This window comes from Coregonus lavaretus (genome assembly GCF_964263955.1).
Source record: "Coregonus lavaretus genome assembly, chromosome: 25".
Classification (NCBI taxonomy): Eukaryota; Metazoa; Chordata; class Actinopteri; order Salmoniformes; family Salmonidae; genus Coregonus; species Coregonus lavaretus.
In genome coordinates, this window is record NC_140012.1 from 45,013,800 (window position 1) to 45,085,273 (window position 71,474).

At 46.3% G+C, this 71,474-nt stretch overlaps 3 protein-coding genes across 3 annotated transcripts in view; all 3 read right to left on the reverse strand.

Annotated features, from left to right (window-relative positions):
* Positions 1-15,401: 15,401 nt before the first annotated feature.
* On the reverse strand, positions 15,402-33,635 carry LOC311100938 (protein MEMO1-like; the record flags this gene model as incomplete). Its single annotated transcript, XM_084141914.1, has 7 exons — positions 33,174-33,635; positions 25,197-25,278; positions 24,707-24,775; positions 23,105-23,217; positions 19,769-19,880; positions 16,890-17,032; positions 15,402-15,496 (listed from the first exon to the last, which is right to left on the reverse strand). The coding sequence occupies exons 1-7, from the start codon at positions 33,232-33,234 to the stop codon at positions 15,402-15,404; spliced, it is 675 nt and encodes a 224-aa protein (XP_083998040.1). The 5' UTR covers positions 33,235-33,635.
* A 4,675-nt stretch (positions 33,636-38,310) lies between these two features.
* On the reverse strand, positions 38,311-42,849 carry LOC311100662 (protein dpy-30 homolog). Its single transcript, XM_084141595.1, has 4 exons — positions 42,760-42,849; positions 42,270-42,310; positions 40,040-40,182; positions 38,311-39,354 (listed from the first exon to the last, which is right to left on the reverse strand). Exons 1-4 carry the CDS (start codon positions 42,767-42,769, stop codon positions 39,282-39,284), a joined length of 267 nt encoding a protein of 88 aa, XP_083997721.1. The 5' UTR covers positions 42,770-42,849; the 3' UTR covers positions 38,311-39,281.
* A 10,635-nt stretch (positions 42,850-53,484) lies between these two features.
* The window catches only part of LOC311100939 (striatin-like), a 77,612-nt gene continuing 59,622 nt past the window's right edge, over positions 53,485-71,474 (reverse strand). The window contains exons 6-15 of the mRNA XM_084141915.1: positions 63,743-63,885; positions 62,434-62,580; positions 61,335-61,471; positions 58,932-59,107; positions 58,259-58,428; positions 57,705-57,869; positions 57,421-57,561; positions 57,106-57,207; positions 56,713-56,799; positions 53,485-55,077 (exon numbers count right to left, since the gene is read on the reverse strand). Coding sequence (XP_083998041.1) covers positions 54,908-55,077; positions 56,713-56,799; positions 57,106-57,207; positions 57,421-57,561; positions 57,705-57,869; positions 58,259-58,428; positions 58,932-59,107; positions 61,335-61,471; positions 62,434-62,580; positions 63,743-63,885 — 1,438 coding nt within the window. The 3' untranslated portion in view covers positions 53,485-54,907. The remainder of the gene's footprint in view (positions 55,078-56,712; positions 56,800-57,105; positions 57,208-57,420; positions 57,562-57,704; positions 57,870-58,258; positions 58,429-58,931; positions 59,108-61,334; positions 61,472-62,433; positions 62,581-63,742; positions 63,886-71,474) is intronic.

Genomic DNA, 71,474 nt, shown 5'->3' on the forward strand with positions numbered 1-71,474 from the left:
GTCTGATACACCTAACAGTTAGCTATATCACCCTAACCCTGGAGAGACAAGACAGAGGGGTTCAGAACCCAGTCTGATACACCTAACAGTTAGCTATATCACCCTAACCCTGGAGAGACAAGACAGAGGGGTTCAGAACCCAGTCTGATACACCTAACAGTTAGCTATATCACCCTAACCCTGGAGAGACAAGACAGAGGGGTTCAGAACCCAGTCTGATACACCTAACAGTTAGCTATATCACCCTAACCCTGGAGAGACAAGACAGAGGGGTTCAGAACCCAGTCTGATACACCTAACAGTTAGCTATATCACCCTAACCCTGGAGAGACAAGACAGAGGGGTTCAGAACCCAGTCTGATACACCTAACAGTTAGCTATATCACCCTAACCCTGGAGAGACAAGACAGAGGGGTTCAGAACCCAGTCTGATACACCTAACAGTTAGCTATATCACCCTAACCCTGGAGAGACAAGACAGAGGGGTTCAGAACCCAGTCTGATACACCTAACAGTTAGCTATATCACCCTAACCCTGGAGAGACAAGACAGAGGGGAACCCAGTCTGATACACCTAACAGTTAGCTATATCACCCTAACCCTGGAGAGACAAGACAGAGGGGTTCAGAACCCAGTCTGATACACCTAACAGTTAGCTATATCACCCTAACCCTGGAGAGACAAGACAGAGGGGTTCAGAACCCAGTCTGATACACCTAACAGTTAGCTATATCACCCTAACCCTGGAGAGACAAGACAGAGGGGTTCAGAACCCAGTCTGATACACCTAACAGTTAGCTATATCACCCTAACCCTGGAGAGACAAGACAGAGGGGTTCAGAACCCAGTCTGATACACCTAACAGTTAGCTATATCACCCTAACCCTGGAGAGACAAGACAGAGGGGTTCAGAACCCAGTCTGATACACCTAACAGTTAGCTATATCACCCTAACCCTGGAGAGACAAGACAGAGGGGTTCAGAACCCAGTCTGATACACCTAACAGTTAGCTATATCACCCTAACCCTGGAGAGACAAGACAGAGGGGTTCAGAACCCAGTCTGATACACCTAACAGTTAGCTATATCACCCTAACCCTGGAGAGACAAGACAGAGGGGTTCAGAACCCAGTCTGATACACCTAACAGTTAGCTATATCACCCTAACCCTGGAGAGACAAGACAGAGGGGTTCAGAACCCAGTCTGATACACCTAACAGTTAGCTATATCACCCTAACCCTGGAGAGACAAGACAGAGGGGTTCAGAACCCAGTCTGATACACCTAACAGTTAGCTATATCACCCTAACCCTGGAGAGACAAGACAGAGGGGTTCAGAACCCAGTCTGATACACCTAACAGTTAGCTATATCACCCTAACCCTGGAGAGACAAGACAGAGGGGTTCAGAACCCAGTCTGATACACCTAACAGTTAGCTATATCACCCTAACCCTGGAGAGACAAGACAGAGGGGTTCAGAACCCAGTCTGATACACCTAACAGTTAGCTATATCACCCTAACCCTGGAGAGACAAGACAGAGGGGTTCAGAACCCAGTCTGATACACCTAACAGTTAGCTATATCACCCTAACCCTGGAGAGACAAGACAGAGGGGTTCAGAACCCAGTCTGATACACCTAACAGTTAGCTATATCACCCTAACCCTGGAGAGACAAGACAGAGGGGTTCAGAACCCAGTCTGATACACCTAACAGTTAGCTATATCACCCTAACCCTGGAGAGACAAGACAGAGGGGTTCAGAACCCAGTCTGATACACCTAACAGTTAGCTATATCACCCTAACCCTGGAGAGACAAGACAGAGGGGTTCAGAACCCAGTCTGATACACCTAACAGTTAGCTATATCACCCTAACCCTGGAGAGACAAGACAGAGGGGTTCAGAACCCAGTCTGATACACCTAACAGTTAGCTATATCACCCTAACCCTGGAGAGACAAGACAGAGGGGTTCAGAACCCAGTCTGATACACCTAACAGTTAGCTATATCACCCTAACCCTGGAGAGACAAGACAGAGGGGTTCAGAACCCAGTCTGATACACCTAACAGTTAGCTATATCACCCTAACCCTGGAGAGACAAGACAGAGGGGTTCAGAACCCAGTCTGATACACCTAACAGTTAGCTATATCACCCTAACCCTGGAGAGACAAGACAGAGGGGTTCAGAACCCAGTCTGATACCTAACAGTTAGCTATATCACCCTAACCCTGGAGAGACAAGACAGAGGGGTTCAGAACCCAGTCTGATACACCTAACAGTTAGCTATATCACCCTAACCCTGGAGAGACAAGACAGAGGGGTTCAGAACCCAGTCTGATACACCTAACAGTTAGCTATATCACCCTAACCCTGGAGAGACAAGACAGAGGGGTTCAGAACCCAGTCTGATACACCTAACAGTTAGCTATATCACCCTAACCCTGGAGAGACAAGACAGAGGGGTTCAGAACCCAGTCTGATACACCTAACAGTTAGCTATATCACCCTAACCCTGGAGAGACAAGACAGAGGGGTTCAGAACCCAGTCTGATACACCTAACAGTTAGCTATATCACCCTAACCCTGGAGAGACAAGACAGAGGGGTTCAGAACCCAGTCTGATACACCTAACAGTTAGCTATATCACCCTAACCCTGGAGAGACAAGACAGAGGGGTTCAGAACCCAGTCTGATACACCTAACAGTTAGCTATATCACCCTAACCCTGGAGAGACAAGACAGAGGGGTTCAGAACCCAGTCTGATACACCTAACAGTTAGCTATATCACCCTAACCCTGGAGAGACAAGACAGAGGGGTTCAGAACCCAGTCTGATACACCTAACAGTTAGCTATATCACCCTAACCCTGGAGAGACAAGACAGAGGGGTTCAGAACCCAGTCTGATACACCTAACAGTTAGCTATATCACCCTAACCCTGGAGAGACAAGACAGAGGGGTTCAGAACCCAGTCTGATACACCTAACAGTTAGCTATATCACCCTAACCCTGGAGACAAGACAGAGGGGTTCAGAACCCAGTCTGATACACCTAACAGTTAGCTATATCACCCTAACCCTGGAGAGACAAGACAGAGGGGTTCAGAACCCAGTCTGATACACCTAACAGTTAGCTATATCACCCTAACCCTGGAGAGACAAGACAGAGGGGTTCAGAACCCAGTCTGATACACCTAACAGTTAGCTATATCACCCTAACCCTGGAGAGACAAGACAGAGGGGTTCAGAACCCAGTCTGATACACCTAACAGTTAGCTATATCACCCTAACCCTGGAGAGACAAGACAGAGGGGTTCAGAACCCAGTCTGATACACCTAACAGTTAGCTATATCACCCTAACCCTGGAGAGACAAGACAGAGGGGTTCAGAACCCAGTCTGATACACCTAACAGTTAGCTATATCACCCTAACCCTGGAGAGACAAGACAGAGGGGTTCAGAACCCAGTCTGATACACCTAACAGTTAGCTATATCACCCTAACCCTGGAGAGACAAGACAGAGGGGTTCAGAACCCAGTCTGATACACCTAACAGTTAGCTATATCACCCTAACCCTGGAGAGACAAGACAGAGGGGTTCAGAACCCAGTCTGATACACCTAACAGTTAGCTATATCACCCTAACCCTGGAGAGACAAGACAGAGGGGTTCAGAACCCAGTCTGATACACCTAACAGTTAGCTATATCACCCTAACCCTGGAGAGACAAGACAGAGGGGTTCAGAACCCAGTCTGATACACCTAACAGTTAGCTATATCACCCTAACCCTGGAGAGACAAGACAGAGGGGTTCAGAACCCAGTCTGATACACCTAACAGTTAGCTATATCACCCTAACCCTGGAGAGACAAGACAGAGGGGTTCAGAACCCAGTCTGATACACCTAACAGTTAGCTATATCACCCTAACCCTGGAGAGACAAGACAGAGGGGTTCAGAACCCAGTCTGATACACCTAACAGTTAGCTATATCACCCTAACCCTGGAGAGACAAGACAGAGGGGTTCAGAACCCAGTCTGATACACCTAACAGTTAGCTATATCACCCTAACCCTGGAGAGACAAGACAGAGGGGTTCAGAACCCAGTCTGATACACCTAACAGTTAGCTATATCACCCTAACCCTGGAGAGACAAGACAGAGGGGTTCAGAACCCAGTCTGATACACCTAACAGTTAGCTATATCACCCTAACCCTGGAGAGACAAGACAGAGGGGTTCAGAACCCAGTCTGATACACCTAACAGTTAGCTATATCACCCTAACCCTGGAGAGACAAGACAGAGGGGTTCAGAACCCAGTCTGATACACCTAACAGTTAGCTATATCACCCTAACCCTGGAGAGACAAGACAGAGGGGTTCAGAACCCAGTCTGATACACCTAACAGTTAGCTATATCACCCTAACCCTGGAGAGACAAGACAGAGGGGTTCAGAACCCAGTCTGATACACCTAACAGTTAGCTATATCACCCTAACCCTGGAGAGACAAGACAGAGGGGTTCAGAACCCAGTCTGATACACCTAACAGTTAGCTATATCACCCTAACCCTGGAGAGACAAGACAGAGGGGTTCAGAACCCAGTCTGATACACCTAACAGTTAGCTATATCACCCTAACCCTGGAGAGACAAGACAGAGGGGTTCAGAACCCAGTCTGATACACCTAACAGTTAGCTATATCACCCTAACCCTGGAGAGACAAGACAGAGGGGTTCAGAACCCAGTCTGATACACCTAACAGTTAGCTATATCACCCTAACCCTGGAGAGACAAGACAGAGGGGTTCAGAACCCAGTCTGATACACCTAACAGTTAGCTATATCACCCTAACCCTGGAGAGACAAGACAGAGGGGTTCAGAACCCAGTCTGATACACCTAACAGTTAGCTATATCACCCTAACCCTGGAGAGACAAGACAGAGGGGTTCAGAACCCAGTCTGATACACCTAACAGTTAGCTATATCACCCTAACCCTGGAGAGACAAGACAGAGGGGTTCAGAACCCAGTCTGATACACCTAACAGTTAGCTATATCACCCTAACCCTGGAGAGACAAGACAGAGGGGTTCAGAACCCAGTCTGATACACCTAACAGTTAGCTATATCACCCTAACCCTGGAGAGACAAGACAGAGGGGTTCAGAACCCAGTCTGATACACCTAACAGTTAGCTATATCACCCTAACCCTGGAGAGACAAGACAGAGGGGTTCAGAACCCAGTCTGATACACCTAACAGTTAGCTATATCACCCTAACCCTGGAGAGACAAGACAGAGGGGTTCAGAACCCAGTCTGATACACCTAACAGTTAGCTATATCACCCTAACCCTGGAGAGACAAGACAGAGGGGTTCAGAACCCAGTCTGATACACCTAACAGTTAGCTATATCACCCTAACCCTGGAGAGACAAGACAGAGGGGTTCAGAACCCAGTCTGATACACCTAACAGTTAGCTATATCACCCTAACCCTGGAGAGACAAGACAGAGGGGTTCAGAACCCAGTCTGATACACCTAACAGTTAGCTATATCACCCTAACCCTGGAGAGACAAGACAGAGGGGTTCAGAACCCAGTCTGATACACCTAACAGTTAGCTATATCACCCTAACCCTGGAGAGACAAGACAGAGGGGTTCAGAACCCAGTCTGATACACCTAACAGTTAGCTATATCACCCTAACCCTGGAGAGACAAGACAGAGGGGTTCAGAACCCAGTCTGATACACCTAACAGTTAGCTATATCACCCTAACCCTGGAGAGACAAGACAGAGGGGTTCAGAACCCAGTCTGATACACCTAACAGTTAGCTATATCACCCTAACCCTGGAGAGACAAGACAGAGGGGTTCAGAACCCAGTCTGATACACCTAACAGTTAGCTATATCACCCTAACCCTGGAGAGACAAGACAGAGAGGGGTTCAGAACCCAGTCTGATACACCTAACAGTTAGCTATATCACCCTAACCCTGGAGAGACAAGACAGAGGGGTTCAGAACCCAGTCTGATACACCTAACAGTTAGCTATATCACCCTAACCCTGGAGAGACAAGACAGAGGGGTTCAGAACCCAGTCTGACACCTAACAGTTAGCTATATCACCCTAACCCTGGAGAGACAAGACAGAGGGGTTCAGAACCCAGTCTGATACACCTAACAGTTAGCTATATCACCCTAACCCTGGAGAGACAAGACAGAGGGGTTCAGAACCCAGTCTGATACACCTAACAGTTAGCTATATCACCCTAACCCTGGAGAGACAAGACAGAGGGGTTCAGAACCCAGTCTGATACACCTAACAGTTAGCTATATCACCCTAACCCTGGAGAGACAAGACAGAGGGGTTCAGAACCCAGTCTGATACACCTAACAGTTAGCTATATCACCCTAACCCTGGAGAGACAAGACAGAGGGGTTCAGAACAACCCAGTCTGATACACCTAACAGTTAGCTATATCACCCTAACCCTGGAGAGACAAGACAGAGGGGTTCAGAACCCAGTCTGATACACCTAACAGTTAGCTATATCACCCTAACCCTGGAGAGACAAGACAGAGGGGTTCAGAACCCAGTCTGATACACCTAACAGTTAGCTATATCACCCTAACCCTGGAGAGACAAGACAGAGGGGTTCAGAACCCAGTCTGATACACCTAACAGTTAGCTATATCACCCTAACCCTGGAGAGACAAGACAGAGGGGTTCAGAACCCAGTCTGATACACCTAACAGTTAGCTATATCACCCTAACCCTGGAGAGACAAGACAGAGGGGTTCAGAACCCAGTCTGATACACCTAACAGTTAGCTATATCACCCTAACCCTGGAGAGACAAGACAGAGGGGTCAGAACCCAGTCTGATACACCTAACAGTTAGCTATATCACCCTAACCCTGGAGAGACAAGACAGAGGGGTTCAGAACCCAGTCTGATACACCTAACAGTTAGCTATATCACCCTAACCCTGGAGAGACAAGACAGAGGGGTTCAGAACCCAGTCTGATACACCTAACAGTTAGCTATATCACCCTAACCCTGGAGAGACAAGACAGAGGGGTTCAGAACCCAGTCTGATACACCTAACAGTTAGCTATATCACCCTAACCCTGGAGAGACAAGACAGAGGGGTTCAGAACCCAGTCTGATACACCTAACAGTTAGCTATATCACCCTAACCCTGGAGAGACAAGACAGAGGGGTTCAGAACCCAGTCTGATACACCTAACAGTTAGCTATATCACCCTAACCCTGGAGAGACAAGACAGAGGGGTTCAGAACCCAGTCTGATACACCTAACAGTTAGCTATATCACCCTAACCCTGGAGAGACAAGACAGAGGGGTTCAGAACCCAGTCTGATACACCTAACAGTTAGCTATATCACCCTAACCCTGGAGAGACAAGACAGAGGGGTTCAGAACCCAGTCTGATACACCTAACAGTTAGCTATATCACCCTAACCCTGGAGAGACAAGACAGAGGGGTTCAGAACCCAGTCTGATACACCTAACAGTTAGCTATATCACCCTAACCCTGGAGAGACAAGACAGAGGGGTTCAGAACCCAGTCTGATACACCTAACAGTTAGCTATATCACCCTAACCCTGGAGAGACAAGACAGAGGGGTTCAGAACCCAGTCTGATACACCTAACAGTTAGCTATATCACCCTAACCCTGGAGAGACAAGACAGAGGGGTTCAGAACCCAGTCTGATACACCTAACAGTTAGCTATATCACCCTAACCCCTGGAGAGACAAGACAGAGGGGTTCAGAACCAGTCTGATACACCTAACAGTTAGCTATATCACCCTAACCCTGGAGAGACAAGACAGAGGGTTCAGAACCCAGTCTGATACACCTAACAGTTAGCTATATCACCCTAACCCTGGAGAGACAAGACAGAGGGTTCAGAACCCAGTCTGATACACCTAACAGTTAGCTATATCACCCTAACCCTGGAGAGACAAGACAGAGGGGTTCAGAACCCAGTCTGATACACCTAACAGTTAGCTATATCACCCTAACCCTGGAGAGACAAGACAGAGGGGTTCAGAACCCAGTCTGATACACCTAACAGTTAGCTATATCACCCTAACCCTGGAGAGACAAGACAGAGGGGTTCAGAACCCAGTCTGATACACCTAACAGTTAGCTATATCACCCTAACCCTGGAGAGACAAGACAGAGGGGTTCAGAACCCAGTCTGATACACCTAACAGTTAGCTATATCACCCTAACCCTGGAGAGACAAGACAGAGGGGTTCAGAACCCAGTCTGATACACCTAACAGTTAGCTATATCACCCTAACCCTGGAGAGACAAGACAGAGGGGTTCAGAACCCAGTCTGATACACCTAACAGTTAGCTATATCACCCTAACCCTGGAGAGACAAGACAGAGGGGTTCAGAACCCAGTCTGATACACCTAACAGTTAGCTATATCACCCTAACCCTGGAGAGACAAGACAGAGGGGTTCAGAACCCAGTCTGATACACCTAACAGTTAGCTATATCACCCTAACCCTGGAGAGACAAGACAGAGGGGTTCAGAACCCAGTCTGATACACCTAACAGTTAGCTATATCACCCTAACCCTGGAGAGACAAGACAGAGGGGTTCAGAACCCAGTCTGATACACCTAACAGTTAGCTATATCACCCTAACCCTGGAGAGACAAGACAGAGGGGTTCAGAACCCAGTCTGATACACCTAACAGTTAGCTATATCACCCTAACCCTGGAGAGACAAGACAGAGGGGTTCAGAACCCAGTCTGATACACCTAACAGTTAGCTATATCACCCTAACCCTGGAGAGACAAGACAGAGGGGTTCAGAACCCAGTCTGATACACCTAACAGTTAGCTATATCACCCTAACCCTGGAGAGACAAGACAGAGGGGTTCAGAACCCAGTCTGATACACCTAACAGTTAGCTATATCACCCTAACCCTGGAGAGACAAGACAGAGGGGTTCAGAACCCAGTCTGATACACCTAACAGTTAGCTATATCACCCTAACCCTGGAGAGACAAGACAGAGGGGTTCAGAACCCAGTCTGATACACCTAACAGTTAGCTATATCACCCTAACCCTGGAGAGACAAGACAGAGGGGTTCAGAACCCAGTCTGATACACCTAACAGTTAGCTATATCACCCTAACCCTGGAGAGACAAGACAGAGGGGTTCAGAACCCAGTCTGATACACCTAACAGTTAGCTATATCACCCTAACCCTGGAGAGACAAGACAGAGGGGTTCAGAACCCAGTCTGATACACCTAACAGTTAGCTATATCACCCTAACCCTGGAGAGACAAGACAGAGGGGTTCAGAACCCAGTCTGATACACCTAACAGTTAGCTATATCACCCTAACCCTGGAGAGACAAGACAGAGGGGTTCAGAACCCAGTCTGATACACCTAACAGTTAGCTATATCACCCTAACCCTGGAGAGACAAGACAGAGGGGTTCAGAACCCAGTCTGATACACCTAACAGTTAGCTATATCACCCTAACCCTGGAGAGACAAGACAGAGGGGTTCAGAACCCAGTCTGATACACCTAACAGTTAGCTATATCACCCTAACCCTGGAGAGACAAGACAGAGGGGTTCAGAACCCAGTCTGATACACCTAACAGTTAGCTATATCACCCTAACCCTGGAGAGACAAGACAGAGGGGTTCAGAACCCAGTCTGACACCTAACAGTTAGCTATATCACCCTAACCCTGGAGAGACAAATACAGAGATGGTGATTTCTCAATGTGACCTCACTAATGCTCTTGGCTGAATGGAAGCAAGTCCCTTCAGCAATGTTCCAACATTTAGTGGAAAGCCTTCCCAGAAGAGTGGAGGCTGTTATAGCAGCAAAGGGGGGACCAACTCCATATTAATGCCCATGATTTTGGAATGAGATGTTAGATGAGCAGGTGTCCACATACTTTTGGTCACGTAGTGTATTTTGCAGATGTTATTGCAGGTGTAGCGAAATGCTTATGTTCCTAGCTTCAACAGTGCAATAGTATCTAACTAAATGCTTATGTTCCTAGCTTCAACAGTGCAGTAGTATCTAACTAAATGCTTATGTTCCTAGCTTCAACAGTGCAATAGTATCTAACTAAATGCTTATGTTCCTAGCTTCAACAGTGCAGTAGTATCTAACTAAATGCTTATGTTCCTAGCTTCAACAGTGCAGTAGTATCTAACTAAATGCTTATGTTCCTAGCTTCAACAGTGCAGTAATATCTAACTAAATGCTTATGTTCCTAGCTTCAACAGTGCAGTAGTATCTAACTAAATGCTTATGTTCCTAGCTTCAACAGTGCAGTAGTATCTAACTAAATGCTTATGTTCCTAGCTTCAACAGTGCAGTAGTATCTAACTAAATGCTTATGTTCCTAGCTTCAACAGTGCAATAGTATCTAACTAAATGCTTATGTTCCTAGCTTCAACAGTGCAGTAGTATCTAACTAAATGCTTATGTTCCTAGCTTCAACAGTGCAGTAGTATCTAACTAAATGCTTATGTTCCTAGCTTCAACAGTGCAGTAATATCTAACTAAATGCTTATGTTCCTAGCTTCAACAGTGCAGTAGTATCTAACTAAATGCTTATGTTCCTAGCTTCAACAGTGCAGTAGTATCTAACTAAATGCTTATGTTCCTAGCTTCAACAGTGCAGTAGTATCTAACTAAATGCTTATGTTCCTAGCTTCAACAGTGCAATAGTATCTAACTAAATGCTTATGTTCCTAGCTTCAACAGTGCAGTAGTATCTAACAAAATGCTTATGTTCCTAGCTTCAACAGTGCAGTAGTATCTAACTAAATGCTTATGTTCCTAGCTTCAACAGTGCAGTAGTATCTAACTAAATGCTTATGTTCCTAGCTTCAACAGTGCAGTAGTATCTAACAAAATGCTTATGTTCCTAGCTTCAACAGTGCAGTAGTATCTAACTAAATGCTTATGTTCCTAGCTTCAACAGTGCAGTAGTATCTAACTAAATGCTTATGTTCCTAGCTTCAACAGTGCAGTAGTATCTAACTAAATGCTTATGTTCCTAGCTTCAACAGTGCAGTAGTATCTAACTAAATGCTTATGTTCCTAGCTTCAACAGTGCAGTAGTATCTAACTAAATGCTTATGTTCCTAGCTTCAACAGTGCAGTAGTATCTAACTAAATGCTTATGTTCCTAGCTTCAACAGTGCAGTAATATCTAACTAAATGCTTATGTTCCTAGCTTCAACATTTCAGTAGTATCTAACTAAATGCTTATGTTCCTAGCTTCAACAGTGCAGTAGTATCTAACTAAATGCTTATGTTCCTAGCTTCAACAGTGCAGTAGTATCTAACTAAATGCTTATGTTCCTAGCTTCAACAGTGCAGTAGTATCTAACTAAATGCTTATGTTCCTAGCTTCAACAGTGCAGTAGTATCTAACTAAATGCTTATGTTCCTAGCTTCAACAGTGCAGTAGTATCTAACTAAATGCTTATGTTCCTAGCTTCAACAGTGCAGTAATATCTAACTAAATGCTTATGTTCCTAGCTTCAACAGTGCAGTAGTATCTAACTAAATGCTTATGTTCCTAGCTTCAACAGTGCAGTAATATCTAACTAAATGCTTATGTTCCTAGCTTCAACAGTGCAGTAGTATCTAACTAAATGCTTATGTTCCTAGCTTCAACAGTGCAGTAGTATCTAACTAAATGCTTATGTTCCTAGCTTCAACAGTGCAATAGTATCTAACTTAATGCTTATGTTCCTAGCTTCAACAGTGCAGTAGTATCTAACTAAATGCTTATGTTCCTAGCTTCAACAGTGCAGTAGTATCTAACTAAATGCTTATGTTCCTAGCTTCAACAGTGCAGTAGTATCTAACTAAATGCTTATGTTCCTAGCTTCAACAGTGCAGTAGTATCTAACTAAATGCTTATGTTCCTAGCTTCAACAGTGCAGTAGTATCTAACTAAATGCTTATGTTCCTAGCTTCAACAGTGCAGTAGTATCTAACTAAATGCTTATGTTCCTAGCTTCAACAGTGCAGTAGTATCTAACTAAATGCTTATGTTCCTAGCTTCAACAGTGCAGTAGTATCTAACTAAATGCTTATGTTCCTAGCTTCAACAGTGCAGTAGTATCTAACTAAATGCTTATGTTCCTAGCTTCAACAGTGCAGTAGTATCTAACTAAATGCTTATGTTCCTAGCTTCAACAGTGCAGTAGTATCTAACTAAATGCTTATGTTCCTAGCTTCAACAGTGCAGTAGTATCTAACTAAATGCTTATGTTCCTAGCTTCAACAGTGCAGTAGTATCTAACTAAATGCTTATGTTCCAAGCTTCAACAGTGCAGTAGTATCTAACTAAATGCTTATGTTCCTAGCTTCAACAGTGCAGTAGTATCTAACTAAATGCTTATGTTCCTAGCTTCAACAGTGCAGTAGTATCTAACTAAATGCTTATGTTCCTAGCTTCAACAGTGCAGTAGTATCTAACTAAATGCTTATGTTCCTAGCTTCAACAGTGCAGTAGTATCTAACTAAATGCTTATGTTCCTAGCTTCAACAGTGCAGTAGTATCTAACTAAATGCTTATGTTCCTAGCTTCAACAGTGCAGTAGTATCTAACTAAATGCTTATGTTCCTAGCTTCAACAGTGCAGTAGTATCTAACTAAATGCTTATGTTCCTAGCTTCAACAGTGCAGTAGTATCTAACTAAATGCTTATGTTCCTAGCTTCAACAGTGCAGTAGTATCTAACTAAATGCTTATGTTCCTAGCTTCAACAGTGCAGTAGTATCTAACTAAATGCTTATGTTCCTAGCTTCAACAGTGCAGTAGTATCTAACTAAACGCTTATGTTCCTAGCTTCAACAGTGCAGTAGTATCTAACTAAACGCTTATGTTCCTAGCTTCAACAGTGCAGTAGTATCTAACTAAACGCTTATGTTCCTAGCTTCAACAGTGCAGTAGTATCTAACTAAACGCTTATGTTCCTAGCTTCAACAGTGCAGTAGTATCTAACTAAACGCTTATGTTCCTAGCTTCAACAGTGCAGTAGTATCTAACTAAACGCTTATGTTCCTAGCTTCAACAGTGCAGTAGTATCTAACTAAATGCTTATGTTCCTAGCTTCAACAGTGCAGTAGTATCTAACTAAATGCTTATGTTCCTAGCTTCAACAGTGCAGTAGTATCTAACTAAATGCTTATGTTCCTAGCTTCAACAGTGCAGTAGTATCTAACTAAATGCTTATGTTCCTAGCTTCAACAGTGCAGTAGTATCTAACTAAATGCTTATGTTCCTAGCTTCAACAGTGCAGTAGTATCTAACTAAATGCTTATGTTCCTAGCTTCAACAGTGCAGTAGTATCTAACTAAACGCTTATGTTCCTAGCTTCAACAGTGCAGTAGTATCTAACTAAACGCTTATGTTCCTAGCTTCAACAGTGCAGTAGTATCTAACTAAACGCTTATGTTCCTAGCTTCAACAGTGCAGTAGTATCTAACTAAACGCTTATGTTCCTAGCTTCAACAGTGCAGTAGTATCTAACTAAACGCTTATGTTCCTAGCTTCAACAGTGCAGTAGTATCTAACTAAATGCTTATGTTCCTAGCTTCAACAGTGCAGTAGTATCTAACTAAATGCTTATGTTCCTAGCTTCAACAGTGCAGTAGTATCTAACTAAATGCTTATGTTCCTAGCTTCAACAGTGCAGTAGTATCTAACTAAATGCTTATGTTCCTAGCTTCAACAGTGCAGTAGTATCTAACTAAATGCTTATGTTCCTAGCTTCAACAGTGCAGTAGTATCTAACTAAATGCTTATGTTCCTAGCTTCAACAGTGCAGTAGTATCTAACTAAATGCTTATGTTCCTAGCTTCAACAGTGCAGTAGTATCTAACTAAATGCTTATGTTCCTAGCTTCAACAGTGCAGTAGTATCTAACTAAATGCTTATGTTCCTAGCTTCAACAGTGCAGTAGTATCTAACTAAATGCTTATGTTCCTAGCTTCAACAGTGCAGTAGTATCTAACTAAATGCTTATGTTCCTTGCTTCAACAGTGCAGTAGTATCTAACTAAATGCTTATGTTCCTAGCTTCAACAGTGCAGTAGTATCTAACTAAATGCTTATGTTCCTAGCTTCAACAGTGCAGTAGTATCTAACTAAATGCTTATGTTCCTAGCTTCAACAGTGCAGTAGTATCTAACTAAATGCTTATGTTCCTAGCTTCAACAGTGCAGTAGTATCTAACTAAATGCTTATGTTCCTAGCTTCAACAGTGCAGTAGTATCTAACTAAATGCTTATGTTCCTAGCTTCAACAGTGCAGTAGTATCTAACTAAATGCTTATGTTCCTAGCTTCAACAGTGCAGTAGTATCTAACTAAATGCTTATGTTCCTAGCTTCAACAGTGCAGTAGTATCTAACTAAATGCTTATGTTCCTAGCTTCAACAGTGCAGTAGTATCTAACTAAATGCTTATGTTCCTAGCTTCAACAGTGCAGTAGTATCTAACTAAATGCTTATGTTCCTAGCTTCAACAGTGCAGTAGTATCTAACTAAATGCTTATGTTCCTAGCTTCAACAGTGCAGTAGTATCTAACTAAATGCTTATGTTCCTAGCTTCAACAGTGCAGTAGTATCTAACTAAATGCTTATGTTCCTAGCTTCAACAGTGCAGTAGTATCTAACTAAATGCTTATGTTCCTAGCTTCAACAGTGCAGTAGTATCTAACTAAATGCTTATGTTCCTAGCTTCAACAGTGCAGTAGTATCTAACTAAATGCTTATGTTCCTAGCTTCAACAGTGCAGTAGTATCTAACTAAATGCTTATGTTCCTAGCTTCAACAGTGCAGTAGTATCTAACTAAATGCTTATGTTCCTAGCTTCAACAGTGCAGTAGTATCTAACTAAACGCTTATGTTCCTAGCTTCAACAGTGCAGTAGTATCTAACTAAACGCTTATGTTCCTAGCTTCAACAGTGCAGTAGTATCTAACTAAACGCTTATGTTCCTAGCTTCAACAGTGCAGTAGTATCTAACTAAATGCTTATGTTCCTAGCTTCAACAGTGCAGTAGTATCTAACTAAATGCTTATGTTCCTAGCTTCAACAGTGCAGTAGTATCTAACTAAATGCTTATGTTCCTAGCTTCAACAGTGCAGTAGTCTCTAACTAAATGCTTATGTTCCTAGCTTCAACAGTGCAGTAGTATCTAACAATATACGCAAATCCCAAAAAATAAAGAGAACGGAATTAAGAAATATTAGAACAAGCAATGTCATAATCCCGAATATAAATATGTATATGATGGTGTGTATAGACATTATGGACATCTTTCATGTCATGTTCCTGCCTAAAAAGAAGTGAATATCAGAATGTGTTGTTAACCATTTTATCAAGGTGTTCAATGGATCTGTGGATCTCTCCTTGAGCCTCATCATAGTAGGTGTAACGGAACCGTTGGCCTGTGGGGAGGAGGGAAAGATATTAACCCTTAATCATACATTTACATTACTAATTGTGTATAAAATGGGAAATTACAAGGTTGTTAAATGTTGACCTCTAAAACAGCAATTACTAATGTCGTTTTATAATTTTAGGAACCCTTGAAAAATATACTCTACCAGGTGGTTGAGTTGCCCATTAAAGGAATTATATTTAGTCAAAGCTAGCTATTATGGACAATGGATAAATATTGTTATGGGATTGTTTTATCTGTCATATCCATATTAGTATTTCCTGTCTGCCTGTTATCTTCAATATCTTTCACAATATTATTATTCAATACATGTAATTTTACTTGTACTAAGCATATAAACTGTAAATGCATTCATTTACATATACAGTGAGCTCCAAAAGTATTGGGACAGTGACATTAGTTGTTTTGGCTCGGTAGTCCAGCACTTTGGATTTGAAATGATACAGGTTAAAGTGCAGACTGTCAGCTTTAATGAGAGGGTATTTTCATCCATATCGGGTGAACCGTTTAGAAATTACAGCACTTTTTGTACATAGTCCTGTGACTCTACAAATTTGTTGGATGCATTTGCGTTTTGTTTTGGTTGTGTTGCAGATTATTTTGTGCCCAATAGAAATGAACGGTAAATAATATATTGTCACTTTTATTGTAAATAAGAATAGAATACGTTTCTAAACACTTCTACATTAATGTGATGCTACCATGGTTACGGATAATCCTGAATGAATCGTGAATAATAATAATAATAATGAGCGAGAAAGTTAGATGCACAAATATCATATCCCCCAACAATGCTAACCTCTGTTGTTATTGTAATGGTGAGAGGTTACATGTCTTGGAAGTATGACATTTGTTTGTAATTTTCTCACTCATCATTTAACTAGGCCCATCTTCCATTATAAGCAACTGAAGCACAACATTTATTAATGTATAATTTTTTTGATGATAAAAAAAATAAAAATCTATGAAAATTAGAATACAAAATGAGTTTACCCTAATTGGGCAACTCAACCGGCTGGTTGTGTTTGCGATGCACCATCACACTTTAAGTCATGCAAATAACAATTATTTATGGCCTATACTGAGGCTAAAAAAAAAAAAAAAAACATTGATATTTTTTGGGGTGTGTGACAGGAAAAGGATGAAGTCAGACCAACCCTGAAGGAGAGGTTTGTCAAGGACACTGAACCACTGGTTCTATATTTACAACCCCTTTCACACAATAGTCCAGAACAAAACTGTGCTGGCTTTTCTTTTCACATGGTCTTTCCAGCACGGTTCCAGCAACTACGGTGGACGGATGTATAACCAGACTAGCTCAACTCAGTAGCGTGAACAGGTTATAATATTGATCCCTACCAGTCCTTCCCAGTACGTACCCCAGTGGCAGAAGTCAGAGGAGATGATGAACAAGTTGGAGGGATCAGCCAGATACCTGCTGAGCAGTTTCCCATAGTCCTGTTCTTTAGACTCACTGAGGGCTCCCACCAGCACCGGGACAATGCTGAGCTCATCTTTATGACTGTAGTAGGAGAGGGAGACAGTTACCTGACCAAGATGGTAGAAGCCTTTACAGGGACTGAACACTTGTAAACCAACCTGATAAAAGGTTTGTGTGTGTTTATTAAACCAACCTAATAAAAGGTGTGTGTTTATTAAACCAACCTGATAAAAGGTTTGTGTGTGTTTATTAAACCAACCTGATAAAAGGTGTGTGTTTATTAAACCAACCTGATAAAAGGTGTGTGTTTATTAAACCAACCTGATAAAAGGTTTGTGTGTGTTTATTAAACCAACCTGATAAAAGGTTGTGTGTGTTTATTAAACCAACCTGATAAAAGGTTTGTGTGTGTTTATTAAACCAACATGATAAAAGGTGTGTGTTTATTAAACCAACCTGATAAAAGGTGTGTGTGTGTTTATTAAACCAACATGATAAAAGGTGTGTGTTTATTAAACCAACCTGATAAAAGGTTTGTGTGTGTTTATTAAACCAACCTGATAAAAGGTTTGTGTGTGTTTATTAAACCAACCTGATAAAAGGTGTGTGTTTATTAAACCAACATGATAAAAGGTGTGTGTTTATTAAACCAACCTGATAAAAGGTTTGTGTGTGTTTATTAAACCAACATGATAAAAGGTGTGTGTTTATTAAACCAACATGATAAAAGGTGTGTGTTTATTAAACCAACATGATAAAAGGTGTGTGTTTATTAAACCAACCTGATAAAAGGTTTGTGTGTGTTTATTAAACCAACCTGATAAAAGGTGTGTGTTTATTAAACCAACATGATAAAAGGTGTGTGTTTATTAAACCAACATGATAAAAGGTGTGTGTTTATTAAACCAACATGATAAAAGGTGTGTGTTTATTAAACCAACATGATAAAAGGTGTGTGTTTATTAAACCAACATGATAAAAGGTGTGTTTATTAAACCAACCTGATAAAAGGTGTGTGTTTATTAAACCAACATGATAAAAGGTGTGTGTTTATTAAACCAACATGATAAAAGGTGTGTTATTAAACCAACCTGATAAAAGGTGTGTGTTTATTAAACCAACCTGATAAAAGGTGTGTGTTCATTAAACCAACCTGATAAAAGGTGTGTGTTTATTAAACCAACATGATAAAAGGTGTGTTTATTAAACCAACCTGATAAAAGGTGTGTGTTTATTAAACCAACATGATAAAAGGTGTGTGTTTATTAAACCAACATGATAAAAGGTGTGTTTATTAAACCAACCTGATAAAAGGTGTGTGTTTATTAAACCAACCTGATAAAAGGTGTGTGTTCATTAAACCAACCTGATAAAAGGTGTGTGTTTATTAAACCAACATGATAAAAGGTGTGTTTATTAAACCAACCTGATAAAAGGTGTGTGTTTATTAAACCAACATGATAAAAGGTGTGTGTTTATTAAACCAACATGATAAAAGGTGTGTGTTTATTAAACCAACCTGATAAAAGGTGTGTTTATTAAACCAACCTGATAAAAGGTTTGTGTGTGTTTATTAAACCAACCTGATAAAAGGTGTGTGTTTATTAAACCAACCTGATAAAAGGTGTGTGTTTATTAAACCAACCTGATAAAAGGTGTGTGTTTATTAAACCAACATGATAAAAGGTGTGTGTTTATTAAACCAACCTGATAAAAGGTTTGTGTGTGTTTATTAAACCAACCTGATAAAAGGTTTGTGTGTGTTTATTAAACCAACCTGATAAAAGGTGTGTGTTTATTAAACCAACATGATAAAAGGTGTGTGTTTATTAAACCAACATGATAAAAGGTGTGTGTTTATTAAACCAACATGATAAAAGGTGTGTTTATTAAACCAACCTGATAAAAGGTGTGTGTTTATTAAACCAACCTGATAAAAGGTGTGTGTTTATTAAACCAACCTGATAAAAGGTTTGTGTGTTTATTAAACCCCAACCTGATAAAAGGTGTGTGTTTATTAAACCCCAACCTGATAAAAGGTGTGTGTTTACTAAACCAACCTGATAAAAGGTGTGTGTTTATTAAACCCCAACCTGATAAAAGGTGTGTGTTTATTAAACCAACCTGATAAAAGGTGTGTGTTTATTAAACCAACCTGATAAAAGGTGTGTGTTTATTAAACCCCAACCTGATAAAAGGTGTGTGTTTATTAAACCCCAACCTGATAAAAGGTGTGTGTTTATTAAACCAACCTGATAAAAGGTGTGTGTTTATTAAACCCCAACCTGATAAAAGGTGTGTGTTTATTAAACCCCAACCTGATAAAAGGTGTGTGTTTATTAAACCCCAACCTGATAAAAGGTGTGTGTTTATTAAACCCCAACCTGATAAAAGGTGTGTGTTTATTGAGTGGGTCCATTCATTAGCATGCAGGCTTTACTTCGATTCGATTTTAGATTTATTAGGATCTCCATTAGCCGACGCCAAATGGCAACAGCTACTCTGACTGGGGTCCGACACAGTAAACAACCAATCATTAGTAAACAACCAATCATTAGTAAACAACCAATCATAAACCATAGCAATGACGCAAACCATCCTGGGGCTGGGGGGAGAGAGAACTTCACAAACTGTAAAGGCAAACCAGTCATTAATGACCCACAGCTCTCCTCCATTTGTCATGAATTCCCTGCTGGCTCCCATCACCAGGCAAACAGGCCTAGAGTCTATGAATTACTGTACACTCCACTGATGGATGGCTTTGTGATGAATGAAGCAGGCAACCCTGACAGACTGAAGTGTGTTCCTCTGTCTTACCTCTCCATGGCTTTAGCAGTGTAAGGCAGGTGCATTTCAATGCTGTGCTCATCCTCGTCTGTCTGAAGACTCATCCTCTCAAACATCCCAGTCTTCCAGAGGTCAGCATAGACTAGAGAGAGAGAGAGAGGTGAGGATTCAATATGCACATTATTCCTGGTGAAGTGAGGCTTGAATTAGCATATGACTGCGAGTCATTCGTTCAGACGCACTGATAGGTGTTTGGCAGCGTCAGTGAGAATGCCTAGTTTCCAGTATCAATCAGATGGTTGGTCCCCTGAGGACATTTAAGGTTTTTCTTTGTGTCAAGCTTCACAGTTTAAAAAAGGCACAATAAACACTGATTAGGGTTGTGACGGTCATGGAATTTTGGATTGGCCAGCCAAATGGCCACGGTCTCCGTAATAACTTGAATAATAATAATAATAATAAGGAACATTTTCTCCTCTCCTTCGCTCCGGACTGCATGTGCTGCCATAGAGGGAGGAGAGAACGGGCGTCCCCATTCAACTCAATGATGGCATAATGGGTGGACCGAGGCCCTTGTGAGTGTACCCATAGGAGCAAAGCAGGAAGTAAAAGCAGGAAGTGTACCCATCAATCTGTGCTGTGATTGGTTGATTCAGTTCACCTGACATTACAAAAAAATACATTTAAATTGCATGAGCCACATCAGTTAACATGATTCGAATCAACATTCTATACTGAACAAATATAAAACGCAACATGTAAAGTGTTGGTCCCATGTTTCATGAGCTGAAATAAAAGATCGCAGAAATGTTCAATACACACAAAACGCTTATTTCTCTCAAATTTTGTGCACAAATGTGTTTACATCCCTGTTAGTGAGCATTTCTCCTTTGCCAAGATAATCCATCCACCTGACAGGTGTGGCATATCAAGAAGCTGATTAAACAGCATGATCATTACACAGGTGCACCTTGTGCAGGGGACAAAAGGCCTCTAAAATGTGCAGTTTGGTCACACAACACAATGCCACAGATATCTCAAGTTTTGAGGGAATGTGCACTTGGCATGTTGACTGCAGGAATGTCCACCAGACATGTCACCAATTGAGCATGTTTGGGATGCTCTGGATCGATGTGTACGACAGCGTGTTCCAGTTCCTGCCAATATTCAGCAACTTCGCACAGCAATTGAAGAGGAGTGGGACAACATTTCACAGGCCACAATCAACAGCCTGATCAAGTATGTGAAGGAGATGTGTCGTACTGCATGAGGCAAATGGTGGTCACACCAGATACTGACTGGTTTTCTGATCCACGCCCCTACTTTAAAAAAAAAAAAAAGGATTTCTGTGACCAACAGATGCATATCTGTATTCCCAGTCAAATCCATAGATTAGGGCCAAATGAATTTATTTAAATGATTTCCTTATATGAACTGTAACTCAGTAAAATCTTTGAAATTGTTGCATGTTGCTTTTATATTTTTGTTCAGTGTACATTACCATGGAAATGATTGCATCACAAAACCAGGCAACCATTGAGTGTACCCATTGAAGCACATTATGTTCCATTCCATGTCTGAAATGTGCTGTATAAATAAAGCTTGATTTCACCATTCTAATTGCCAGGGTTAGAGGTTCCAAGCCTGTTCTATTCATTATGTGTGCTGCTACTGCACTGCGTTGCCTAGGAAACCGAAAACTAGTTTGTTAGTTCCCTTGAGTTCAAAAAGGCTAACCACCCGAATCTGAACCGTCGACCGTGCCCTAGGGCATGTGGTTTCAGGACTGTCCTGTTGTCCTGTTGCCTGGGGGTGGAAACACGCAGACCAGTTATGAATAGGGGTGTAACGGTACACGGTATTCGTAACGAACTGTTCGGTACAGGGACGTCGGTTCGGTCCGCAATGCGGGTGGTCAAAAAGTTAATAGTATGTTCTCCACTGCTCAACAGTTAGGCTACCATTTAATAATCTGAATGGAGGTGTTATTTAACTGTAGGACAGGAAGAAAGCTCATGAACTCAATTAGCTGGCTGGCAAACTATCTTAGCCAACTAGCTTCTTTCGGTTTGATGCAGTCAAGACAGGTACTAGGTAATCCTACTGGATGATAAATAACCAAGCTATGACAAGCTAGACGTTAGTCGGCTAGACGTTAGTCTACTAGCGCAAGTCGGCTTGGTTGGTTGTTTCCTCTCCCACACACCTCAAGGCCCCTCCTCCGCCTGCTCTCCCTCGCTCTGCATTAGCTCTGGTTAATAAAGTAGCTTACAGATTTACTTTTCTGCTGCTTCCCTCACTCGGATCCGACTACGTCTATACGGAACTGGTCGTCCTCGGGCCCTGTTCGGAAAGGGTCTCTATATTGAAACATTTATTTACGTATATTTGTCCGGCTGGGAACGCCCCAGGTCCATTTCGGAACGGGTCCAGCTTCTTAGATCTCTTCTTGAGGCCCGCCATGACAACCCCCGTCACAACAGACGACGCCAGGAACACTGTGAATGTCGTCACAGAAACTGGACTTGGGCCCGGAATAAGGTGCTTTTTAATTTAGCGTATTTTGCCGAATGAACAAAAATGAACTACAGTAAATGTCGGAATGTCTTTTTCCCGCTGTACCGTAACCGTGACCCGTTTGGTGAACCGTTACACCCCTAGTTAATTAACTACTGTTCCCTGAAGGAGGATATAACATATTTTGGCCAGCGCTGTCAGCAGGGTTTGGGCTCGCTGAAGAGCGGTACTGAATTGAGGAAATGGATGCGAGCCCCACTATTATAGCCAGGAAGGCGGGGCATCAGAGGGAGGACTCACGTCCATTGGCCCGTTGGGCGTGATTTCAGTTTGCTTCAGGTGAATAGGTTTGGTCGTTGACTCCCCATAGTATGTTATACCTCGTTCCCTCCTTCAGGGAACAGTAGTTATATGCATACGTTTCTTGTTTTAGCAAGGCGCAACAACGTTTCATCACGTTGCCGCAGAAACAGACTCAACTGCACGATTGCCCGTCCGTCCCGTCTTGAGTCAGCTGCTCATAAAAAAATAATCATAAATGTAACGGTTATGGCGGTTATTTTATTTTTCATCACGGCCTTCATCCATAACCGTCGGTTACACGGTAATTGTGCCAGCCGTAACACTGACACATAAAAACTAGGATCTTTACCTTAGGAAATGCTAACTAGAAATGATCAATACCCTTCTGGTTAATCCTGAGGGGTTTTATAACCTTCAGCAGAGGACAGGGAACAGTGTACCTGGGTGTGTACATACCCTTCAGCAGAGGGCAGGGAACAGTGTACCTGGGTGTGTACATACCCTTCAGCAGAGGACAGGGAACAGTGTACCTGGGTGTGTACATACCCTTCTGGTCAATCCGGAGGTCGTAGAGAGGGGTTTTATAAACCTCAGCAGAGGAGAGGGCACAGCGGGACAGAGGAACGTGGTGAGACGGACCCAGGATGAACACCCTGCGACTACAGGGGGGAAAGAGAGGACTCAGTCACCTCACTGACCTCAGTAGGACTCTGACTCACAGCTCAGTCATCTTGGACCAGTCATCTTGGACCAGTCATCTTGGACCAGTCATCATGGACCAGTCATCTTGGACCAGTCATCATGGACCAGTCATCTTGGACCAGTCATCTTGGACCAGTCATCTTGGACCAGTCATCAGGCCATTAGTAGCCTTGGCTGCCCAGGCTTCGCTCATGTTGTTCCAAGATGAGGCCGTGAAAGCGGCTAGGCCAATACCGCTAACTACTGTCTGTCTGAGCGGCTAGGCCAATACCGCTAACTACTGTCTGTCTGAGCGGCTAGGCCAATACCGCTAACTACTGTCTGTCTGAGCGGCTAGGCCAATACCGCTAACTACTGTCTGTCTGAGCGGCTAGGCCAATACCGCTAACTACTGTCTGTCTGAGCGGCTAGGCCAATACCGCTAACTACTGTCTGTCTGAGCGGCTAGGCCAATACCGCTAACTACTGTCTGTCTGAGCGGCTAGGCCAATACCGCTAACTACTGTCTGTCTGAGCGGCTAGGCCAATACCGCTAACTACTGTCTGTCTGAGCGGCTAGGCCAATACCGCTAACTACTGTCTGTCTGAGCGGCTAGGCCAATACCGCTAACTACTGTCTGTCTGAGCGGCTAGGCCAATACCGCTAACTACTGTCTGTCTGAGCGGCTAGGCCAATACCGCTAACTACTGTCTGTCTGAGCGGCTAGGCCAATACCGCTAACTACTGTCTGTCTGAGCGGCTAGGCCAATACCGCTAACTACTGTCTGTCTGAGCGGCTAGGCCAATACCGCTAACTACTGTCTGTCTGAGCGGCTAGGCCAATACCGCTAACTACTGTCTGTCTGAGCGGCTAGGCCAATACCGCTAACTACTGTCTGTCTGAGCGGCTAGGCCAATACCGCTAACTACTGTCTGTCTGAGCGGCTAGGCCAATACCGCTAACTACTGTCTGTCTGAGCGGCTAGGCCAATACTGCTAACTACTGTCTGTCTGAGCGGCTAGGCCAATACCGCTAACTACTGTCTGTCTGAGCGGCTAGGCCAATACCGCTAACTACTGTCTGTCTGAGCGGCTAGGCCAATACCGCTAACTACTGTCTGTCTGAGCGGCTAGGCCAATACCGCTAACTACTGTCTGTCTGAGCGGCTAGGCCAATACTGCTAACTACTGTCTGTCTGAGCGGCTAGGCAAATACTGCTAACTACTGTCTGTCTGAGCGGCTAGGCCAATACTGCTAACTACTGTCTGAGGTAACTAAGGGCTGATAGCTCCTTCAGGGTGAAACAGGGCAGTCTAAGGTTTGATAAGGAGGGAAAATGTAAAAAATGCATTTCAAAACATCTCATTTCAATTTGATGATAGTTAATTGTCCATGAAAATTAATTTTGCTACAAAATGTGTTTTTATTTAGAAAATTGACTGAACATGGTTAAATTTAGACTTACGTGACAGAAGGGTCTATCTGTTTGTATGCGTGTGCAGAACAAGCGCCACAGTAGGTATATCCTGCATGCCTGAAAACACAGAGGACACCGTTACACAGACCCCCCACTGCCCCCTATCACCACATAGACCCCCCACTGCCCCCTATCACCACATAGACCCCCCACTGCCCCCTATCACCACATAGACCCCCCACTGCCCCCTAGCACCACATAGACCCCCCACTGCCCCCTATCACCACATAGACCCCCCAGCACCACATAGACCCCCCACTGCCCCCTATCACCACATAGACACCCCACTGCCCCCTAGCACCACATAGACCCCCCACTGCCCCCTATCACCACATAGACCCCCCACTGCCCCCTATCACCACATGTACATTACAGTCATTCATATGCTGTTATCATATCATATTTAGAATGACTTCTGATGACAAGATGAGGCCTTTTTTAACGACCGTTATCAGAAACAACGACCAGTGGTGCTTACGGTGCTATGATTGCTCTAGCTGGTGTGACAGTGGACTGGGCTTGAGACAACCAACCTTCTAGTTGTGTATTCAGCTGGGAGCCTGTAGAACGGGAAGAGGGGGAAGAACACTATTAATGAATATCAAACTGCTGAACCCAATGGCTCTTACACGCATCATTAACTGCTATAGAGAGAGTCAGACGTTTTAAGTTCCTCGGCATCCACATCACCGAGGACTCGACATGGACCAACACCGTCACTCGTCAAAACAGCGTCTCTGCTTCCTTGGGGGCGGCTGAGGTTCGGCATGCTACCCCAGGTCCTCTCCAAATACTAGCGCAGCACCGTTGAGAGCATCGTCGCCAGTTGCATCACGGCCTGGTGCAGGAACTGCTCTGTCCACGACCGCAAGGCCCTCCAGCGGATGGTGAAGATGGCCCAGGACATCACTGGGACCGTGCTCCCACCCATCCAGGACATCACTGGGACCGTGCTCCCACCCATCCAGGACATCACTGGGACCGTGCTCCCACCCATCCAGGACATCACTGGGACCGTGCTCCCACCCATCCAGGACATCACTGGGACCGTGCTCCCACCCATCCAGGACATCACTGGGACCGTGCTCCCACCCATCCAGGACATCACTGGGACCGTGCTCCCACCCATCCAGGACATCACTGGGACCGTGCTCCCACCCATGCAGGACATCTATTCGAAACGGTGCCAAAGGAAGGCCCGCAGTATCATCAAGGACCCCACACACCTCAGCCACGAGCTGTTCACTGCCTTACCGTCAGGCAGGCAGGCAGGAAGCAACTCACCTTAGTACACATCACCCCCCCCCCCCCCTTCCCCAAAACATCACCCCCCCCCTTCCCCAAAACATACCACTGCACAATTTAAAACACTTGCCCCCCCAATCCCCCCTTCCCCAAAACATACCACTGCACAATTTAAAAAACACTTGACCCCCAATCCCCCCTTCCCCAAAACATGTGTAAATCTTGGACTATAAATGGTTCCTTCCTGTATTATACTGATGCTAAAATGTCTATTCTATTCTACTGAGACATTCACTTTATGTTCGTGTTCATATCTTTTATTATTTCTTATTGTTGTTGCATTGTGGAGAAGGAACCTGCAGCCAGCATTTGGTTGGATGGTGTATACCACGTGTCTCCTGTACATACAACTAGTAAAACCAAACACATTAGGTTGGAGTCTGTTTGTGCCATAATGCTAGTCCTTGTCATGCTAAACATTGTCTGGCATGGCAAGGAGTTGACATGACAGCACAGAATGATCTGGGACAAGGCTAATCAGAAGCTCATGTCTCAGACTGACTGAATCTGTATGCAGCAGCTCGCTGGCTTACTGACTGAATCTGTATGCAGCAGCTCGCTGGCTTACTGACTGAATCTGTATGCAGCAGCTCGCTGGCTTACTGACTGAATCTGTATGCAGCAGCTCGCTGGCTTACTGACTGAATCTGTATGCACCGATAGTGAACGACTGAATCTGTATGCAGCAGCTCACTGGCTTACTGACTGAATCTGTATGCAGCAGCTCGCTGGCTTACTGACTGAATCTGTATGCAGCAGCTCGCTGGCTTACTGACTGAATCTGTATGCAGCAGCTCGCTGGCTTACTGACTGAATCTGTATGCAGCAGCTCGCTGGCTTACTGACTGAATCTGTATGCACCGATAGTGAACGACTGAATCTGTATGCAGCAGCTCACTGGCTTACTGACTGAATCTGTATGCAGCAGCTCGCTGGCTTACTGACTGAATCTGTATGCAGCAGCTCGCTGGCTTACTGACTGAATCTGTATGCACCGATAGTGAACGACTGAATCTGTATGCAGCAGCTCACTGGCTTACTGACTGAATCTGTATGCAGCAGCTCGCTGGCTTACTGACTGAATCTGTATGCAGCAGCTCGCTGGCTTACTGACTGAATCTGTATGCACCGATAGTGAACGACTGAATCTGTATGCAGCAGCTCACTGGCTTACTGACTGAATCTGTATGCAGCAGCTCGCTGGCTTACTGACTGAATCTGTATGCAGCAGCTCGCTGGCTTACTGACTGAATCTGTATGCACCGATAGTGAACGACTGAATCTGTATGCAGCAGCTCACTGGCTTACTGACTGAATCTGTATGCAGCAGCTCGCTGGCTTACTGACTGAATCTGTATGCAGCAGCTCGCTGGCTTACTGACTGAATCTGTATGCACCGATAGTGAACGACTGAATCTGTATGCAGCAGCTCACTGGCTTACTGACTGAATCTGTATGCAGCAGCTCGCTGGCTTACTGACTGAATCTGTATGCACCGATAGTGAACGACTGAATCTGTATGCAGCAGCTCACTGGCTTACTGACTGAATCTGTATGCAGCAGCTCGCTGGCTTACTGACTGAATCTGTATGCAGCAGCTCGCTGGCTTACTGACTGAATCTGTATGCACCGATAGTGAACGACTGAATCTGTATGCAGCAGCTCACTGGCTTACTGACTGAATCTGTATGCAGCAGCTCGCTGGCTTACTGACTGAATCTGTATGCAGCAGCTCGCTGGCTTACTGACTGAATCTGTATGCACCGATAGTGAACGACTGAATCTGTATGCAGCAGCTCACTGGCTTACTGAGTGAATCTGTATGCAGCAGCTCGCTGGCTTACTGACTGAATCTGTATGCAGCAGCTCGCTGGCTTACTGACTGAATCTGTATGCAGCAGCTCACTGGCTTACTGACTGAATCTGTATGCAGCAGCTCGCTGGCTTACTGACTGAATCTGTATGCAGCAGCTCACTGGCTTACTGACTGAATCTGTATGCAGCAGCTCGCTGGCTTACTGACTGAATCTGTATGCAGCAGCTCACTGGCTTACTGACTGAATCTGTATGCAGCAGCTCGCTGGCTTACTGGGGTATGAATGCACCGATAGTGAACGACTGAATCTGTATGCAGCAGCTCGCTGGCTTACTGGGGTATGAATGCACCGATAGTGAACAGTGTTTTTCCTTCAATCAATCCAATGCATTGAGCAAAGAGGAGTCAATATTTGTGAAGATAAATAATGAATGTCCTCGTCTGCCTAGACAATGTTTACTAATGAGTTGTGACGCATTAGGACTGCATGTGTGTTTGTGTTTAGGCCTACCATCGATGCACTGCTTAAATTACTTCCTGATGAACTGAAATGAGGACAGACAGAGCTAGCCTATCCCATCCTTCCTGATTTAACTGAAATGAGGACAGACAGAGCTAGCCTATCCCATCCTTCCTGATTTAACTGAAATGAGGACAGACAGAGCTAGCCGATCCCATCCTTCCTGATTTAACTGAAATGAGGACAGACAGAGCTAGCCGATCCCATCCTTCCTGATTTAACTGAAATGAGGACAGACAGAGCTAGCCGATCCCCCCAAAAATGAAATATTATTTAGCTGCTAATGTCGCTATCATAAAGAATTACAAATGCCATGATGATCTGGACGAGACTGCCGAATCAAGGCAAAGGTAAGAATCTCTGGATTAACTATCTATTGTTAGCTAAATTTAGTAATTAATAAATCGGCTACATTTCTTTAAATGCACAACTTTGTGAACTGTCTTGTGCAAGTTTTAAATTGACACAATACCTGTTAGCAAAGGTGTCCTCTAGAGATGACGTGTAGGAGCTTGCAGGGATTTGTAGTTTTTCATCATGTCTACTTAGCATTTTTGAATCTCAGAGTAAATAGAGCCGACTATATTGATAAAAGTCACCTTGTCAGAGAGATTTAGATGGTTATCAAAACATCACGCCAGGGTAAGCCTACACGAAACACAGCCCTTATTTGAAGTGTTTCTAAAATTAATGGTGGACCGCTAGGTTTTATGGGTATTATGACACCTCCACTGTGGGGCTCTATTGTGCGCAACTTTTGACCACAGCACTATTCCCTATATAGAGGAGTGCACTATATAGGGAATAGGGTGCCATTCTCTGGTCTAGAGGAGTGCACTATATAGGGAATAGGGTGCCATTCTCTGGTCTAAAGTAGTGCACTATATAGGGAATAGGGTGCCATTCTCTGGTCTAGAGGAGTGCACTATATAGGGAATAGGGTGCCATTCTCTGGTCTAAAGTAGTGCACTATATAGGGAATAGGGTGCCATTTGGGATGCATGGTGAATTATATCACCTAATCCCACACCAGCAGAGCTCCTGGCACTCTGAGCTTTTGGGAAGCGCTCTGCTGATCACTGGCATTTAAGGCTACTTCCCAAATGGCGCCCTATTCCTTATGTAGAGTACTACCTTCCAGTTAATAGGGCGTTGGTCAAAACTAGTACACTATATAGGGAGCCATTTGGGACGCATGCCTTAGAGAGCACGTCAACCCTTCCCCAATACACACACGTTGACAGGCCCCTGGTTAGAAAGCAGTTTAGGGGTTAAGTGCCTTGCTCAAGGGCACAATGGAGGATTAATGTCCCTTCAACATTACTTTTCTTCCCAATGTGACCCCCGACACATCATTGTCTGTCTGTCTCTTACCGGCTGGCTTCATGAGCCAGCACCTTGGGGTTGACTGGGCTGGAGCAGAGAGATAACAGGGAGAGACAGGTCTGTTCACTGGGCTGGAGCAGAGAGATAACAGGGAGAGACAGGTCTGTTCACTGGGCTGGAGCAGAGAGATAACAGGGAGAGACAGGTCTGTTCACTGGGCTGGAGCAGAGATAACAGGGAGAGACAGGTCTGTTCACTGGGCTGGAGCAGAGAGATAACAGGGAGAGACAGGTCTGTTCACTGGGCTGGAGCAGAGAGATAACAGGGAGAGACAGGTCTGTTCACTGGGCTGGAGCAGAGAGATAACAGGGAGAGACAGGTCTGTTCACTGGGCTGGAGCAGAGAGATAACAGGGAGAGACAGGTCTGTTCACTGGGCTGGAGCAGAGAGATAACAGGGAGAGACAGGTCTGTTCACTGGGCTGGAGCAGAGAGATAACAGGGAGAGACAGGTCTGTTCACTGGGCTGGAGCAGAGAGATAACAGGGAGAGACAGGTCTGTTCGCTGGGCTGGAGCAGAGATAACAGGGAGAGACAGGTCTGTTCACTGGGCTGGAGCAGAGATAACAGGGAGAGACAGGTCTGTTCACTGGGCTGGAGCAGAGAGATAACAGGGAGAGACAGGTCTGTTCACTGGGCTGGAGCAGAGAGATAACAGGGAGAGACAGGTCTGTTCACTGGGCTGGAGCAGAGAGATAACAGGGAGAGACAGGTCTGTTCACTGGGCTGGAGCAGAGATAACAGGGAGAGACAGGTCTGTTCACTGGGCTGGAGCAGAGATAACAGGGAGAGACAGGTCTGTTCGCTGGGCTGGAGCAGAGATAACAGGGAGAGACAGGTCTGTTCACTGGGCTGGAGCAGAGATAACAGGGAGAGACAGGTCTGTTCACTGGGCTGGAGCAGAGAGATAACAGGGAGAGACAGGTCTGTTCACTGGGCTGGAGCAGAGAGATAACAGGGAGAGACAGGTCTGTTCACTGGGCTGGAGCAGAGATAACAGGGAGAGACAGGTCTGTTCGCTGGGCTGGAGCAGAGAGATAACAGGGAGAGACAGGTCTGTTCGCTGGGCTGGAGCAGAGATAACAGGGAGAGACAGGTCTGTTCACTGGGCTGGAGCAGAGAGATAACAGGGAGAGACAGGTCTGTTCACTGGGCTGGAGCAGAGATAACAGGGAGAGACAGGTCTGTTCACTGGGCTGGAGCAGAGAGATAACAGGGAGAGACAGGTCTGTTCACTGAGCTGGAGCAGAGAGATAACAGGGAGAGACAGGTCTGTTCACTGGGCTGGAGCAGAGAGATAACAGGGAGAGACAGGTCTGTTCACTGGGCTGGAGCAGAGAGATAACAGGGAGAGACAGGTCTGTTCACTGGGCTGGAGCAGAGAGATAACAGGGAGAGACAGGTCTGTTCACTGGGCTGGAGCAGAGAGATAACAGGGAGAGACAGGTCTGGGCTGGAGCAGAGAGATAACAGGGAGAGACAGGTCTGTTCACTGGGCTGGAGCAGAGAGATAACAGGGAGAGACAGGTCTGTTCACTGGGCTGGAGCAGAGAGATAACAGGGAGAGACAGGTCTGTTCACTGGGCTGGAGCAGAGAGATAACAGGGAGAGACAGGTCTGTTCACTGGGCTGGAGCAGAGAGATAACAGGGAGAGACAGGTCTGTTCACTGGGCTGGAGCAGAGAGATAACAGGGAGAGACAGGTCTGGGCTGGAGCAGAGAGATAACAGGGAGAGACAGGTCTGTTCACTGGGCTGGAGCAGAGAGATAACAGGGAGAGACAGGTCTGTTCAACACCTTGTGTTTGCGTCCCAAATGCCACCTTCTTCCGTTTAACGGGCCCTCATTTTGACCAGGGACCTAAGGGCCAGAGAATAGGGTGCCATTGGGGAAATAACCTGTGTATCATTGATCAGTATATATGTTGTCCTCCTCACTACAACTGTATGCAAAGCAAACTGACAAGCCTCTAGCTGAGGTTATTAATCAAGCCCATGATTCAGTAAAGGGTAATGTCATTTTGTTGACTGATGAGCTAAAAGATCTCGCTACATCCTCACTGTAAGATATTTTGAACACAGTCATATTCTAACTCACTGAGATTCCTTCACATGTACATGAGAGCAAAATGTATGGAGTGTGATACACACTAGGCCCCTTGGGTTAGGGTTAGCTTCAATGCCAAAAAATAGATATACTTTTGCCTTTAATTTGACAAAAGCTGGATCCCTTCTAGCCACAACCCTAGACTAGTAGCTACATTTGGCTAGTAAGGGACTTAGTAGCAAAGCTTGCTATGCTAAAACAGAAGTCATGTGTGAGATGAGGGATAAGCTAGCTAGCTGGTCCCCAATGCAATTACAGCACTCAATGTGCTGCCTAGACCTACCCAGAGAGCCAGTCCTTTGTTCCAGGCGAGAGGGATTTATATTTTGACCAAACAACCAGGGAGGGCCAGTCAGCTAGCCAGATCACTGACAACTCGCTGCAGAAGTACTTTGGTGGAGTAGGGTAGGCTAGAATGATAAATAGTTGGTGAATCTTTGCTATAATGGTTAACTGACCGTTCACGGAGATGGTTGTCAGTGTTTTGACATAACTGCGGCAGGTAGCTTAGTGGGTAAGAGCGTTGTGCCAGTAACCGAAAGGTCGCTGGTTCTAATCCCCGAGCCAACTAGGTGAAAAATCTGTCGGTGTGCCCTTGAGCAAGGCACTTAACCCCAATTGCTCCTGTAAGTCGCTCTGGATAAGAGCGTCTGCTAAAATGACTAAAAAATGTAAATAACTAGCTAATACTGTCGACAAGGGTTGCTAGCAATAACTACCTAGTTGGCTAGCCATTTCTTCCAATGATCAGGTCAAATAGCCCACCATTTAATCGCCAAACCATTTCCACTGGACGGCCATGGATACAAGTTCTGAGTGAACAAGACATGCATGGACCAAATCCTTGTACGTGTTAGCTAGCTTCTAACGCTTGCTTTTAAAATGACCCAAAAAAATCTGCCTACTCTGCTGTTTGATACAAGAAGTGACAGCTGATGCAAGCTAGGTAGCAGACTGTTGATCTGAGCCATCTGATATAGAACGGCCTGTTGTTTTTTTACCTCACCTCTCTCCTACTCAATTAGCCAGCTAGCCACCCATCTAACGTTCGCTAGTTACTTTTCCGGACAACAGCCCTAAGAGAGACCTGTCTGTAGCTAGCTAGCAAGGTTTGTTAACTAGCTACTACCTCGGACAATAGTCCCATCGAAAGAGAGTTATGTAGCTAGCAAGGTTGGCTAACCCGGTTAGCTACATACCCGGACAGCAACCCAAACATTAGAGGCAGGTCTGCTGCTAGCTATCTTGGTTAGTTAACCCTATTAGGCTAACGTTAACTAGTTAACCCTGGTCTCTGGCCCATTCCCCGGTTCAGTTCTCTACCTGAGGCGGTGTACCAACTGCCAGCGTGACTTGCTTCTCTGCAAACTGTTCGGTTCGACATCTTAGCTCCCGAGTTGCCTATCTTGGTAGGTCGGAACCTTGTCGGGTAGAAAAATAAATAAGAACTCGGGGGAAAACTGACTAAAATGAAACCACCAATAAAAACAAAAGTCGGCTAGACAAAGGAGGAATGCAAAAAAAATATCTAGCTAGCCAGAGAGTCAAGTTATCCAGACAGCTCAATTCAAATGATGAGAAAAGTGTGTTTGATAGCAGGCTACTTCAAAATAAGATCTTAAAAACGATGGCGTTAGTTACGGATGAACAAAAGCTCAATGCAGTTTGTCTGTTGGTTGCCAAAATAGCACTATTGACTTGACTAAAAACTGGTTTGGCGAAATCGGCCTAGCTAGTAGCAACTGTGCATCATAATCGACAAAACTAATATGGCTGGTTTAACATACAGCAGAGATATTAGAGAAAATAGGAGATAGGAATCGTATTGGGCAATGGCTGAGAGACGTAGCTCGCCTCACCCAGCAGACTGGCGACCATTCACGGTGTCATGCCGCGTCACCCGGTTGCTAAAATAATCCTCACGCAATCCCATTTTTTACATTATTTTTTATAAACCTTTATTTAACTAGGCAAGTCAGAGTTAAGAACACATTCTTATCTACAATGAAGGCCTACCAAAAGGCCTCCTGCGGGGACGGGGGCTGGGATTAAAACTAAATAAAATATAGGACAAAACACATCAAGACAATAGAAATGGCGCCGGAGGGGATGGCTGCAGTTTTATGGACTCTTAACCAACCGTGCTATTTTGTTGGTTTTTTCGCATAGTTTGTAACTTATTTTGTACATAATGTTGCTGCTACCTTCTCTTATGACCTAAAGGAGCTTTGGATTGTTATTTTACTGCTGCTCCTTAATTATGTTACTTTTTGTAAATTATTTTGTTGGTATTCTTTCTTAAAACTGCATTGTTGGTTAAGGGCTTGTCAGTAAGCATTTCACTGTAAGGTCTACACCTGCTGTATTCGGCGCATGTGACATAAGATTTGATTTGACACCACAACACTACATAAAGAGAGACCTAAAACAACACCATAGCATGAAATGGTCCACAAACTGAAATGGTCCACCCACGCAGACAGTGTGGTGAAGAAGGCGCAACAGAGCCTCTTCAACCTCAGGAGGCTGAAGAAATTCGGCTTGGCACCTAAAACCCTCACAAACTTTTACAGATGCACAATTGAGAGCATCCTGTCAGGCTGTATCACCACCTGGTATGGCAACTGCACCGTCCGCAACCGCAGGGCTCTCCAGAGGGTGGTGCGGTCTGCCGAACGCATTATCGGGGGCAAACTACCCGCCATCCAGGACACCTACAGCACCCGATGTCACAGGAAGGCCAAAAAGATCATCAAGGACATCAACCACCCGAGCCACTGCCTGTTCACCCCGCTATCATCCAGAAGGTGCATCAAAGCTGGGACCGAGAGAATGAAAAACAGCTTCTATCTCAAGGCCATCAGACTGTTATGAAAAATGTATGCACTCACTAACTGTAAGTCGCTCTGGATAAGAGTGTCTGCTAAATGATGTAAACGTTAAATAGCCATCACTAGCACATTAGAGGCTGCTGCTGCCTATTGAAATCACTGGCCACTTTAAGAAATGGAACACTAGTCACTTTAATAATGTTTACAGTCACTTTAATAATGTTTCCATATCTTGGACTACTCATCTCATATGAATATACTGTATTCTATTCTATAATATTCTACTGTATCTTAGTCCATGCCGCTCTGTCATTGTCATTGCTTGTCCATATATGTATATTTTCTTAAATTCCATTCCTTACTAGTTTTGTGTGTATTGGGTATATGTTGTGAAATTGTTATATATTACTTGTTAGATATTACTGCACTGTCGGAGCTAGAAGCACAAGCATTTCGCTACACCCGCAATAACATCTGCTAAACACGTGTATGTGACAAATACAATTTGATTTGGTAGCAACACAACATGGCAGCAGCACAAAACATGGTACAAACATTATTGGGTACAGACAACAGCACAAAGGGCAGGAAGTTGGAGACAACAATACATCACGCAAAGCAGACACAACTGTCAGTAAGAGTGTCCATGACTGAGTCTTTGAACGAAGAGATGTAGATACAACTGTCCAGTTTGAGTGTTTTTTGCTCAAAGTCAGGGTATAAATCGAGAAACCTTTTCCTTAAAAGTACATGATGTCACGATTCAAAAGCTATACGATATTACGATTTATAATGTTATTGACGAAATTCATGCTAATGTTGGGTTCTTGAGCTGGAGACGAATTGACTTCCATTCACTCCTTGTCCCAGAATCACCCAGAATGCACCGCGCAGCCCATTGACGACATACGATATCAAGGGTGTTTCCCATCTCCTCAAAAGTATCTCTGCATACAGTCACAGCAAAGATTTGGTCACAGGAAGTAACTAGGAAACTCGGCCATTTCCGACATGCTGATTCGTTGAACGCGGCACGTGTAGAACTACAACCAGGCAGCGTGTCGGACATGTCCAAGTTTCCTAGTTCCAACCAGCATGCATCAATGCCTTACGTCCACAGGCAGCGTGTCGGACATGTCCAAGTTTCCTAGTTCCAACCAGCAGGCATCAATGCCTTACGTCCACAGGCAGCGTGTCGGACATGTCCAAGTTTCCTAGTTCCAACCAGCAGGCATCAATGCCTTACGTCCACAGGCAGCGTGTCGGACATGTCCAAGTTTCCTAGTTCCAACCAGCAGGCATCAATGCCTTACGTCCACAGGCAGCGTGTCGGACATGTCCAAGTTTCCTAGTTCCAACCAGCAGGCATCAATGCCTTACGTCCACAGGCAGCGTGTCGGACATGTCCAAGTTTCCTAGTTCCAACCAGCAGGCATCAATGCCTTACGTCCACAGGCAGCGTGTCGGACATGTCCAAGTTTCCTAGTTCCAACCAGCAGGCATCAATGCCTTACGTCCACAGGCAGCGTGTCGGACATGTCCAAGTTTCCTAGTTCCAACCAGCAGGCATCAATGCCTTACGTCCACAGGCAGCGTGTCGGACATGTCCAAGTTTCCTAGTTCCAACCAGCAGGCATCAATGCCTTACGTCCACAGGCAGCGTGTCGGACATGTCCAGGTGTCCTAGTTCCAACCAGCATGCATCAATTCCTTGCGTCCACATTGTCGAGGCTGCTAAGGGGCGGCTGCGTGGATTGGCTGCTCGAGGATAATACAGAGGAACGATTCGTTAAAATGTTTTGTAGGCGTGTAGAAAGAGTGGGTATGCCATAGAGGTCTGTGGGATGTGCTGGGTTTGGCTCAGTTCACGCATATATGATATATTTCTTGATTTTCCCTCATGTAAAACTGGAATAGATATGATTATAAAAGCATAGTTATGACGTTTAGAACCGATTCAAAAATAACCCTTTTGCCGTGACATTGTGTATCGCAATGCCGTGACCCGGATTCGAACCGGGGTTGCTGCGGCCACAACGCAGAGTACTAACCACTATACGATCACGGCGAGCTACCAGGGCTTGAGCAAACGTGGGAGATATTCCCATTATAGTACTCGCCTGCACCGAATTTTGATGAAGATGATTGATTGTACTGTAAGGAAATCGTTGTACAAGGCTGATTTTACCCAATGCAAACCGTGCCTTCTTCGGGACAAACTGTGATGAATTTAAGCGAAACCAAGGCTACATGGAATAATCCACGTAAAAGATTTAGGATTGGTCATTTCTGTGACTAGGGTTGCAGCGGCAGAGTTTATGTAAGGTTACCAACACGAACAACAGAAAACCAACAGCTATTTACACCACTGTCAATTCCATGTAGTTTGTTTTGTATTTTTTATAATACTGGACAATGGAAATAAAACCATGTATTTGGTGTTTTATACGCATCAAAGCACTTGATGCGCGTGCATTTTCTCACTAGCAATGATTTAGCTGATAGTTGCTTTATTGAGGAAAGCTTTATTGAGGAAAGCTTTATTGAGGAAAGTTTAATTACAGTGACTGATATGTGGTTGTCGTAAGAATACAGAATCACTCACAGTGTCGCACAAAATATCAGACTTTTGAAGTAAGGCATGTATGTTTAATGTGTTTATATGGGGGAAGAAACACTCTGTAACGTAGTCAATTAGAGAAACAAAAAAATACATGTTTGTTCAACAAAATTGTATCATATATATAAAAAAAGGAATCAGTACACACCAGCTGGTACACTTACAGTATATATATATATATATATTTATACACACTACCAGTCAAAAGTTTGGACACACCTACTCATTCAAAGCTTTTTCTTTATTTTTACTATTTTCTACATTGTAGAATAATAGTGAAGACATAAAAACTATGAAATAACACATATGGAATCATGTAGTAACCAAAAAAGTGTTAAACAAATCAAAATATATTTTAGATTTTAGATTCTTCAAATAGACACCCTTTGTCTTGATGACAGCTTTGCACACTCTTGGCATTCTCTCAACCAGCTTCATGAGGTAGTCACCTGGAATGCATTTCAATTAACAGGTGTGCCTTCTTAAAAGTTAATTTGTGGAATTTCTTTCCTTCTTAATGCGTTTGAGCCAATCAGTTGTGTTGTGACAAGGTTAGGGTGGGTATACATCTGAAATTAGCCCACCCAACTACCTCATCCCTATATTGTTATTTAATTTGCTCTTTTGCAGTCCAGTATCTCTATTTGCACATAATCTCTTGCACATCTAGCATTCCAGTGTTAATACTATTGTAATTATTCTGCACTATAGCCTATTTATTGCCTTACCTCCATAACTTGCTACATTTGCACACACTGTATATATATTTTCTGTTGTATCTCTGACTTTATGTTTTTTTTTACCCCATATGTAACTCTGTGTTGTTTTTGTTGCACTACTTTGCTTTGTCTTGGCCAGGTCGCAGTTGTAAATGAGAACCTGTTCTCAACTGGCTTACCTGGTTAAATAAAGGTGAAATAAAAATAAAAAAAATACAGATGATAGCCCTATTTGGTAAAAGACTAAGTCCATATTATGGCAAGAACAGCTCAAATAAGCAAAGAGAAACGACAGTCCATCATTACTTTAAGACATGAAGGTCAGTCAATACGGAACATTTCAAGAACTTTGAAACCACTACTAAAGGACACCAATAATAAGAAGAGACCTGCTTGGGCCAAGAAACACAAGCAATGGACATTAGACCGGTGGAAATGTGTCCTTTGGTCTGGAGTCCAAATTTGAGATTTTAGGTTCCAACCGCTGTGTCTTTGTGAGACGCGGTGTGGGTGAATGGATGATCTCCGCATGTGTATTTCCCACCGTAAAGCATGGAGGAGGAGGTGTTATGGTGTGGGGTGCTTTGCTGATGACACTGTCTGTGATTTATTTTGAATTCAAGGCACACTTATCCAGCATGGCTACCACAGCATTCTGCAGCGATACGCCATCCCATCTGGTTTGGGCTTAGTGGGACTATCATTTGTTTTTCAACAGGACAATGACCCAACACACCTCCAGGCTGTGTAAGGGCTATTTTACCAAGAAGGAGAGTGATGGAGTGCTGCATCAGATGACCTGGCCTCCACAATCACCCGACCTCAACCCAATTGAAATGGTTTGGGATGAGTCGGACCGCAGAGTGAAGGAAAAGCAGCCAACAAGTGCTAAGCATATGTGGGAACTCCTTCAAGACTGTTGGAAAAGCATTCCAGGTGAAGCTGGTTGAGAGAATGCCAGGAGTGTGCAAAGCTGTCATCAAGGCAAAGGGTGGCTATTTGAAGAATCTCAAATATAAAATGTATTTAGATTTGTTTAACACTTTTTTGGTTACTACATGATTCCATATGTGTTATTTCATGGTTTTGATGTCTTCACTTTTATTCTACAATGTAGAAAAACCCTTGAATGATTAGGTGTGTCCAAACTTTTGACTGGTAGTGTATATATATAAAACAAAACGTTACAATTCAGAAGCAGAATGAAAGACACAGCTTGTCATTGTTAATAAGTCCACCAGTGTAGTTTCTTCAGAGATGTTTAGATGCGGTCCTCATAGTGAGACTTGTTCTGGAGGAGATGTGCAGCTAGAAATTCAATGGGATTATGAGGCCTGGAAGAGCAACAGAAGAACTAGGATTAATACAATTTAAGTCATCAAATAAAACATTTATAAATTAAATGACAATATCATATTTATTGGTCCACTATACAGAGATAACTGAAATGTGTTGTTTTATTTGTCAGAGTGCCCCAATAAATCAACGGGGGATTTCATCTGTGTGCGGATCTCTATTCTTTATTTCAGAGCCCAGCCTCACCACACAACACAGGCTGATGTTGCGAGACTGAGGTTATGCAGCATGGGAGACAGGGAAAGAACATGTATTGGAGCCTGGTTCCGCTCTAGGTTGGGAGACAGGGAAAGAAGGGCGGCAGGTAGCTTAGTGGTTAAGAGCATTGTGCCAGTAACCGAAAGGTCGCTGGTTCTAATCCCTGAGCCGACTAGGTGAAAAATCTGTCAATGTGCCCTTGAGCAAGGCACTTAACCCTAATTGCTCCTGTAAGTCGCTCTGGATAAGAGCGTCTGCTAAATGGCTAAAATGTAAATGTAAATGTAAGAACATGTATTGGAGCCTGGTTCCGCTCTAGGTTTCTTCCTAGGTTCCTGCCTTCTAGGGAGCTCTTCCTAGCCAACGTGCTTCTGCCTCTGCATTGCTTGCTCTTTGGGGTTTTAGGCTGGGTATCTGTAAAGCACTCTGATGTAAAAAATATATTTGATTGATATTGTATCCCACCTCTCTTTGGCTAGCACAGAGAGCCCCTGTAGAAGGAGCGGCACCACAGTCTGGTCCAGATATGCCCGTGTTGGGAGAGACTGAAGATCCACCTTCTGTTTAGCCATCCTCTCGGTGTTGGACCTCTCGGTATCCTCCATCTTCTGGAGGGGAGGAGTAATCAAATCAAATTTTATTTGCCACATGCGCCGAATACAACAGGTGTAGACATTACCGTGAATTGCTTACTTACAGCCCTTAACCAACAATGCATTTTTAAAAAAATAAAAATGTAAAATAAAATAACAGTAGGGAGGCTTTATACAGTAAAGGGGGGGGGGGGGGGGGTTGGCTGGGGGGGCTTTACTTCGCTCATCATGCCCTAGCGACTCCTTGTGGCGGGCCGGGTGCCTGCAGGCTGACACCGGTCGCCAGTTGAACGGTGTTTCCTCCGACACATTGGTGCGGCTGGCTTCCGGGTTAAGCTGGCGGGTGTTAAGGAGCACGGTTAGGCGGGTCATGTTTCGGAGGACGCATGACTCCACCTTTACCTCTCCCGAGCACGTTGGGGAGTTGCAGCGATGAGACAAGAACGAAATTGGGGAGAAAAAGGGGGGTACAAAAAAAACTTTCACAAACTTAAAACACACACCAGTGTTGTGTTTGAGATTACCTAAAGCATGACCGATTCAAGACCGGAGCGAATTACCTAAAGCATGACCGATTCAAGACCGGAGCGAATTACCTAAAGCATGACCGATTCAAGACCGGAGCGAATTACCTAAAGCATGACCGATTCAAGACCGGAGCGAATTACCTAAAGCATGACCGATTCAAGACCGGAGCGAATTACCTAAAGCATGACCGATTCAAGACCGGAGCGAATTACCTAAAGCATGACCGATTCAAGACCGGAGCGAATTACCTAAAGCATGACCGATTCAAGACCGGAGCGAATTACCTAAAGCATGACCGATTCAAGACCGGAGCGAATTACCTAAAGCATGACCGATTCAAGACCGGAGCGAATTACCTAAAGCATGACCGATTCAAGACCGGAGCGAATTACCTAAAGCATGACCGATTCAAGACCGGAGCGAATTACCTAAAGCATGACCGATTCAAGACCGGAGCGAATTACCTAAAGCATGACCGATTCAAGACCGGAGCGAATTACCTAAAGCATGACCGATTCAAGACCGGAGCGAATTACCTAAAGCATGACCGATTCAAGACCGGAGCGAATTACCTAAAGCATGACCGATTCAAGACCGGAGCGAATTACCTAAAGCATGACCGATTCAAGACCGGAGCGAATTACCTAAAGCATGACCGATTCAAGACCGGAGCGAATTACCTAAAGCATGACCGATTCAAGACCGGAGCGAATTACCTAAAGCATGACCGATTCAAGACCGGAGCGAATTACCTAAAGCATGACCGATTCAAGACCGGAGCGAATTACCTAAAGCATGACCGATTCAAGACCGGAGCGAATTACCTAAAGCATGACCGATTCAAGACCGGAGCGAATTACCTAAAGCATGACCGATTCAAGACCGGAGCGAATTGAGTCCGAGTCAAGACCAAAGCCGGAGGAGGGGGGCGAGACCAAGTGAAGACCGGGAGCGGGACGAGAGGTCCGAGACAGAGTCAAGACCGAGACCAGAAAAACGTGAGTCCAATTCAAGACCATGACTGTCATTTTGTCAAATCGTCACCATAAGAGTTCAAAATGGCCAGTATTTCTGTCTTCATATTTCAGAAGAACAAATTGATTCTTTAGACATTTAGAATTATGAAACAAAGCCTTCACATTATTACAAACACAGTGAGGACCTTCTACGCCTTCAGAGAAAGGCTAAGGATTTATAAAATAATTATAAATATTATTATTATTTCCAATTCTGTTCTGATTTAACTTCTTCAGTTTTTGTTAGAAAGGAAAAGGTTAACACTGAAGAGAAAAAAGATCCAATCAGGATTTTTCTTTGGTGCTCTTGCTGCTTCATGGACAACCAGTTGACAGCTGTGTGCTCTCCCCTCTCTCTCCTTCCCTCTCTCTCTCTCTCCTTCCCTCTCTCTCTCTCTCCTTCCCTCTCTCTCCTCTCTCTCCTTCCCTCTCTCTCTCTCTCCTTCCCTCTCTCTCTCTCTCCTTCCCTCTCTCTCTCCTCTCCCTCCTTCCCTCTCTCCTCTCTCACTAGGCTGTGTGCCCCCCCCCCACACACACACACACACTACAGTAACTTACAGCTGTATGATTCTCCATGCTCTGATTCATGTCTGCGTTATCTGCATGTAAAGACAATACAATAACGGTGAGTAAAAAGGCAAATATGTTTATCAGGTGTCCAAGTCAGGGCTAGAAACAAAGTGATTAGCTAGCTAGTTATTATATTTCTATGGTTGTGATAGCATGCATTGGTCTTTGTTCTGATCTATATGTCAACGCTAACCAATCATCTGCAGTAAAGAGATGTCATTTCTTATTGAAGGTAAACGATAAATTCGCCTATTTTGCTACCTACTACCAAATATTCTAGTAGTTAGTTTCTGCTAACTTTACATGATGACAACAGTCACCAGCTTCGAGTTAGCTTGTGTTAGCATAGCTTGCTAGCTACTAGGTGGTCCCTAATCTTCAGCTTCCAATGCGCTTATAAATCAGAAAGCTGCTGCCAAAAAATATTTGCTACATAATGCTAGGCGTTAGCTATTCATAAATTAGCATTTTCGGTTACCTTCTGCCATGATTTCTGACTTTTTGTCGACGCTGAAACAGCCAGGGAGAGCTAATCGAGCTATCGAGCAGTCGTCAGAAAATCAGACGCGTTGATTGGCTATCCACATTCCGGAAATTTGACTTTTAAAGGGCTAGCACCGAAATTCCTGAACGTATTTCTAATAAATATCTTGTTACACTATCCTACTTTCAGTGCATGTCGATTTACGTTACTTTATTTTATTATCTTTGCTTGTATACACGTAGTATAGTATTTAGGCTCTAGTTCCACGCATGCGTAGTGCCAACTTCTCGTTACAACAAGACACAGCTGTCTTGGAACTATCTGGCTGGACCTCTACAGTGGTTTTGTTATTAGACATGTTTACGATCATCTCTCTGATATGAAAATGGTTTGAGATAAAATGATCAATTGCTGAGGACGTTGACGCGCAAATTTTTTGTGTACTTTTCTCTTCTTACATCTGTATTTGAGATTCTGATATAGCTATCTTGTCTTTATTTCGCTACCATGTTGGCCAAAGACAACGGAGAACTCATTAGAAACTATCATAAGCAGGCATTCGAATACATTGTCCGTGGCACTAAGGATCGATGAAGATGACAAAGGTTGAATGCATCTCCTTGTCTTATTTATTTTGTATACGTTTATCATACGTCATGTCGTGTGACTGTATGCAAGCATATGCAATGGCTCACTGGGAGTGTGTGTCTCTCTGCGTACCCTCTCTCTCGGTGTCTCTGAGCCTGTGGGTTTGTGATGGCAGGTGTCAAGGAGGAGGCAGTCCAGTGGTATCAGAAAGGCATTGCAGAGCTTCAGAAGGGGATCGCTATTGAAGTAACACCTCATCATCTTTCAAGTTAATATGAGGTGGTTTGTGTTGTGGCCATTTCACCACTAGAGTGAAAGCACCGCCAGCATTCAAAAGTGACCAAAACACCATTCCTGTTCTATGGAAAGGTTGACACTGTGTTAATAAAAGAGATAGTGGATACATTTCTATTCAGTATTATGAAGCAATGTGCTCGAGTGACGTGGGAAGTCTTCCAAACAACAGATTGTTTCAAACTAGACTAATTACTAACACCCTACACCTCTTCCTACATGTTCTTTGTCAAATTTAGCTATAAAAGTAAATATTTTATAATGTTGCATTCTTCAGCTCCAGATTTCTGATCAATATAATTGGATTGATAATCAGAATGATTCATGACTGGGAAAAGATGGTGGTATGATATTAATACGTTATTTGGAAAGTAACTGATGATCAGTTTTTATTTGGGCCCTTTATAACATAATAATGTAATAATAATAATAATAATAATAATAATAATAATAATATGCCATTTAGCAGACACTTTTATTCAAAGCGACTTACAGTCATGTGAGCATACATTTTTACGTATGGGTGGTCCCGGGGATCGAACCCACTACCCTGGCGTTACAAGCGCCGTGCTCTACCAGCTGAGCAGCTGGTGTAGCTCCAACCTAATGCAGTTGGAGTTCTGAGTGTAGCTCCAACCTAATGCAGTTGGAGTTCTGAGTGTAGCTCCAACCTAATGCAGTTGGAGTTCTGAGTGTAGTTCTAATCTAATGCAGTTGGAGTTCTGAGTGTAGTTCTAATCTAATGTAGTTGGAGTTCTGAGTGTAGCTCCAATCTAATACAGTTGGAGTTCTGAGTGTAGCTCCAACCTAATGCAGTTGGAGTTCTGAGTGTAGCTCCAATCTACTGCAGTTGGAGTTCTGAGTGTAGCTCCAACCTAATGCAGTTGGAGTTCTGAGTGTAGCTCCAATCTAATGCAGTTGGAGTTCTGAGTGTAGCTCCAATCTACTGCAGTTGGAGTTCTGAGTGTAGCTCCAACCTAATGCAGTTGGAGTTCTGAGTGTAGCTCCAACCTAATGCAGTTGGAGTTCTGAGTGTAGCTCCAATCTACTGCAGTTGGAGTTCTGATGATTCAGGGATGTCTCAGGGAAAACATAATACTCTCTTTAGAATTAGTATTTATAGAAACTGTACAAATCTTTTTACATGACAAAATATTATATAATAATATACACAAAATATTTATGAACTGGAGCCACTATACTGTAAATCAAAAGCCTATACCAGGTAGGGTCACACCACAGTCCTCCAGTATGAGGGTCCTATACCAGGTAGGGTCACACCACAGTCCTCCAGTATGGGGGGCCTATACCAGGTAGGGTCACACCACAGTCCTCCAGTATGGGGGGCCTATACCAGGTAGGGTCACACCACAGTCCTCCAGTATGGGGGGTCCTATACCAGGTAAGGTCACACCACAGTCCTCCAGTATGAGGGTCCTATACCAGGTAGGGTCACACCACAGTCCTCCAGTATGGGGGGTCCTATACCAGGTAGGGTCACACCACAGTCCTCCAGTATGAGGGTCCTATACCAGGTAGGGTCACACCACAGTCCTCCAGTATGGGGGGCCTATACCAGGTAGGGTCACACCACAGTCCTCCAGTATGGGGGGGCCTATACCAGGTAGGGTCATACCACAGTCCTCCAGTATGGGGGGGCCTATACCAGGTAGGGTCACACCACAGTCCTCCAGTATGAGGGGCCTATACCAGGTAGGGTCACACCACAGTCCTCCAGTATGGGGGGCCTATACCAGGTAGGGTCACACCACAGTCCTCCAGTATGGGGGGCCTATACCAGTTAGGGTCACACCACAGTCCTCCAGTATGGGGGGGCCTATACCAGGTAGGGTCACACCACAGTCCTCCAGTATGAGGGTCCTATACCACAGTCCTCCAGTATGGGGGGGCCTATACCAGGTAGGGTCACACCACAGTCCTCCAGTATGAGGGTCCTATACCAGGTAGGGTCACACCACAGTCCTCCAGTATGGGGGGGCCTATACCACAGTCCTCCAGTATGGGGGGGCCTATACCAGGTAGGGTCACACCACAGTCCTCCAGTATGAGGGTCCTATACCAGGTAGGGTCACACCACAGTCCTCCAGTATGGGGGGGCCTATACCAGGTAGGGTCACACCACAGTCCTCCAGTATGGGGGGGCCTATACCACAGTCCTCCAGTATGGGGGGGGGCTATACCAGGTAGGGTCACACCACAGTCCTCCAGTATGGGGGGGCCTATACCAGGTAGGGTCACACCACAGTCCTCCAGTATAGGGGGGCCTATACCACAGTCCTCCAGTATGGGGGGGGCCTATACCAGGTAGGGTCACACCACAGTCCTCCAGTATGAGGGTCCTATACCAGGTAGGCTCACACCACAGTCCTCCAGTATGGGGGGGCCTATACCAGGTAGGGTAACACCACAGTCCTCCAGTATGGGGGGCCTATACCAGGTAGGGTCATACCACAGTCCTCCAGTATGGGGGTCCTATAACAGGTATGGTCACACCACAGTCCTCCAGTATGGGGGGGCCTATACCAGGTAGGGTCACACCACAGTCCTCCAGTATGGGGGGCCTATACCAGGTAGGGTCACACCACAGTCCTCCAGTATGGGGGGGCCTATACCACAGTCCTCCAGTATGGGGGGGCCTATACCAGGTAGGGTCACACCACAGTCCTCCAGTATGAGGGTCCTATACCAGGTAGGGTCACACCACAGTCCTCCAGTATGGGGGTCCTATACCAGGTAGGGTCACACCACAGTCCTCCAGTATGGGGGTCCTATACCAGGTAGGGTCACACCACAGTCCTCCAGTATGGGGGGGCCTATACCAGGTAGGGTCACACCACAGTCCTCCAGTATGGGGGGTCCTATACCAGGTAGGGTCACACCACAGTCCTCCAGTATGGGGGTCCTATACCAGGTAGGGTCACACCACAGTCCTCCAGTATGGGGGGGCCTATACCAGGTAGGGTCACACCACAGTCCTCCAGTATGGGGGGGCCTATACCAGGTAGGGTCACACCACAGTCCTCCAGTATGGGGGGGGCCTATACCACGTAGGGTCACACCACAGTCCTCCAGTATGGGGGGCCTATACCAGGTAGGGTCACACCACAGTCCTCCAGTATGGGGGGCCTATACCAGGTAGGGTCACACCACAGTCCTCCAGTATGGGGGGGCCTATATCAGGTAGGGTCACACCACAGTCCTCCAGTATGGGGGGGGCTATACCAGGTAGGGTCACACCACAGTCCTCCAGTATGGGGGTCCTATACCAGGTAGGGTCACACCACAGTCCTCCAGTATGGGGGGGGCTATACCAGGTAGGGTCACACCACAGTCCTCCAGTATGGGGGGTCCTATACCAGGTAGGGTCACACCACAGTCCTCCAGTATGGGGGGGGCTATACCAGGTAGGGTCACACCACAGTCCTCCAGTATGGGGGTCCTATACCAGGTAGGGTCACACCACAGTCCTCCAGTATGGGGGGGGGCTATACCAGGTAGGGTCACACCACAGTCCTCCAGTATGGGGGGGGGGGCCTATACCAGGTAGGGTCATACCACAGTCCTCCAGTATGGGGGGGGCTATACCAGGTAGGGTCACACCACAGTCCTCCAGTATGGTGGGGCCTATACCAGGTAGGGTCACACCACAGTCCTCCAGTATGGGGGGGCCTATACTAGGTAGGGTCACACCACAGTCCTCCAGTATGGGGGGCTATATCAGGTACGGTCACACCACAGTCCTCCAGTATGGGGGGGGGGGGGCCTATACCAGGTAGGGTCACACCACAGTCCTCCAGTATGGGGGGGCCTATACCAGGTAGGGTCACACCACAGTCCTCCAGTATGGGGGGGCCTATACCAGGTAGGGTCACACCACAGTCCTCCAGTATGGGGGGCCTATACCAGGTAGGGTCACACCACAGTCCTCCAGTATGGGGGGCTATATCAGGTAGGGTCACACCACAGTCCTCCAGAATGGGGGGCTATATCAGGTACGGTCACACCACAGTCCTCCAGTATGGGGGGGGGGGGCCTATACCAGGTAGGGTCACACCACAGTCCTCCAGTATGAGGGTCCTATACCAGGTAGGGTCACACCACAGTCCTCCAGTATGGGGGGGCCTATACCAGGTAGGGTCACACCACAGTCCTCCAGTATGGGGGGCCTATACCAGGTAGGGTCACACCACAGTCCTCCAGTATGGGGGGTCCTATACCAGGTAGGGTCACACCACAGTCCTCCAGTATGGGGGGGGGGGCTATACCAGGTAGGGTCACACCACAGTCCTCCAGTATGGGGGGCCTATACCAGGTAGGGTCACACCACAGTCCTCCAGTATGGGGGGGCCTATACCAGGTAGGGTCACACCACAGTCCTCCAGTATGGGGGGCCTATACCAGGTAGGGTCACACCACAGTCCTCCAGTATGGGGGGGCCTATACCAGGTAGGGTCACACCACAGTCCTCCAGTATGGGGGTCCTATACCAGGTAAGGTCACACCACAGTCCTCCAGTATGGGGGGCCTATACCAGGTAGGGTCACACCACAGTCCTCCAGTATGGGGGGCCTATACCAGGTAGGGTCACACCACAGTCCTCCAGTATGGGGGGGGCCTATACCAGGTAGGGTCACACCACAGTCCTCCAGTATGGGGGGGCCTATACCAGGTAGGGTCACACCACAGTCCTCCAGTATGGGGGGGCCTATACCAGGTAGGGTCACACCACAGTCCTCCAGTATGGGGGGGCCTATACCAGTTAGGGTCACACCACAGTCCTCCAGTATGGGGGTCCTATACCAGGTAGGGTCACACCACAGTCCTCCAGTATGGGGGGGCCTATACCAGGTAGGGTCACACCACAGTCCTCCAGTATGGGGGGGCCTATACCAGGTAGGGTCACACCACAGTCCTCCAGTATGGGGGGGCCTATACCAGGTAGGGTCACACCACAGTCCTCCAGTATGGGGGGGCCTATACCAGGTAGGGTCACACCACAGTCCTCCAGTATGGGGGGGCCTATACCAGGTAGGGTCACACCACAGTCCTCCAGTATGGGGGGGCCTATACCAGGTAGGGTCACACCACAGTCCTCCAGTATGGGGGGGGCTATACCAGGTAGGGTCACACCACTGTCCTCCAGTATGGGGGGGCCTATACCAGGTAGGGTCACACCACAGTCCTCCAGTATGGGGGGGCCTATACCAGGTAGGGTCACACCACAGTCCTCCAGTATGGGGGGGCCTATACCAGGTAGGGTCACACCACAGTCCTCCAGTATGGGGGGGGCTATACCAGGTAGGGTCACACCACAGTCCTCCAGTATGTGTGGGTCCTATACCAGGTAGGGTCACACCACAGTCCTCCAGTATGGGGGGGCCTATACCAGGTAGGGTCACACCACAGTCCTCCAGTATGGGGGGGCCTATACCAGTTAGGGTCACACCACAGTCCTCCAGTATGGGGGGCCTATACCAGGTAGGGTCACACCACAGTCCTCCAGTATGGGGGGCCTATACCAGGTAGGGTCACACCACAGTCCTCCAGTATGGGGGTCCTATACCAGGTAGGGTCACACCACAGTCCTCCAGTATGGGGGGGCCTATACCAGTTAGGGTCACACCACAGTCCTCCAGTATGGGGGGCCTATACCAGGTAGGGTCACACCACAGTCCTCCAGTATGGGGGGCCTATACCAGGTAGGGTCACACCACAGTCCTCCAGTATGGGGGGGCCTATACCAGGTGCCTGTTCCAGACGCACAAAAAGCTTATTTCTCTCAAATGTTTTGCATACATTTGTTTACATCCCTGTTAGTGAGCATTTCTCCTTTGCCAAGATAATCCATCCACCTGACAGGTGTGGCATATCAAGAAGCTGATTAAACAGCATGACCATTACACAGGTGCACCTTGTGCTGGGGACAATAAAAGGCCACTCTAAAATGTGACGTTTTGTCGCACAACACAATGTCACAGATGTCTCAAGTTTTGGGGGAGCGTGCAATTGGCATGCAAACTGCAGGAATGTCCACCAGAACTGTTGCCAGATAATTTAATGTTAAGTTCTCTACCATAAGCCGCCTCCAACGTCGTTTTAGAGATTTTGGCAGTACGTCCAACCGGCCTTACAACCACAGACCACGTGTAAACACGCCAGCCCAGTACCTCCACATCCGACTTCTCGAATTTGAATGCACAGAGATACTGTGACAAGATCCTGAGGCCCATTGTGGTGCACACCTTTGATGGCCACTGGCACGCTGGAGAGGTGTGCCCTTCACGGATGAATCCCAGTTTCAACTGTACCGGGCAGATGGCAGGCAGCGTCATGTGGGTGAGTGGTTTGCTGATGTCAACGTTGTAAACAGAGTGCCCCATGGTGGCGGTGGGGTTATGGTATGGGCAGGCATAAGTTACGGAAAACGAACACAATTGCATTTTATCGATGGCAATTTGAATGCACAGAGATACCGTGACGAGATCCTGAGGCCCATTGTCATGCCATTCATCTGCTGCCATCACCTCATGTTTCAGCATGATAATGCACAGCCCCATGTCGCAAGGATCTGTACACAATTCCTGGAAGCTGAAAATGTCAGAGTTCTTCCATGGCCTGCATACTTACCAGACATGTCACCTATTGAGCATGTTTGGGATGCTCTGGATCGATGTGTATGACAGCGTGTTCCAGTTCCCGCCAATATCCAGCAACTTCGCACAGCCATTGAAGTGGAGTGGGACAACATTTTTAAAGGTATCTATGACCAACAGATGCATATCTGTATTCCCAATCATGTGAAATCGATAGATTAAGGGCTAATCAATTAATTTCAATTGACTGATTTCCTTAACTGAACTGTAACTCAGTAAAATCTTTGAAATTGTTGCATGTTGCGTTTATATTTTTGTTCAGTATACATGCTTGGACCCGGAGCATGTCCCAGTTCTTGTAGCTAGATGGCGCCACTGTACTAGCTTGCTCAACTTCTCATTAACTGCACTTTCCTCCTTTCAAACCTGTCAGTAAACCACCACACCACAAATGCATTCATATCATATTCATATGTAGGTCAGTAATTCATATATAATGAATGCATAAGGTTGTAGTTCTGTCAATCTTTGCCGAGCACAGTACATCATGAAGGACACTTTACGGTTGGTTGGGTTTGTTGACAGGTAGACTGAGGTGGCTGGATGGAGTGTGAGTGTGAATCACAAGTCGGGGTGAGTGTGTGTGTAGGTGTGTGTGTGTGTAGTGGTGTGTGTGTGTGTGTGTAGTGGTGTGTGTGTGTGTGTGTGTGTGTAGTGGTGTGTGTGTGTGTGTGTGTAGTGGTGTGTGTGTGTGTGTGTAGTGGTGTGTGTGTGTAGTGGTGTGTGTGTGTGTGTGTGTAGTGGTGTGTGTGTGTGTGTGTGTAGGGGTGTGTGTGTGTGTGTGTAGGGGTGTGTGTGTGTAGGGGTGTGTGTGTGTGTGTAGGGGTGTGTGTGTGTGTGTGTGTGTGTGTGTGTGTGTGTATAGGGGTGTGTGTGTGTATAGGGGTGTGTGTGTCTCCTGAGTGGCGCAGTGGTCTGACACTGCATCGCAGTGCTAACTGTGCCACTAGAGCTCCTGGTTCGAATCCAGGCTCTGTCGCAGCCGGCCGCGACCGGGAGACTCATGGGCGGCGCACAATTGGCCCAGCGTCGTCCAGGGTAGGGGAGGGAATGGCCGGCAGGGATGTAGCTCAGTTGATAGAGCATGGCGTTTGCAACGCCAGGGTTGTGGGTTCGATTCCCACGGGGGGCCAGTATAAAAAAATATGTATTCACTAACTGTAAGTCGCTCTGGATAAGAGCGTCTGCTAAATGACTAAAATGTAAATGTAAAAAATGTGTGTAGGGGGGTGTGTCAGCCAGTCATACACCTGTCCCTGTGTAGCCCTCAGCCCCCCTACCTGTCCCTGTGTAGCTCCAGCCCTCCTACCTGTCCCTGTGTAGCTCCAGCCCTCCTACCTGTCCCTGTGTAGCCCTCAGCCCTCCTACCTGTCCCTGTGTAGCCCTCAGCCCTCCTACCTGTCCCTGTGTAGCCCTCAGCCCTCCTACCTGTCCCTGTGTAGCCCTCAGCCCTCCTACCTGTCCCAGTGTAGCCCTCAGCCCTCCTACCTGTCCCTGTGTAGCCCTCAGCCCTCCTACCTGTCCCTGTGTAGCCCTCAGCCCTCCTACCTGTCCCTGTGTAGCCCTCAGCTCTTCTCCCATCTCCACAGAGGAGCTCTGTCAGACTGACCATTGGGTTCTTAGTCACCTCCCTGACCAAGGCCCTTCTCCCCCGATTGCTCAGTTTGGCCGGGCAGCCAGCTCTAGGAAGAGTCTTGGTCGTTCCAAACTTTTTCCATTTAAGAATGATGGAGGCCACCGTGTTCTTGGGGACCTTCAATGCTGCAGAACTGTTTTGGTACCCTTTCCCAGATCTGTGCCTCGACACAATCCTGTCTCGGAGCTCTATGGACAATTCCTTCAACCTCATGGCTTAGTTTTTGTTCAGACATACACTGTCAACTGTGGGACCTTATATACTGTGGGACCTTATATCATGTGATCGGTCACATGATCTCAGTATATATACACCTGTTCTGAAAGGCCCCAGAGTCTGCAACACCACTAAGCAAGGGGTACCACCAAGCAAGCAGCACCCTGAAGGCCAAGGAGCTCTCCAAACAGGTCAGGAACAAAGTTGTGGAGAAGTACAGATCAGGGTTGGGTTATAAAAAAATATCTGAAGCTTTGAACATCCCACAGAGCACCATTAAATCCATTATAAAAAAATTGAAGGAATATGGCACCACAACAAACCTGCCAAGAGAGGGCCGCCCACCAAAACTCACGGACCAGGCAAGGAGGGCATTAATCAGAGAGGCAACAAAGAGACCCAAAGATAACCCTGAAGGAGCTGCAAAGCTCCACAGCGGAGATTGGAGTATCTGTCCATAGGACCACTTTAAGCCGTACACTCCACAGAGCTGGGCTTTACGGAAGAGTGGCCAGAAAAAAACCATTGCTTAAAGAAAAATAAAAAAAGCAAACACGTTTGGTGTGGGAGACTCCCCAAACATATGGAAGAAGGTACTCTGGTCAGATGAGACTAAAATTGAGCTTTTTGGCCATCAAGGAAAACGCTATGTCTGGTGCAAACCCAACACCTCTCATCACCCCGAGAACACCATCCCCACAGTGAAGCATGGTGGTGGCAGCATCATGCTATGGGGATGTTTTTCATCAGCAGGGACTGGGAAACTGGTCAGAATTGAAGGAATGATGGATGGAGCTAAATACAGGGAAATTCTTGAGGGAAATCTGTTTCAGTCTTCCAGAGATTTAAGACTGGGACAGAGGTTCACCTTCCAGCAGGACAAGTGGTTTAAGGGGAAACATTTAAATGTCTTGGAATGGCCTAGTCAAAGCCCAGACCTCAATCCAATTGAGAATCTGTGGTATGACTTATTAAAGATTGCTGTACACCAGCAGAACCCATCCAACTTGAAGGAGCTGGAGTAGTTTTGCCTTGAAGAATGGGCATAAATCCCAGTGGCTAGATGTGCCAAGCTTATAGAGACATACCCCAAGAGACTTGCAGCTGTAATTGCTGCAAAAGGTGCCTCTACAAAGTATTGACTTTGGGGGGGGTGAATAGTTATGCACGCTCAAGTTCTTTTTTTTTGTTTGTTTCACCAAAAAAAACATTTTGCATCTTCAAAGTGGTAGGCATGTTCTGTAAATCAAATGATACAAACCTCCAAGTTGTAAGGCAACAAAATAGGAAAAATGCCAAGGGGGGTGAATACTTTCGCAAGCCACTGTATATGGTCAATAGCAAGACAGCACAAACATATCTGGGAGAAGGCTAATTTCCACCCATGCTATTTATCAAAAATGAACACTCAAACTCACACATCAGCACAGTAAGTTAAGACTTAATATATATTTAGTTTATTATAAGTATTTGCAATTTTACACCCAATGTTTTTGTAAAAACGGACACCATTGTGAAAACCTTTCTGCATTAACTCCCCCTCCCCCCAAAAACAGACGCTCTGTAAAATAACTTTTGTTTCAATACCTTTTTAAAGCAAAGGCACACTTGTCAATAAGTGTTTTAAAAGGAAAGCAGAGAGAAAGGCTGGCTGGTGGCGGCAGAGCAGACCGAGTCAGAGTCTTAGAAGCACAGAGGAAAAGTGAGATGCTTCCATCCATGACAGTCAGCCACAGCCAGCCTTCAGTAAATACCCCACATTTCCATCACAACACAACACTGAACCTGACTTGGAGGAGAAGTAGAGGAGGGACCAGGGAGCAGACAGTCTACCCTGGTCTGAAGGGGAGAAGTAGAGGAGGGACCAGGGAGTAGACAGTCTACCCTGGTCTGAAGGGGAGAAGGAGAGGAGGGACCAGGGAGCAGACAGTCTACCCTGGTCTGAAGGGGAGAAGGAGAGGAGGGACCAGGGAGCAGACAGTCTACCCTGGTCTGAAGGGGAGAAGGAGAGGAGGGACCAGGGAGCAGACAGTCTACCCTGGTCTGAAGGGGAGAAGGAGAGGAGGGACCAGGGAGCAGACAGTCTACCCTGGTCTGAAGGGGAGAAGGAGAGGAGGGACCAGGGAGCAGACAGTCTACCCTGGTCTGAAGGGGAGAAGGAGAGGAGGGACCAGGGAGCAGACAGTCTACCCTGGTCTGAAGGGGAGAAGCCTGGACCTAGAGATTTGGGAAATGGGAGGCGTGGGGTTCTGGTTAATGGGCATGATGACATGGGGTGGGGGTACTCCACCTCTACACTATAAAACACCAGTCAGAATGTCTTCAACCACCTCGCCAGTTGTGAATGGAAGACAGACCATAAGATTAGTCTGAACCATAGTGTCAGTCTGTAGTCTGTAGACAGTCTGTGTGGGTGTTCATTGGATGCAGGTTGGAGAAAGAGGAGGGGCTCTGTGGCCGGTCACACCCAGGGGCCTGCCTGGATCGTAGAGGGAGGAGGAAGCCTTGTGCCCAATAGCAGTTCTCCTAACATACCTCCCAGCCAACCTCTGGAGGCGGGCCTAGTCTGGGGCTTAGTAGAGGCCATTGGCTGCACCATCCACCAGTCAAAACAGGGAACCAGTAGCGCGAGAGGGATTATGTGTGAGGTGAGGTCTGCGTAGCACCCCACACGCATACATCTATTGGTCCCTGGAACTGGGAGGCTGTGTCAGCGGACTGTGATAGGTCCTCGTCATACGAACACCTTGGCGAGAGCGTCTGCCCCGGCGGAGGCGATGTAAGCCTTAGAGGGGTGGAAGGCCACGTCATGGATAGACTCATCGTTCTTCTTCCTGTGAGCCGTAAACTCCTGGATACACGTCTTAGTCTCCAGGTTCCACAGACGAATAGAACAGTCATGACCTGAGGAAGGAGAGGAGAGAGGGATTAGGGAGGGGAACGAGAGCAGACGAATAGAGCAGTCAACCGGAGAGGGAGGAGAGGAGACAGGGATTAGGGAGGGGAGCGAGAGCAGACGAATAGAGCAGTCAACCGGAGAGGGAGGAGAGGAGACAGGGATTAGGGAGGGGAGCGAGAGCAGACGAATAGAGCAGTCAACCGGAGAGGGAGGAGAGGAGACAGGGATTAGGGAGGGGAACGAGAGCAGACGAATAGAGCAGTCAACCGGAGAGGGAGGAGAGGAGACAGGGATTAGGGAGGGGAACGAGAGCAGACGAATAGAGCAGTCAACCGGAGAGGAAGGAGAGGAGAGAGGGATTAGGGAGGGGAACGAGAGCAGACGAATAGAGCAGTCAACCGGAGAGGGAGGAGAGGAGAGGGGGAAGAAGTAAGGGAGAGGAAAGTGAACAGTAGGTGGGCGACAAGGCAGTTTACATAAAGTATACAGTTCTGGTGTTTCCCAGGGCTCAGTTCTGGGCCCTCTCCTGTTTCATAAAGTATACAGTTCTGGTGTCCCTCAGGGCTCAGTTCTGGGCCCTCTCCTGTTTTATAAAGTATACAGTTCTGGTGTCCCCCAGGGCTCAGTTTTGGGCCCTCTCCTGTTTTATAAAGTATACAGTTCTGGTGTCCCCCAGGGCTCAGTTCTGGGCCCTCTCCTGTTTTATAAAGTATACAGTTCTGGTGTCCCTCAGGGCTCAGTTCTGGGCCCTCTCCTGTTTTATAAAGTATACAGTTCTGGTGTCCCCCAGGGCTCAGTTCTGGGCCCTCTCCTGTTTTATAAAGTATACAGTTCTGGTGTCCCCCAGGGCTCAGTTCTGGGCCCTCTCCTGTTTTATAAAGTATACAGTTCTGGTGTCCCTCAGGGCTCAGTTCTGGGCCCTCTCCTGTTTTATAAAGTATACAGTTCTGGTGTCCCCCAGGGCTCAGTTCTAGGCCCTCTCCTGTTTTATAAAGTATACAGCTCTGGTGTCCCTCAGGGCTCAGTTCTGGGCCCTCTCCTGTTTTATAAAGTATACAGCTCTGGTGTCCCCCAGGGCTCAGTTCTGGGCCCTCTCCTGTTTTATAAAGTATACAGCTCTGGTGTCCCCCAGGGCTCAGTTCTGGGCCCTCTCCTGTTTTATAAAGTATACAGCTCTGGTGTCCCCCAGGGCTCAGTTCTGGGCCCTCTCCTGTTTTATAAAGTATACAGCTCTGGTGTCCCCCAGGGCTCAGTTCTGGGCCCTCTCCTGTTTTATAAAGTATACAGCTCTGGTGTCCCCCAGGGCTCAGTTCTGGGCCCTCTCCTGTTTTATAAAGTATGCAGTTCTGGTGTCCCCCAGGGCTCAGTTCTGGGCCCTCTCCTGTTTTATAAAGTATGCAGTTCTGGTGTCCCCCAGGGCTCAGTTCTGGTGTCCCCCAGGGCTCAGTTCTGGTGTCCCCTAGGGCTCAGTTCTGGTGTCCCCCAGGGCTCAGTTCTGGGCCCTCTCCTGTTTTATAAAGTCTGTCATATACTCACATGGACTATCCAACCATTGCTATTATCATAACATGCAGAATGACAAGGTATCTATCTAGCTAAGGATGTTAGAAATCATTGATATAGAGTTGTTAGCTACTTACTGCCAGACATCAGATAGAGCCCGTTGGGGTCGACAGCTAGACTGGTAACTGCCTCCAGGTGGGCCACCATCGAGTGGATCAGCTTCCCTGAAGAGTTCAAATTGACAACATTTGTTAATTTAATGTTTCTGCTTTCTGTGTGAAGGTTAAGCTTTCTGTGAGTGCAGTAGTTGAACTGAATTCACTCCGCTTTTAAAAACATCTATAAAAACAAATTGCTGTGAGAAACCAAACGGTCAGGATGTGGCAAAAACTGGAAGACTGCGAGATTCCAAATACTTTTAGATTTAAGTAGGGACTGATGGAGGACCGTAAAGATCCGATTTAGTTCTGTGTGGAGGACACTGCTGGAGTGAAAAACGTTTGTATGTAGACCAGCAAAATGGCTGTTACCTGTGTTGTTGTCGAAGAACTTTATGTGTTTGTCCTCCTCAGCGGTGATGGTGATGGGGAGGGTGGGGTGGCTCAGCACCCTGTTGATCTGACAGGGGGTACCTGGGGAGAGGAGAGACAGCTCGTTAGGTCGCTGGTTCATATCCGGCTCCAAGGACCATGTACACTAAATAATAGACCATATTAGCCGTAAAGGCTTCCAGAACTGGGTTCAAATAGAATTGGGTTTCTTTACTTTTTTAACAAATGGTCTGGAGGCTTCCCAAACTCCCTCCCTCCCTCCCTCCCACCCCTCCTCCCTCCATCCAGACCTACCCGTCTCTGCAGTGGACTCCAGGTTGAGCACCAGTTGCTGTGTCTCCATGTTGAAGAGGCCAATGTGACCGCTGGTGAATGATGTCACCATGTGGGCGGGCTCACTGCAGACCAGGTCCACTGACGAGGGCACGCCGAACTCTGAAGCAGTGAACCATATTGGTTGATTTCACCAAAGAATTTGAACATCATAAACATACAACACAAATCATGCGGTGTAGGATTAAAGTTAATTTGAATGACACAATATGGCAAATTAAGATGAAAACTAAGTCTGAGTGCACCTTTATGGTGGAAGGTGGCCAGGGCAGGCTTGGTATTGGAGGCGTCCCACAGCCTGACGGTGCCGTCTCCAGAGCAAGACAGGAGTCTCTGATGAACACTACTGTAGACCAGACCCCACACCGAGTCAGTATGACCACACAGCGCCCCCCGCAGGACAGACGGCTCTATTACACACAGGGAGGAGGAGGACATGTTAGATAAAGAGAGAGAACACAGAGAGAGAGAGAACAGAGAGAGAGAGAGAGAGAGAGAGAACAGAGAACAGAGAGAACAGAGAGAGAGAGAGAGAGAACAGAGAGAGAGAGAGAGAGAGAGAGAGAGAGAGAGACAGAGAGAGAGAGAGAACAGAGAGAGAGAGAGAACAGAGAGAGAGAGACAGAGAGAACAGAGAGAGAGAGAGAGAGAGAACAGAGAGAACAGAGAGAGAGAGAGACAGAGAGAACAGAGAGAGAGAGAGAACAGAGAGAACAGAGAGAGAGAGAGAACAGAGAGAACAGAGAGAGAGAGACAGACAGAGAGACAGACAGAGAGACAGCCAGACCTCTGTTCTTACCGTATGAATCGTATGGGTCTACGTTAGGGTTAGGGGTGTTCCAGCTCTGAATGGTCCCGTCCACCCCTCCACTGAAACATTGATCTCCTGTACTGCTCATCACTACACACAGCACTGCACCCTGGTGGGCCCTGAACGTGTAGATGGGTTCCACGTCAAGAGAGGCACTCCTGGAGATGAAGACACAGAGAAATTGTGAGTTAGACAGTTGTAAACTTTCTAGACATAATGTGGACTGTATAAAGGTATCATACATTTCTGTGAGAGACATTTCTCTCACCATGTTTGGAGTCAATTCCATTTCCATTCAGTAAATTCAGGAAGTAAACTGAAATTCCAATTCTCCTCAATGAGGAATTGACTCCAAATCTGGTGAGAGGAATTGACTCCAAACCTGGTGAGAGGAATTGACTCCAAACCTGGTGAGAGGAATTGACTCCAAACCTGGTGAGAGGAATTGACTCCAAACCTGGTGAGAGCAACGTCTCTAGTCTAAGTCTCTGCTTTAGTGAAGTAGACACTGAGTTGTAGTCTTCCCTGTTGTCTTCTGCTGGTTAGGGTCAATATTATGGTGCTATTAGACAAAGGGTCAGTCTTACTTCTTGGTGGGGGCAGTCTTCTGCAGGTTAGGGTTAATATTATGGTGTTATTAGACAGAGAGGGTCAGTCTTACTTCTTGGTGGGGGCAGTCTTCTGCAGGTTCCACATCTTCAGCGTGTGGTCCTCTGAGGCGGTGACTAGAATCGGTTCTACGGGGTGGAACGCCAGACCTCGGATCCCGTCAAAGTGGCTCCGCAGGGTGAACTTAGGGTTCCAGGTCCTCCTCAGGGCATCCTGGTTGTTGGAGATCTGAGGAGGGGAAACACCATGGATTGTGGGTAGATAAAGTCTAAGTGAACTGCAATCCTTTGCATCCCAGGACAGCAGCAGAGCTATAGTACTGTAAATTCCCCAGGACAGCAGCAGGACTATAGTCCTGTAAATTCCCCAGGACAGCAGCAGGACTATAGTACTGTAAATTCCCCAGGACAGCAGCAGGACTATAGTACTGTAAATTCCCCAGGACAGCAGCAGGGCTATAGTACTGTAAATTCCCCAGGACATCAGCAGGACTATAGTACTGTAAATTCCCCAGGACAACAGCAGGACTATAGTCCTGTAAATTCCCCAGGACAGCAGCAGGGCTATAGTCCTGTAAATTCCCCAGGACAGCAGCAGGACTATAGTCCTGTAAATTCCCCAGGACAGCAGCAGGACTATAGTACTGTAAATTCCCCAGGACAGCAGCAGGACTATAGTACTGTAAATTCCCCAGGACAGCAGCAGGGCTATAGTACTGTAAATTCCCCAGGACAGCAGCAGGACTATAGTACTGTAAATTCCCCAGGACAGCAGCAGGACTATAGTACTGTAAATTCCCCAGGACAGCAGCAGGGCTATAGTACTGTAAATTCCCCAGGACAGCAGCAGGACTATAGTACTGTAAATTCCCCAGGACAGCAGCAGGACTATAGTACTGTAAATTCCCCAGGACAGCAGCAGGGCTATAGTACTGTAAATTCCCCAGGACAGCAGCAGGACTATAGTCCTGTAAATTCCCCAGGACAGCAGCAGGACTATAGTACTGTAAATTCCCCAGGACAGCAGCAGGACTATAGTACTGTAAATTCCCCAGGACAGCAGCAGGACTATAGTAGTGTAAATTCCCCAGGACAGCAGCAGGACTATAGTACTGTAAATTCCCCAGGACAGCAGCAGGGCTATAGTACTGTAAATTCCCCAGGACAGCAGCAGGACTATAGTACTGTAAATTCCCCAGGACAGCAGCAGGACTATAGTACTGTAAATTCCCCAGGACAGCAGCAGGACTATAGTAGTGTAAGAGCACTATAATACTAACCCTAACCTGAAAGCATATTAGTTGAGGAAGGTATTGAATGGACAGACACACAGATCATGTTCTTGGCTAGTGGAGAGTGCTGATTGTATTTAGGCTACCCCAGATCCTCCTCATGTCATAGGCCAGACTATCAGCCTCATTAGCTATGCTGAGTCCAGCCAGCTCCCCCAGTCCCTGCTCACACCCCCCTCTTCCTCCTGTCCTCCTCCCACAGAGGTAGATGGATACTTACATCGTAGGTCAGACTATCAGCCTCATTAGCTATGCTGAGTCCAGCCAGCTCCCCCAGTCCCTGCTCCCACCCCCCTCTTCTTCCTGTCCTCCTCCCACAGAGGTAGATGGATACTTACATCGTAGGTCAGACTATCAGCCTCATTAGCTATGCTGAGTCCAGCCAGCTCCCCCAGTCCCTGCTCACACTCCCCTCTTCCTCCTGTCCTCCTCCCACAGAGGTAGATGGATACTTACATCGTAGGCCAGACTATCAGCCTCATTAGCTATGCTGAGTCCAGCCAGCTCCCCCAGTCCCTGCTCACACCCCCCTCTTCCTCCTGTCCTCCTCCCACAGAGGTAGATGGATACTTACATCGTAGGCCAGACTATCAGCCTCATTAGCTATGCTGAGTCCAGCCAGCTCCCCCAGTCCCTGCTCACACTCCCCTCTTCCTCCTGTCCTCCTCCCACAGAGGTAGATGGATACTTACATCGTAGGTCAGACTATCAGCCTCATTAGCTATGCTGAGTCCAGCCAGCTCCCCCAGTCCCTGCTCCCACCCCCCTCTTCTTCCTGTCCTCCTCCCACAGAGGTAGATGGATACTTACATCGTAGGTCAGACTATCAGCCTCATTAGCTATGCTGAGTCCAGCCAGCTCCCCCAGTCCCTGCTCACACTCCCCTCTTCCTCCTGTCCTCCTCCCACAGAGGTAGATGGATACTTACATCGTAGGCCAGACTATCAGCCTCATTAGCTATGCTGAGTCCAGCCAGCTCCCCCAGTCCCTGCTCACACCCCCCTCTTCCTCCTGTCCTCCTCCCACAGAGGTAGATGGATACTTACATCGTAGGCCAGACTATCAGCCTCATTAGCTATGCTGAGTCCAGCCAGCTCCCCCAGTCCCTGCTCACACCCCCCTCTTCCTCCTGTCCTCCTCCCACAGAGGTAGATGGATACTTACATCGTAGGCCAGACTATCAGCCTCATTAGCTATGCTGAGTCCAGCCAGCTCCCCCAGTCCCATCTCAGCCTCCATGTTCTCATCAGGACCCATGATAAAGGACTTCCCAGCGGAAGGAGGGAACGTCAAGGCCTCCACTGGAAGAGAGATGGAGGCAGTCAATTAAATCAATCAACCAGTAACCTGCAGGATACTCATTACACTCAAGATGTTAACACTGGGCAAATACATGGTACCATCCAACACCTAGTTTAGACGAGCCCTGGGTCCAACAAAGGCAAGGACAGAGGTACAGTACCTTCGTCAAAATTCAAGATGTGCACTGGGCAAATATATGGTAGTAAAGAGACAGGGACAAGGACAGAAACAGGGACAAGGACAGAGACAGGGACAAGGACAGAGACAGGGACAAGGACAGAGACAGGGACAAGGACAGGGACAAGGACAGAGACAGGGACAAGGACAGAGACAGGGACAAGGACAGAGACAGGGACAAGGACAGGGACAAGGACAGAGACAAGGACAGAAACAGAGACAAGGACAGAAACAGGGACAAGGACAGAGACAGGGACAGAAACAGGGACAGGGACAGAGACAGGGACAAGGACAGAAACAAGGACAGAGACAGAGACAGGGACAGAAACAGGGACAGGGACAGAGACAGGGACAAGGACAGAAACAAGGACAGAGACAGAGACAAGGACAGAGACAGGGACAAGGACAGAAACAAGGACAGAGACAGAGACAAGGACAGAGACAGGGACAAGGACAGAAACAAGGACAGAGACAGAGACAGGGACAGAAACAGGGACAGGGACAGAGACAGGGACAAGGACAGAAACAAGGACAGAGACAGAGATAAGGACAGAGACAGGGACAGAGACAAGGAAAGAGACAGGGACAAGGACAGAGACAGGGACAAGGACAGAAACAAGGACAGAGACAGAGATAAGGACAGAGACAGGGACAGAGACAAGGAAAGAGACAGGGACAAGGACAGAGACAGGGACAAGGACAGAAACAAGGACAGAGACAGAGACAGGGACAGAGACAGAGACAGGGACAGAGACAGAGACAAGAACAGAGACAGGGACAGTACCTTCATCAGTGCGGTTGTCCTGGTGCTGTTCATTGATCCTGGGTGCGTTGGAGTGGGCCTGGGAGGTAGAGGAGGGTTCTCTGGGACTCATGTCCTCCTGGTCCCTCAGGTTGGCTAACATGTCCTGGAGCTTAGACCGGTTAGGTCCTGGGGGAGGGAAGACAGGTAGGGGGACAATATCATGTACAAAGTCAGAAGCTGTGTCCCAAATGGAAGCCCTATGTGCCCTGGTGAAAACAGGTGCACTATAAAGGGAAGTGGATGCCATGTGGAACTCAATCAGAGTGAAATTGGCTTGGCAGGTAGTAGAGCTGCGACCACAAGGGATCGTATCTACCTGCCCCTGCCCCTGAACACACATCCTGAATACTCACCACCCCCACATCAAAAATCAACACAACAGAAATATCATTTGGTGAGGACAAAAGAGCAAGAAAAGACAGGCTGTAGTTGAAAATGATCCCAGGATGAATCTGGACAGAATCACGGCACATGGAGAGGATAACGACTGATGCTAATGTAGGAACATGGGGCTGGGCATCTCTGTCTTGTTTCTGTATCATGACATCCACAACTTAAATAGTCTTGTCTTTCAAGGTTGCAGAGTGGATTCTAAGTGTTGTTTATGCCCTTCCATCACTACTAGAAGATAGGTACGTTGAGTAGGTTGAGTGCAATATGATTCAGTTAGGGTTTGAATCCTGGCAGACTAACTCCAATAGAGGTTCTGTAGACTGAAATAAGAATGACAATGGTAATATCATGGGGAATGATACCCTGTAGCTAGCAGTGTACACATTCATTTCTAAACTAGAGACAGAACAGAATGGAGCAGGCATTGGAGGATATAAAGGAATAGCAAAACAAACAGATCCACAGACAGACAACGTTTACATAAAGAGACAGAGCTGAAGACAGAGCTATGGAAATAGGAAAGAGAGCTGAAGACAGAGCTATGGAAATAGGAAAGAGAGCTGAAGACAGAGCTATGGAAATAGGACAGAGAGCTGAAGACAGAGCTATGGAAATAGGAAAGAGAGCTGAAGACAGAGCTATGGAAATAGGAAAGAGAGCTGAAGACAGAGCTATGGAAATAGGAAAGAGAGCTGAAGACAGAGCTATGGAAATAGGAAAGAGAGCTGAAGACAGAGCGTTGGAAATAGGAAAGAGAGCTGAAGACAGCTTAGAAAGAGCAGCTAAAGTAAAAGAACAAGATGCTTGTTCTTGATTTAAGGCTTTTGTTTCTATTTCTCTTACTCTACAGAGAGAGAAGAGGAAGAGGAGGAGGCGGCATGGAGAGAGGACTTACTCTTCCCCTTGCGCTCCTTCCTGTACTCCTCTTTGAGTTTGGTTATCAGACCCGGGTCCACGTCCCAGGCCTCTGACATGGCAGTCTGCTCCTCTTCCTCTGCAGGGGGACAAACCAGAGCGATAGGAGGGTTTGGCCAGGATCTAGATGGGACCAATGCCTACAGGAGGGTTTGGCCAGGATCTAGATGGGACCAATGCCTACAGGAGGGTTTGGCCAGGATCTAGATGGGACCAATGCCTACAGGAGGGTTTGGCCAGGATCTAGATGGGACCAATGCCTACAGGAGGGTTTGGCCAGGATCTAGATGGGACCAATGCCTACAGGAGGGTTTGGCCAGGATCTAGATGGGACCAATGCCTACAGGAGGGTTTGGCCAGGATCTAGATGGGACCAATGCCTACAGGAGGGTTTGGCCAGGATCTAGATGGGACCAATGCCTACAGGAGGGTTTGGCCAGGATCTAGATGGGACCAATGCCTACAGGAGGGTTTGGCCAGGATCTAGATGGGACCAATGCCTACAGGAGGGTTTGGCCAGGATCTAGATGGGACCAATGCCTACAGGAGGGTTTGGCCAGGATCTAGATGGGACCAATGCCTACAGGAGGGTTTGGCCAGGATCTAGATGGGACCAATGCCTACAGGAGGGTTTGGCCAGGATCTAGATGGGACCAATGCCTACAGGAGGGTTTGGCCAGGATCTAGATGGGACCAATGCCTACAGGAGGGTTTGGCCAGGATCTAGATGGGACCAATGCCTACAGGAGGGTTTGGCCAGGATCTAGATGGGACCAATGCCTACAGGAGGGTTTGGCCAGGATCTAGATGGGACCAATGCCTACAGGAGGGTTTGGCCAGGATCTAGATGGGACCAATGCCTACAGGAGGGTTTGCCCTGGTCTTAGAAAGTCCCTCCAGTAACTAGCCACTGAGCTCAATAAGGCCAGAAACTATTTCAGTAGTTATACAGGAGTTGAAAGGGAAGTAGAGTCTCCCAAGGAGAGTAGACCTTTAGGACCGGAGGAGCTCAGGGACCTGTGGAGACCATCCTTAACCAAAACCACTCTGTCCATCTTTCAATCCATGTTCTTGCATTCTCAATCTTTTCTTTCTTGCATTCTTTCTGATCAGATTTCCAGGTTTTGGTCACATTCCACGGTTAGTCTACACCTGTAGTTTACAAAGCACGTGACAAATAAAACTGCATTTTATTTTATTTGAAGTCAATTCCCTTCATAGACCAACACAGATGTGCAACAGACATGACTACCACAGACTTACAACACACAATGGAACATATTAGACAACAGAGGGGTAAAGAAAGACAAGTAATATGTCTAAAGTTATGAGTTGGGGTTGATGTATGGACTATGGTGATGGACAACAGTTCAACAATCTGCAATCTGTTTGAACAAAAAAACACCAGAGAAAAATAACAAAAAATAAAATAAAATAACATGAAATGGCCAGTTTCAACCGGTTTCAGAAGGAAACAGTCATGAAATGGCCAGTTTCAACCGGTTTCAGAAGGAAACAGTCATGAAATGGCCAGTTTCAACCGGTTTCAGAAGGAAACATTAAAATACTTAAATGGTTAGTGTGTGTAAAAGAACTTAAAAAAATAAATAAAAAAGAAAAATGATTTGATATGTGGTATTTAAGGTAGTAAATACTCCCCATCTTAAGTTATTCATGAAATAAAACTATAGTCTACCAGTGTGTTGGTTGACGGTGATGTGTCTGACAAGCCAGAAACAGCTTACGTCCTGCTCTAGCCAGGAGCCACATGGAGACAGTACCCAACCCAGCACCCAGCAAACTAGCCAGGAGCCACATGGAGACAGTACCCAACCCAGCACCCAGCAAACTAGCCAGGAGCCACATGGAGACAGTACCCAACCCAGCACCCAGCAAACTAGCCAGGAGCCACATGGAGACAGTACCCAACCCAGCACCCAGCAAACTAGTTCAGTCATCAGAGGGACAGTATCCAACCCAGCAAACTAGTTCAGTCATCAGAGGGACAGTATCCAACCCAGCAAACTAGTTCAGTCATCAGAGGGACAGTATCCAACCCAGCAAACTAGTTCAGTCATCAGAGGGACAGTATCCAACCCAGCAAACTAGTTCAGTCATCAGAGGGACAGTATCCAACCCAGCAAACTACAGTGGGGAAAAAAAGTATTTAGTCAGCCACCAATTGTGCAAGTTCTCCCACTTAAAAAGATGAGAGAGGCCTGTTATTTTCATCATAGGTACACGTCAACTATGACAGACAAAATGAGATTTTTTCCCCCAGAAAATCACATTGTAGGATTTTTAATGAATTTATTTGCAAATTATGGTGGAAAATAAGTATTTGGTCACCTACAAACAAGCAAGATTTCTGGCTCTCACAGACCTGTAACTTCTTTTTTAAGAGGCTCCTCTGTCCTCCACTCGTTACCTGTATTAATGGCACCTGTTTGAACTTGTTATCAGTATAAAAGACACCTGTCCACAACCTCAAACAGTCACACTCCAAACTCCACTATGGCCAAGACCAAAGAGCTGTCAAAGGACACCAGAAACAACATTGTAGACCTGCACCAGGCTGGGAAGACTGAATCTGCAATAGGTAAGCAGCTTGGTTTGAAGAAATCAACTGTGGGAGCAATTATTAGGAAATGGAAGACATACAAGACCACTGATAATCTCCCTCGATCTGGGGCTCCACGCAAGATCTCACCCCGTGGGGTCAAAATGATCACAAGAACGGTGAGCAAAAATCCCAGAACCACACGGGGGGACCTAGTGAATGACCTGCAGAGAGCTGGGACCAAAGTAACAAAGCCTACCATCAGTAACACACTACGCCGCCAGGGACTCAAATCCTGTAGTGCCAGACGTGTCCCCCTGCTTAAGCCAGTACATGTCCAGGCCCGTCTGAAGTTTGCTAGAGTGCATGTGGATGATCCAGAAGAGGTTAGGGAGAATGTCATATGGTCAGATGAAACCAAAATAGAACTTTTAGGTAAAAACTCAACTCGTTGTGTTTGGAGGACAAAGAATGCTGAGTTGCATCCAAAGAACACCATACCTACTATGAAGCATGGGGGTGGAAACATCATGCTTTAGGGCTGTTTTTCTGCAAAGGGACCAGGACGACTGATCCGTGTAAAGGAAAGAATGAATGGGGCCATGTATCATGAGATTTTGAGTGAAAGCCTCCTTCCATCAGCAAGGGCATTGAAGATGAAACGTGGCTGGGTCTTTCAGCATGACAATGATCCCAAACACACCGCCCGGGCAACGAAGGAGTGGCTTCGTAAGAAGCATTTCAAGGTCCTGGAGTGGCCTAGCCAGTCTCCAGATCTCAACCCCATAGAAAATCTTTGGAGGGAGTTGAAAGTCTGTGTTGCCCAGCGACAGCCCCAAAACATCACTGCTCTAGAGGAGATCTGCATGGAGGAATGGGCCAAAATACCAGCAACAGTGTGTGAAAACCTTGTGAAGACTTACAGAAAAAGTTTGACCTGTGTCATTGCCAACAAAGGGTATATAACAAAGTATTGAGAAACTTTTGTTATTGACCAAATACTTATTTTCCACCATAATTTGCAAATAAATTCATTAAAAATCCTACAATGTGATTTTCCGTATTTTTATTTCTCATTTTGTCTGTCATAGTTGACGTGTACCTATGATGAAAATTACAGGCCTCTCATATCTTTTTAAGTGGGAGAACTTGCACAATTGGTGGCTGACTAAATACTTTTTTCCCCCACTGTAGTTCAGTCATCAGAGGGACAGTATCCAACCCAGCAAACTAGTTCAGTCATCAGAGGGACAGTATCCAACCCAGCAAACTAGTTCAGTCATCAGAGGGACAGTATCCAACCCAGCAAACTAGTTCAGGCAGAGGGACAGTATCCAACCCAGCAAACTAGTTCAGTCATCAGAGGGACAGTATCCAACCCAGCAAACTAGTTCAGTCATCAGAGGGACAGTATCCAACCCAGCAAACTAGTTCAGTCATCAGAGGGACAGTATCCAACCCAGCAAACTAGTTCAGTCATCAGAGGGACAGTATCCAACCCAGCAAACTAGTTCAGTCAGAGGGACAGTATCCAACCCAGCAAACTAGTTCAGTCATCAGAGGGACAGTATCCAACCCAGCAAACTAGTTCAGGCAGAGGGACAGTATCCAACCCAGCAAACTAGTTCAGTCATCAGAGGGACAGTATCCAACCCAGCAAACTAGTTCAGTCATCAGAGGGACAGTATCCAACCCAGCAAACTAGTTCAGTCAGAGGGACAGTATCCAACCCAGCAAACTAGTTCAGTCATCAGAGGGACAGTATCCAACCCAGCAAACTAGTTCAGGCAGAGGGACAGTATCCAACCCAGCAAACTAGTTCAGTCAGAGGGACAGTATCCAACCCAGCAAACTAGTTCAGTCAGATGGACAGTATCCAACCCAGCAAACTAGTTCAGTCATCAGAGGGACAGTATCCAACCCAGCAAACTAGTTCAGTCATCAGAGGGACAGTATCCAACCCAGCAAACTAGTTCAGTCATCAGAGGGACAGTATCCAACCCAGCAAACTAGTTCAGGCAGAGGGACAGTATCCAACCCAGCAAACTAGTTCAGTCATCAGAGGGACAGTATCCAACCCAGCAAACTAGTTCAGTCATCAGAGGGACAGTATCCAACCCAGCAAACTAGTTCAGTCAGAGGGACAGTATCCAACCCAGCAAACTAGTTCAGTCATCAGAGGGACAGTATCCAACCCAGCAAACTAGTTCAGTCATCAGAGGGACAGTATCCAACCCAGCAAACTAGTTCAGTCATCAGAGGGACAGTATCCAACCCAGCAAACTAGTTCAGTCATCAGAGGGACAGTATCCAACCCAGCAAACTAGTTCAGTCATCAGAGGGACAGTATCCAACCCAGCAAACTAGTTCAGTCATCAGAGGGACAGTATCCAACCCAGCAAACTAGTTCAGTCATCAGAGGGACAGTATCCAACCCAGCAAACTAGTTCAGTCATCAGAGGGACAGTATCCAACCCAGCAAACTAGTTCAGGCAGAGGGACAGTATCCAACCCAGCAAACTAGTTCAGTCATCAGAGGGACAGTATCCAACCCAGCAAACTAGTTCAGTCATCAGAGGGACAGTATCCAACCCAGCAAACTAGTTCAGTCATCAGAGGGACAGTATCCAACCCAGCAAACTAGTTCAGTCATCAGAGGGACAGTATCCAACCCAGCAAACTAGTTCAGTCATCAGAGGGACAGTATCCAACCCAGCAAACTAGTTCAGTCAGAGGGACAGTATCCAACCCAGCAAACTAGTTCAGTCATCAGAGGGACAGTATCCAACCCAGCAAACTAGTTCAGTCATCAGAGGGACAGTATCCAACCCAGCAAACTAGTTCAGTCATCAGAGGGACAGTATCCAACCCAGCAAACTAGTTCAGTCATCAGAGGGACAGTATCCAACCCAGCAAACTAGTTCAGGCAGAGGGACAGTATCCAACCCAGCAAACTAGTTCAGGCAGAGGGACAGTATCCAACCCAGCAAACTAGTTCAGTCATCAGAGGGACAGTATCCAACCCAGCAAACTAGTTCAGGCAGAGGGACAGTATCCAACCCAGCAAACTAGTTCAGTCAGAGGGACAGTATCCAACCCAGCAAACTAGTTCAGTCATCAGAGGGACAGTATCCAACCCAGCAAACTAGTTCAGTCATCAGAGGGACAGTATCCAACCCAGCAAACTAGTTCAGGCAGAGGGACAGTATCCAACCCAGCAAACTAGTTCAGTCATCAGAGGGACAGTATCCAACCCAGCAAACTAGTTCAGTCATCAGAGGGACAGTATCCAACCCAGCAAACTAGTTCAGTCATCAGAGGGACAGTATCCAACCCAGCAAACTAGTTCAGTCATCAGAGGGACAGTATCCAACCCAGCAAACTAGTTCAGTCATCAGAGGGACAGTATCCAACCCAGCAAACTAGTTCAGTCAGAGGGACAGTATCCAACCCAGCAAACTAGTTCAGTCATCAGAGGGACAGTATCCAACCCAGCAAACTAGTTCAGTCATCAGAGGGACAGTATCCAACCCAGCAAACTAGTTCAGTCATCAGAGGGACAGTATCCAACCCAGCAAACTAGTTCAGTCATCAGAGGGACAGTATCCAGCCCAGCAAACTAGTTCAGTCAGAGGGACAGTATCCAACCCAGCAAACTAGTTCAGTCAGAGGGACAGTATTCAACCCAGCAAACTAGTTCAGTCAGAGGGACAGTATCCAACCCAGCAAACTAGTTCAGTCATCAGAGGGACAGTATCCAACCCAGCAAACTAGTTCAGTCATCAGAGGGACAGTATCCAACCCAGCAAACTAGTTCAGTCATCAGAGGGACAGTATCCAACCCAGCAAACTAGTTCAGTCATCAGAGGGACAGTATCCAACCCAGCAAACTAGTTCAGTCATCAGAGGGACAGTATCCAACCCAGCAAACTAGTTCAGTCATCAGAGGGACAGTATCCAACCCAGCAAACTAGTTCAGTCATCAGAGGGACAGTATCCAACCCAGCAAACTAGTTCAGTCATCAGAGGGACAGTATCCAACCCAGCAAACTAGTTCAGTCATCAGAGGGACAGTATCCAACCCAGCAAACTAGTTCAGTCATCAGAGGGACAGTATCCAGCCCAGCAAACTAGTTCAGTCATCAGAGGGACAGTATCCAACCCAGCAAACTAGTTCAGTCATCAGAGGGACAGTATCCAACCCAGCAAACTAGTTCAGTCAGAGGGACAGTATCCAACCCAGCAAACTAGTTCAGTCATCAGAGGGACAGTATCCAACCCAGCAAACTAGTTCAGTCAGATGGACAGTATCCAACCCAGCAAACTAGTTCAGTCAGAGGGACAGTATCCAGCCCAGCAAACTAGTTCAGTCATCAGAGGGACAGTATCCAACCCAGCAAACTAGTTCAGTCAGAGGGACAGTATCCAACCCAGCAAACTAGTTCAGTCATCAGAGGGACAGTATCCAACCCAGCAAACTAGTTCAGTCATCAGAGGGACAGTATCCAACCCAGCAAACTAGTTCAGTCATCAGAGGGACAGTATCCAACCCAGCAAACTAGTTCAGTCATCAGAGGGACAGTATCCAACCCAGCAAACTAGTTCAGTCATCAGAGGGACAGTATCCAACCCAGCAAACTAGTTCAGTCATCAGAGGGACAGTATCCAACCCAGCAAACTAGTTCAGTCATCAGAGGGACAGTATCCAACCCAGCAAACTAGTTCAGTCATCAGAGGGACAGTATCCAACCCAGCAAACTAGTTCAGTCAGAGGGACAGTATCCAACCCAGCAAACTAGTTCAGTCAGAGGGACAGTATCCAACCCAGCAAACTAGTTCAGTCATCAGAGGGACAGTATCCAACCCAGCAAACTAGTTCAGGCAGAGGGACAGTATCCAACCCAGCAAACTAGTTCAGTCATCAGAGGGACAGTATCCAACCCAGCAAACTAGTTCAGTCATCAGAGGGACAGTATCCAACCCAGCAAACTAGTTCAGTCATCAGAGGGACAGTATCCAACCCAGCAAACTAGTTCAGTCAGAGGGACAGTATCCAACCCAGCAAACTAGTTCAGTCATCAGAGGGACAGTATCCAACCCAGCAAACTAGTTCAGTCATCAGAGGGGACAGTATCCAACCCAGCAAACTAGT

What these genes read in the sequence shown, in the direction of transcription:
- LOC311100662 (XM_084141595.1), bottom strand. An exon ending in GCATGGAGAATCATACAGCT is followed by an intron (nt 40,183 to 42,269) that starts GTAAGTTACTGT and finishes CCTCCCCTCCAG; the next exon opens with AAGATGGAGGATACCGAGAG. An exon ending in TCTGTGCTAGCCAAAGAGAG is followed by an intron (nt 39,355 to 40,039) that starts GTGGGATACAAT and finishes TTGCTCTTCCAG; the next exon opens with GCCTCATAATCCCATTGAAT.